The sequence below is a fragment of the Bubalus kerabau genome, chromosome 5, assembly GCF_029407905.1.
Source record: "Bubalus kerabau isolate K-KA32 ecotype Philippines breed swamp buffalo chromosome 5, PCC_UOA_SB_1v2, whole genome shotgun sequence".
Lineage (NCBI taxonomy): Eukaryota > Metazoa > Chordata > Mammalia > Artiodactyla > Bovidae > Bubalus > Bubalus kerabau.
The window spans coordinates 6,042,029-6,102,005 of NC_073628.1; the positions used below are offsets into that span (position 1 = coordinate 6,042,029).

Consider the following 59,977-nt stretch of genomic DNA (forward strand, 5'->3'; position numbering starts at 1 on the left):
TTGTGAACCTTTTGTGAGCACCCTCTGTGTGCCAGGCACCCGCCTCTTTCACAGGCAAGAGGCCCAGGTAACTTGCCCAAGGTCCTAAAGTGATAGCCTGGTTTGGATCCAGGTAGTCATACTGGACCCAGTGCCTACACAGGGTGTGCTTATATCCCCCACATGGAACACGTGTGTAAAGGCATTTCAAAACAAGAGGCATGACGCAAGGGACAAGTGATGTCATCTTAACGTGGTTACCGCTGGGATGGGCAGGGTGAAGGAGGGGGTGGGTGGGGTGGGTAAAGCCCTAAGAAGAGCCACAAGGTGGCGCCAGGGCACACAGGCCGCTCCAGGATGTGTGGTCCAGGGCTGGGAGATGGGAGTGAGTCAGGGGTCTCCAGGACCAGCCCTCCATAGGACTGGTGAGCCTGGGACCCCGCTTCCTCAGGCCTCAGGGGGGTTTCGCTGCAATCCAGGATCCTGCCCCAGGGTCGGGGGGGCTGGCCTCAGGGGTGCCCATCTGTTTGAGGTACAGTTCGGTGGTCACAGCCTGGGGACTGGGTCCAGCCCAGCCAACTGGGCAGAAGGTCAGCAACCAGCTCCTTCCTGTGCCGCTGGGGCAGTCGGGCGGGGAGGGCCGCAGGCCCTCAGGTCACCACACAAAAGCTCCGGGTGATCCGCCTCCAGAAGTTGCGACCGCGGCTGCTGAGGGCCACCTCGGCTGCCTCCTGGAAGACGGCGTGGACGTTCTCCTGGAGCAGAGCCGAGCATTCGAGGTAGGCCACGGCGCCCACGGCCCGCGCCATCTCCTGGCCCTAGCAGAGAGCGTAACAGGGCTGCCGTCAGCTGGCTGCTGCCAGGGGCCTCGCATCCAGCTGCCCCCTCCCCCACCGGGCCCCTTGCCACCCTAGACGTGCTCTCCTAGGGCGCCCTCAGCTCCTGCCCCCTGGCCTGACCAAGCACCCTGATGGATTCATCCAGTTTCCTGCCTCAGTTCTCGGCCGGGTCTCTGCCTCTCCAGGTACCAATTGATTACCCTCCCAGCCTGACCCAGGCGTGCCACAGAGAGGGGCCTGCAGACTAAAGAGCTGGAGGGGTCCCCCTAGCTGCGAAATAGGGGGGCAGGACCATCTGATGTGCACTCCACTCGCTCTCCATCCTCACTGGAAACTTCCAAGCCTGGCAGTTCTTGACCACGGCTGCTTCCCAAATACCCCCCACCCTGCTCCACATCCTGTGTGTGCTGAGAGGCTGGGCCTGAGTGGCATCCTCCCAGGGGTGCCCTCTCCTGCCCCCAACCCCACCCCACCCTAGGCTGCGTCTCCTACCCTGTGGTAGGTCACAGGTTCCAACCCGTTTTTCCGCAGCTTCTTCACCAGCATCTTGTCCTTGCGCAGGTCGGTCTTGCAGCCCACGACGACGATGGGCACCTCCTTGCAGAAGTGATTCACCTCTGGGTACCACTAGGGGGAGAGGGGTGGTGAGGGCACATGTGTGAGCCATCAGGGGAGTGGGCTGCTGTCCTGAACTCCAGGTCAACTCTGACAATGATACTTAGCACAGCCAGCTTAGGGAGTCCTCTGGGTGCTAGTGGTAATGCTGTGCCGATGCAGGAGACATGGGTTCAATCCCTGGGTCAGGGAAGATCCCCTGAAGAAGGAAATGGCAACCCGCTCCAGTATTGTTGCCTGGAGAATTCCATGGACAGAGGACACTGGCGGGTTACAGTCCATGGGGCTGCAAAGAGTCAGACATGACTGAGCGACTGAGCAAGGGAACAACTCACTGGCACTAAGAAGACAAGGTACTCCAAGCCAGGCTAAGACTTTACACATAATGAGCACACGAAGCCCCCATCTCTGTGAGGCAAGTTCTATCATCAGTCCCACTGCACAGATGCACTCACTGAGGTGCAGAGAGGCTCTGTAACTTGGACTTGGTCACAAAACTGGAAGTGTTAGAATTTGAACCCAGAGGTTAGCGCCCAGAGCCCTGTCCCCACCTGCTCTAGAATCCTACCTCTGCAAGGTAAGGGGTCCCAGGACCGTCTCCCCAGTGGGGCAACATTCATAAATAAATAGTGAGGCTCTAAAACTAAAGCAGCTCACGAAATGCTTGCAGCAGCTGTTGGCCTGTCGGAGGGGGCACTCCTGTCCTGCCAGCTGCTCTCTGGAATGCGAGGCCTCACGGCTGGGTTATTTCAGTCTGGACTATAACCCAGGAGCCTGGAACCAGCAGCGCACGCTGGCTCAGTTTCAAGGAAAACCGGCATCAAACTGTCTGGCTTCTGGAGACATATAGGGCCTGTGTGGGGTCCCAGCGACCCTCCCATCCACAAAACTGCCCTTGACAAGGGTCTTCTCTCTGACGCTGCCTTGCTAAGTCCAACAGGGCATCTCATCAGACCTCGTCCTAGCTAAGCCCTGGCATCAGCGATCATTCCATCCTTCAAAAGCTGGTCGGCATGGTGCCCCAGGGTCCCACACTCCTGGTTGTCCTCAGGTCTCCAGGTGACAGCTCCCTTCTGCCCCCCACCCCCAATCCACAGCTCTTCCCCACCAGCAGCTCCTAAATGGATCTGCCCAGCCCTGTCCTCTCTCACGAACCGCAGACTCAGACTTCTGCCTGCCCCTCCACTGGGATGTCCAAGGGGCCTCCACTGCCCACCTCCCTGCCCTCAGCCTGCTCCTCCTCGTCTTGGTAAACGGCAAGTCTACCTTCCAGGTGCTCTGAGCAAATGTCTCTCTCCCACCCATGTCCAATCCATCTGCAAACCCTGGTGGTTTGGTCCTACCTTCCAGATTCGGTACCCACTCACCTCTCACCATCCCCTCTGCCAGTACCCTGCTCCCAGCCTTGGTGCCTAGAACAGTCCTGGCACATAGAGGTACCTTCCAAATGCATACCAGTCTGCATGGAGCAGACTGGTTCAAGTCCCAGGGTTACCACGTTAATAGATGCGTATCTTGGAGCAAGGGCCCCAATCTGGGAACGATAGTATCTGCTCCATAAATTGTTTGTTTTTGTTTTTTTCCACTTTTTGGTTATACTGTGGGGTATGCAGGATCTAAGTTCCCCAACCAGGGATTGAACCTGCGCCCTCTGCAGTAGAAGTGCAGAGTGTTAATCACTAGACCACCAGGGAAGTTCCTCTATAACATTTCTAGGTTAGCTGAGTAAATATGTCAGTGCCCAGAACTGTACCTGCCCGTATTAAGTCCTCAGTAAACCCTGCCATCATCGTGTGGTTATTGTTAGTACCGCTGCCGCTGGTTGTGCTCTGACGGACCCTGGAGCACGCCCTTCACACACGCCTGGAGGCGCTGGCGGTAGGAGCTGCTGGCTGGAACAGAGGAACTCCAGGGACCATGTCCCCACCACCTGTGAGCAGCCCTGGGGACCTCTACCGTAATCAGCGGATGTGCTGGGCGGCCACTGGGAGCCAGCGGTCACGTTGCGGGAGGCTGGCAGTTCCTGTGACCTCGGACAGGCCAGGGCTGGGGAGAGGCAGGGGTCTCTGGGTCGCCCTGCATCCTTAGGCAGGGTCATGGTGGAAAGGCCTCGGCATTCTGAGTCTGCAGCAATGGGCAGGCAGGAAGTACTGGACAGGGAGTCAGAGTCTCATCCAGACCCTGCCACCAGATCCCTGTGGGACCTTGGGTAAGCCGCTCTGGACCTCCGTTTCCCCACAGTTACGCCAAACACATTGGACCACACATCATCCAGGGCCTGACAGGTTCTGACAGTCAGCTGGGTCCAGGGCAGGGGCGGAGCGGAGTGGCCTGGCTATGGGGCTTTGCCTCCCTGTCCATCCCCACCTCCACCCCGCTGCCACCTACCCGGTTAGAGATGTTGTCGAAGCTGTGCGGACTAGTGACATCAAAGCAGAGGAGCAGGACGCTGGCATCAGGGTAGAACAGGGGCCGCAGGCGGTCATAGTCCACTTGCCCTGGTAGGGTGGGAGGCGGTCACTCCCTCCAGATCTCCTGCCCACTGTCAGCACGTCCCCAACATCAGAGAGGTCACCCCAACCAAGACCAGGGGAGGGTGTGAGCTGAGCGGGTGAACTAGACCAGGGCCTAGTTCCGTGCCTCGGAGTCCAGCCAGTGAATGATCCCCTTGGGGCCGTGTCCCCCTGGCCGGCCTGTGGGATGTGCCAGCCCCCGCCTGGGTGAGACCACTTGCTGAGAGAGCCCTGCTCTGGCAGGAGTAGGGGGTTTCTGAGGCCCCCACTCAGAAACCTGTTTTGCCCTAGGCTTGGGGGAGCTGGGGGATGAGAAGAAAGAGGCAGGCGGGACCTGGGCCAACATGTCACAGCCCAACAAGGTAAGGGGGTTGTGGGATTCCCTGAGTTGGCTTTGAATTCTTTTTTGACCTGTGGGATTTTAGTTCCCTGACCAGGGATCGAACCCAGGCCCTGCAGTGGAAGGCACAGTCGTAACTGCTGGCCTGCCAGGGAAGTCTCCTAGCTTTGAGTTCTGATGTATTTGACTCTGAACCTTCTTGCAGGCAAGGTCAGGAGGCTGGAGGTCAGAAGTCAAGGTCGAACAATCTTATAGGAGCTAAAGCCAGGGTGGAACGCTCAGGAGGCTAGAAACAGTCTGCCTCTTGAGAGCCAAGAGTTCCGCCTCGTCTCCGGGACCCTGTTGGCTGCTCTGGGTCAGGGGGCTACAGTGAGGAGGGTTCAGGCCGACACCCGTCCCCTGGAGGCTGCTCGGCCTCCCTGGTTCAGAAGAAAGGGGGTGGTGCCCCTCCTCCCACCCTGCCCCTCCCCAGCCCTGCACCCACCTGCCGTGTCCCAGATTTGGAGGTGGACGGGTTTGCCCTTCACCTGCAGATTCACGCCGAGCCGCTCAAACACCGTGGGGGTGTAGCTCTGAGGAAGAAGGGGTTGGGGGTGGTTAAGAGGGCAGCTTCTGAAGGGCGGTGGTCCTGGCAACCAAGTCAGAGCCCAAAATGCCCGCGGCACAGCCCCTTTGGCAGTCAGCAGAGCGGATGGTTTCTGGGAGGGAGCTGGCTGGTGGCGTTGCGGCCACTTTGCAGCTGTGTGCCCCTGCCCCGTGGAGGCACTGAACCTCCCTGGGCCCCTCCGAGACCGTAGAGTGGGTCTCCTGGAGCACCCACTGCAGGCGCTGCTGTAAGGGTTCAATGCGGAGCTTCACATGGAGCCCCGAGCCCAGGGCCTGGTACAGACTAACATTCTACAGGTGCCAGGACCGCTGTTTTTATCTTTGTCCTCGTCCAGACTGTCCCATTTCCGAGCCTTCCTTCCTGCTGTCCCCGCCTCCTAGAATGACATTAACCTACGTTTGTTCATCCACTTATTCATTCATTCATTCATTCACAAGCACCTTCTCCGGGTCTGATTCTGGACATTCAGGAACAAGTAATAAAGACTCACTGCCTAGCCTGGGGAGCTCCTAGCTTTCAGGGGTGGGGGTGGGGGGGTCCCCTCTTTTGCCTCTCAACCTCTCATAATCCAACCAGGATGTTCCCATTTCTGTCTCTCTTACCTGCCCTGCCTGGCCCCAGGTGGAGGTCACCTGGCCAGGGGCCCCTCCACCCCAGGCCCGCTAAGCCTGAGCTCGCCCCCTCTCCACAAAGGCCAGATGAGTGGGAGCAGGAGGGGCTTTTACACAAGTGCAGGAAGGAAGAGGGGAGCTTGTGCAGAGGGGAGCCGAGCAACAGGGGGGCAGGTTTTCACACCACAAGCCCTTTGCACCAAGTGGCATGCTGGCCCCCTTGCCTTATGGGTAGCCAAGTCTTGCCCCCTTGCTCAGGGCTGGGCAGTGGGACCATAGCCCTGGGGGACCCTGTTTTTCCCTCTTCCCATGCCAGGTGGGGCCCCCACCTGCCCGTGACTCAGGAGGACTTCAAGGCTGCCTGCGTGCTGGTCCTCTGAGTCAGGGCCTGGCCACTGGGAGGGGCAATCCCTTAGCAGAGGGTCAGCAACGTCCTTCAAGGGCACTTAGGAAGCAGCGGTGGGGAGGGTGGGGAGAAAGGTGGGTCACAGAGCAGGCAACCAGGCAGGATGGAGAAGTCAAGGATGGCCCTGGGGTCAGCCACCCTGGACTCTAGTCACTGGCACTTCCTCTACTCAGACTAGGGCTGCCCTCTCCTTCCCATGCCCCCTCCTTGCCCCCTCCTCTCAGGCCTGGTAGGGGACAGTGTGACATGGTGCCATGGTGGCTATCAGCGCTGGCTTTCTTTTTTTTTTGGCAGTGCCACACAGCATGTAGGATCTTAGTTCCCCAATGAGGGATCGAACCTGCACCTCCTGCAATGGAAGAGCAGAGTCTTAACCACTGGACCACCAGGGAAGTCCAAGGAGCACGGGCTTTGGAATGAGATGCACCTGGCTTAGGACGGGCTCTGGCACTCACTGTGTGACCTTGGACCAGCGCCCTCACTGGTTAAAGGAGGCGAGTATCTGTGTGTGACAGCGAAGGCCGGCTGGCAGGCGAGGTCAAACGCCCACCACTTAGGAAGCTGGGTGCCAGGGGCAGCATCCACCCCTCCAAGAGGTGCCCCTTCCCCAGCCTCTCCCCAGCCTGTCACCGTGGAGGTGCTGACATCTGTTGAGCTCCCAGCCCGGCTGCCCACAGTGGCAGGACCCCTCCTGATCTGAGGCGCAGGGCGACCTGCCGTGAAGTTCTCAGGAGACGCACTTCCGGACTCTGCAAGTGTCCGTGGAGATAACACCGTCACCCACATTCTTGAGGGATCTGCTCTGTGAGGCTCTTTACCTGCACCATCTCTGATCCTGGTAACCTTAGAAAGTCGATACTATCCCCATTCTCTCTTTTTTGGCCTCACTCCACATGTGGGATCTTAGTTCCTTGACCAAGGATTGAACCTGCATCTCCCGCAGTGACAGCGTGCAGTTCTAACCACTGGACCACCAGGGAAGTTCCCCTCACCGCATTTTCCTGTTGAAGACACTGAGGCCCAGAGAGGGGAAGTGACCGGCCCATGGTAACATATTAGACAGATGGCTGAGGATGGGGCCAGGTCTCTCAGGCTCCAGGGGCCAGGCTCTGACCCTCCTCACCTTTCTCTCCTGAGGTCACCCACTCTAGCCCCTGGCACCAGAGCTGAGCAGGAAAGCCCCATTCACGGAGTGGGACTGGGTTCTCCCCTCTGGAATGTCATCCCGCAGACTCCATCGACACCTTCTGTCTTGTTCTTTGGACCCCCCAGGCGGGTCACTCTCTGCCTGCAGGACCAATAAGCACCTAATCTTATCTGCGCCGTCCTCCTGCAGAAAGACAGGGCTGGGCCCAGCTAGACCAGGGCAGATGACTCATGCTTGGGTCTGACCTCACAGTGCTCACAGACAGACAGATGGACCATTATAGCATAGGAGACACAGCTCCAGAGGGGAGACCCAGGAGTTTCCCCTGGGAAGCACACCCATGGGAGTCCCTGCCGGGGGCCAGGGAGAACTCGGCTGGCCCTGGAAGGTCAGCTGGTGTGCCCTGCCCTGTTCCACCCTGACCCTGCTGTGGGGGCCCTGGGCTTCTGGCCCTGTGGTTGTGGTTGTTGCCCCAAGTGTCAGGGGCCGGTGCCTAGCTAGGAGTCCCCCTGCCTTGGGAGCTTTCTCTCTACTCTCCAGCCCTGAACTCAAGGTCAGGCCACAGCCAGACAAGGCTCATTGAAGCCCTCCAGACCCCTGAGGCCCTCCAGATCCCAGCCTGCTCTTCACTGCAGGCAGGAGGCCTGGCATGTGGGATCCCAAGTCTCCTAGCTGTTGGCTCCCCGGGCTTGCAGGGCTGTCAAGAGGAGGCGTCCAAGGCCAGGACAGAAGGAGGCTGCTCTGGCTTGCAAAGCTCTGGGGGGCTGCGGAGGATATCCTGGTCATGGCCGGGAAGACCTGGGTTCTAGGCCAGGGCTCTGACGGGCGGGCCCTGTGCCCCGAGGCCAGACTCTTCTCTCCGGCCACCGTCTTTCCAGCTATAAACTGAAGGCCTTTCCCGCTCTCAGACCTTGTGCTTCTTTAAATGAAGTGTCTCTATTGTGCCTGGAGGCAGACGGGTCCCTGGGAATGCGGGTCCCCAAATGGGAGGACCAGTGGCAGGCCGGCCCCCTGGTGACAGGCATGTGCTCCCTTTCCCTGGCCACCCGGAGTGTCCTTCACCCTTCAACACACACTTTGTTCACATCAGCCAGAAACGCCTATTTCCACACTGCAGCCTCTGCAGTCGGGATGGGTCTCACCCTTGAGGATGTCTCAGAGCCCAGGACAGTGGCAATGAGGTACGCCCACCCCCTCACCCCCATCCAGCCCCTTCTCGCAGGCCCCTTTCCCAGGCCTCAGGTCGCCCAGCTTCTCTGTGGAGCTCCCCGCAACTCTGCCATAATTGTTGGGTTTGGGTTCTCACAGGCAGCATCTGGGGGCCCGGAAACACATCCCTCCCCTCAACTAAAAAAAAAAAGTGAGTGGCCAAAGGACATGACGTCAGCTCCCAAAACCACAAAGCAAGAGTTGGCTTGATGCTGCCACAGTGGAAAGAAAGGCTGACTCCGTTAGCAGGCCCGGCCTCGCCAGCCTCCCCCATCCAACTCCCACCACCCCCGCGGGTCGGAGGGTGCAGGGATCCACTGGAGGGGCCGTGGTGCTGCAAGGGGACCCATGGGCTCCAGGGGAACTGGGCTGAGGGGGCGCACAGTGGGTGGGTCTCACCCTGCCCTGGGGCTGACAAATCCGCCTGGACAGGCAGTGGGCATGCTGGTGAGGGAAAAGCAGTCCACGTGCCCAGGCATCGACAACATGCCAGGTACCACTCGGGGCCGTGTCTTAGCCTTGCCTTAATGCTACCTCACCACCACCCTCGGGTCTCTCCACCCAGGGAGGTCTCATGAGGGATCGGAGGCTCACAGAGGCTGAGCAAGGCACGGTGGGCCCCAGCTGGGGGAGACTGAGGTGCCAACCCAGCTGTCTGACGAGGTTGTTGTGTTCTGACCCTCTAAGGCTGAGCCCACAGGACAGCCATCGTAGGGGCAAGAGCTGGGTGAAGACGCGATGTCTCCTAAGAAGAACGTTTGCCACTTTTCAGTGGGTCCTTCCTGCTGCAGCTCAGCCCCTGACTTGTGTGAACTCACTCATCGCTGCGACCCTGAGAGCTGGGCATCACAGCTATTCCTATTATGCAGTTAAGCCAACAGGCACAGAGAGGGTAAGGGGCCTGCCCGAGGGCGCACAGCTTTGAGTCCCGAAGCCAGGATTTGAAGCCAGGAGATCTAGCTTCACCACCCCAGAGTGGTCAGTCCTCTTAGCCAAGGGGTGCCACCGAGGGTTCTCTTAGGACCTGCAACGTCCCCAGGCCACCCACGTCAGTGCCCCGGGACACCTCTCCGGGGTAGGTGCCGTTCTTGGCACTTTACAGACGATGCCTCTGAGTCCTTCACTCCTGGGGGCACGGTGACAGCTGTCTTGGACCCCAGGCTCTGCGGGGAGGCAGGATGGGCGCCTGTCCCTCCCTCCTCGGGGGGCAGGAGGCGCCGGGGGCCGCACTCACCTCGGGGAAGGCCCCTTCCGCGAAGACCATCAGCAGTGACGTCTTCCCGCAGCCGCCGTCGCCCACGAGGACCACCTTGACCGACCGCGCGCCGCCCGGCGCCTCCTCGCTCGGGGCCTGGGCCGTCTTCATCGCGGGGCGCGGAGGGACGTAGGGAGGGAGGCAGGGCCGGGGCGCGCGGAGCGGCGGCCGCGGGGCCGGCGGGGCAGGAATGTGGAAGGGGCGGGGCGGCGGGAGGAAGTGCGGGCGGCGGGCGGCCCAGGTGAGGGGCCGGCCGGGCGCATTCCGCGGCCCTGCCCCTCCCGTCCCACGGCCCGGGACCCAGGCGGCCCGAGACAAACTCTTCTTGAATCCCTGCTCTGTGGGGCCGTCAGGGTGCAGGAGGTAGAGGACCCAGATCGGCCTACGTCCCTCAGGAGCGCACCCCGGTCTGATGCGGAGAAGACTCGTAGTTGGGCAGTGACCCCATGGACGGGGACAGACGAGGCTCCTGGCCCTCTTCTCGCCGAGCAGGGAGGTGGGGGTCAGCCCTGTTGGCCCACCAGCTTGGTGGGGGGGCAGGAACGGGGTCCCTAGTGCCTAGTCTCTGCGGGCCCGGAGCAGGAACTGGTGACTTTTGGTGGATGAATGAATGAGTGAATGAATGAATATGCATCCCCTCCCCCCATCTCCCTGGAGACAGAACACCCCACAGCCCTCCTGCAGGTGTTCCAGGAAAGGTGGGAAGGGGGTGACCCGGGCAGGCCCTTATGGGTGAGTCCATGGCACTGCCAGCTGGACCTCCCCTCCCCCAGCCAGTACCAGGAAGTCTCACTAGCAGTGGGTCTCCCCTCTGCCTGGGGCATGGCCTGGGGAAAGCGACGGAACCTTCCATCTGTAAAGTGCTTAGAGCAGGGTCTGGTACATGGTGGTGATGCCATGTGTAATTCTTGCTATTTCCTGTGCTCAAGGGCTTGGGGACCCTGAACTGCAGAAGTTCAAGTCTCTCACAGGGACTTCCCTGGTGGTTCAGTGATTGAGAATCTGCCTTCCAATGCTAGGGATATGAGTTCCATCCCTGGGTGGGGAACTTAAGATCCCACATGTGGGGCGACTAAGCCCCTTGCGCCACAACGATAGACCCTGCATGCTGCAACTAAGATGTTATGCAGACAAAAAAAAAAGAGTCTCTCACAGCCTAGAATGGGAGACAAGCGGGACATATCAGCGTGATGAGAGCTCCAGCCATGGCAGGGACAGGCAGTGGACGAGAGTCAGGAAGAGGGGCCCCACACTCAGGCTGGGGGTGGTTAGAGAGAGGGGCCAGAGTCTTGAGGAAAAAGCGAAACGCAGTTAGATGGGGGAAGAGAAGAGGGTTCCAAACTGAGGGGACAGCATGTGTAAGGTATAGAGGTGTGTGTGTGGGGTTGTTTGCAGTGGCGGGGGGGGAGGGGTGCTGCAGTTCTTCCCTATGATGAAGGGTGAGGTTGGATGAGGGAGCTGGTCCTGGGGGTGAATTTGAGGATTAAATGGGGCCTGGATGGTGGAGCACTTTGGGTGCCAGGAATTAATACAGAATTGAACTGGAAACTCCCTGTCACCTGACCGCCTACTCCAGTTACGCGTGCTCAGTCACTCAATCGTGTCCAGCTCTTTGTGAACCCATGGACTGTGGCCCGCCAGGCTCCTCTGTCCATGGAATTTTTCAGGCAAGAATACTGGAGTGGGTTGCCATTTTCCTCCTCTGAGGGACCTTTCTGACCCAGGAATCTAACTGCATCGTCTTCTGGATTGGCAGGTAGATTCTTTACCACTAGCGACATCTGGGAAGGCCTCCTACTCCTATTAGCAGCCAGAATTGAAATATATATTTATAAGATGGGCACAAAGGCCGCCCCAGATCATGGACTGTTTCCACTGAAGCTCAGAGAAACAGAGGGCAGGAGTCTCGGGGTTTTTCATCTTCCCCCACATAGGTCATGACATCATTCCTCACGCAGTTCAAAGCCAGGAGGTGAAAAGCCACTCTCAGCCCCCTTAAACCTCACCGTGGCCCAAAGAGGCAGCTAGGTCAAGAGTCACCGCCCCTCTGCTGAGCAGCAGAGTCCAGGCCGCTGACTCCTGTTCCAGGCTCAGCCAGGGCCACGGTCAGCAGGCCGAATGAAGCCTCACCTGGATGAAGGGAGCACCCCAAGACATCCCTTCCCACCTGTCAGTTGCCCCTTCCTCCCCGAAACTGCCAAAGGGCTGGGCAGTGACTTGGCACCAGACTGGGTGTGTAGCCACTGATCAGGACTCCCCGCCCCAAGGAGTGGTGGGGAGGAACCCCACCCCCAACAATCAGCTGTCGGCCTCGTCATCCCCTAGGCTCCCCTGATGACTGCTGTCATCAGGCGTTGGGTGGCAAGGCTGGGAGGCAGGTGGGGCCAGGCTAGGGGTGGAGGGAGCTAAGAGTCAGGCAGAGGTGTCTGGCCTTTGTTGCTATGGGGATAATCACTCTCATGACACTCTTGATGTGTGTCATGCTTTAGAGTTTCACTGAACATTTCCTAATAGTAACAGCGCCCATCAATGGACTGCCAAACATGTGGAGGCTCTTCTGTCCCCTGGCAGGTGGGGAGTGTTAGCCCCATTTTACAGATGGGGCACTTGAGGCCCAAAGAGGTTTAAGCTCTTGTCTGAGAGCCACAGCCAGCGTGAGGCAGGGCTCTAACTGGAACCCGGTTCTAACTGCAGAGCTGGGCTTTCTCCCAACATCACACCTCATATGCATCATTTCCTCTAGTGCTCAGACTGTGAGCTGAGCAGAGTAAGGGATTGGATTCCCCCATTCTGCAGATCTGAGAACTGAAGCTCAGAGAAAGGCAGTGGCTTGTGTCAGGCTAGCACAATCCTGAGCCGAGATTTCAACCCACGTCCCCTGATGTTAAACCCAGGGGTTCACTCTCACTCTATGCTCCTGCTTCTGCCAGAAGGAGATTTAGTCACTGGCCAGAGAGTCTGCCCTGCTGCCAGGGAATTTCCCCAAATCTCAGACATTGCTGGGCCCAGGATGGTGCTGTTTTCTTGGGGCTTGTTTTGGATGAAGAGGTGGCCCGGGTCACAGTTGGCCTGTAAAGGGTACTGTTTGCTGTTTTACAGTTTTCTGTGGCTGCTGTTCACCACCAGCTTGTGGGTGACAGCCCTTTGAGGCCCAGCAGTCCCAGGCCCAGAATCCTCCAGCACCCTGCTCAGCGGGTCATTGACCTGCAGACCCCAGGTCCTCGGCCTGAGGCGGAAGTCCTTCCTTCAAATGTAATAGCCAAGCAGGCTCTCCCGGCCGAGCCCTGAGCACCTCAGTGGCAGGGACCGAGGCCCACCCACCTCTGTCCCCTAGATGGGAGTCCTGCCCCAGACTGGAACCTAGCCGTGGCTCAGGATGTTATGTCCAGTTGACTGGCTGGACAAACAGGGAAAAGGAAGGCAGGTGAAGGAGCGAGGAAGAGACAAAGAAACGAAGATGGGCTGACGCAAAAGAATAAACCAAAGAAATAAATGAAACAACAGTTGCTTGGCTGAGTGAATTCAGAACATGACCTGAGTGCGGGGTCAGCAGACAGGTGACTACCCTCCGGCCCCCATCTGCTCCAAGGACCCCCCCATGGCCCTGGCCCATCTGCCCCATTTTCCGACGGCCCACCCCCATCCTCAGTGAGACCGGAACTCCCTGCTGTCGGGGCCGAGTCTCTGCTGCCCCTGTGTGGCCACTCTGCTCCCTGCACCATCAATACGCAGGGCTGCGGGCACTGCTTGGTGTTCCTGGCTTGCGGTGTGGGGCGTTCATGGAGTGGGGTGGAGGCACCTGGAGTGGGTGCCAGAGGAGGTGGAACTTCAGAGGCGTGGTCCTGCGTCCTGCCCTTTGGGATGTCTTGGCAGGGGACACAGATGCTTTGCTCTTCAAACCTCCCAATGTACCCCCCGCAAGTCCTTTTCATCCCAAACACCAGATCCCAGAGCTCCAGGACCCCTCCACCCAAAGCCCTGGTCTCACGTTTACTGAGCACCCACTATGCGCCAGACACTTGACCTGTCGCATTTCATGAGCTTCCTATGTGGCTCAGCTGGTAAAGAATCCTCCTGCAATGCAGGAGACCTGGATTCGATCCCTGGGTTGGGAAGATCCCCAGGCTTGGAGAATTCCTATGAAGTGTGTTTAATTCCTATCCTCCTTTGATGAATGAGGAAACTGAGGCCCAAAGGAGACAGATAATTTGCCCAAGATCCCACAACTGGTATGTGGGGGTGTGGGTGCCTTCAGAGACCTTCTTGACCAATATGCCCATTCTTCAGATGGGGAAATTGAGGCTCTTGAGGGGAAGGAATTTGTCTCACAACAAGTAAGCAGCAGACTCAGTCTGTGGCACGTGGAACCCAGAAGGGCTTCTTGTCCTAAGTTTCCTTCTGTCTGGCCTCCCCAGACCCACACAATTCCGGTCGCCATTTAACTGGAGCTCAGGGCTGGAGGCACAGGTCTCTTGTCCTGCTTTGCTATTACTGATCCCTCTGGCTGGGACGGGAAGGTTGATAGTGGGGTGGGAGGGGGTGGACAGTGAGGCAGCCCTGTGGCCCAGCCCGAATGTCCATTTGGCTTTTTGGTCTGCCCTTCAGGTGTCTGCAGGTGTGGGTGGCAGGGCAGAGAGAGGAAGGGAGAGTTTGAGCCGCAGTCACCCGTGGCTGCTGCCGGCTCCTCCCGCCCCTCCCACGTGCAGGCCTGGCCACCCACTGCCACTGTCAGGCCGGCGACCCACACACCTGGCCTCTTGGGTGGGGCTCGGCCTATCCCTGAGGGCTTCCAGACAGGGGGGGCTTGGCACCCTTGAGGCCTGGGGCTGGAGGAGCAGGGCAAGGCGGGGTGGGAGGGGAGGAAGGGGCAGGAAGAGATGGGAGGACCATGGTTTGGGCCCTGCTGAATGACCTAAAAGCAGCGGGGCTGCTCCTCACTGACGGAGAGCAGGGCTTGCTCACATTCCTCCTCATGACCCCCAAAGCTGCTTACGGTGCCCCTGCCCCCGCCCCTGGTCTCCCTCCCTCTGGCCCGCTCCCGTCCAGGACCTCACTGCCAGCCGGCCAAGGACATTCAGACTCACCCCGGACAGGAAGCCTCCCCAGCTCAGCCCCACCTGGCCTTTCCAGCCCCAGCTGGCCATCTGGCTCCCCAGACACCTGCACAGGTGGTTTCCCTGCCTTGAGGCTCTCTTCCTCCTCCATGCGCTCAGTCCTTCCCACTCTGCCATCTCCTCCAGAAGTCTTCCCTGATTTCACTCTTTCTGAGCTCCTGCAGGGCCTGTTACCACTGTCTACTGGGCATGGGAGGGTGGGGGGCAGGAATTCTACAGAAGCTCTTCACTTAGGCCCTGAGGTGGGCAGGCCTCCTGGGAACCCTCCCCCAGTGCCCCCCTTCTGCTCCCTGGCCCAGATTCTCCTTCTCCCATGCTTGCTGTGATCTTCCAGGACAGGAGAGGGGAAAACCAGAGCAGCCTGGGATCCAGAGGGGCATCTCTGCTGCCCCTCAATCCTGCCCTCGAGAAGCTGGGGAAGGAAGCAGTGTGGTTTAGTAGTTGAGTCCTAAGCTCAAGAGCCAGAGAGCTTGAGCTCGAACCTCAGCTCTGAGATGCTCTGGCTGTGTGACCTTGGGCTAGTTACCTAACCTCTCTGAGTTTCAGTTTCCACATCTGCAAAAAAAAAAAAAAAAACGAAGCAGACAACAGTACCTGCCTCTTAAGTCTGCAGGGTTGCAGGCTGGGCACCAGCGCTCAATGAATGCACCTGGCCCATCTCCCCTCCAAGCCCTTGCTCTGGTTCCCTTCTCCCCATTCTCTCTGAGTTTGCTCTAGCAAGGCTGATAAGTTGACCAAGGTTTTTCCACTCCTGCCCTTCCACATGCTGTTTCTACTACCAGGAAGGCTCTTTGGGTTTTATCCACCTTTTTTTGGCCTTATCTCTCTTGCCAGGTGGTGCTGGTGGTAAAGAAGAACTCGCCGGCGAGTGCAGGAGACATAAGAGATGTAAGCTTGATTCCTGGGTCAGGAAGATCCTCTGGAGAAGAAAATGGCAACCCACCCCAGTATCCTTGTCTGGAGAATCCCATGGACAGAGGAGCCTGGCAGGCTACAGTCCATGGGGTCGCAGAGTCAGACACGAGTGGAGTGACTTGTCCCTCTTGCCCTGAGAGACTTGTGCCCTCTTGCCTTGATCTTGCTGAGACAGCTCAGCAACACTCCTGAGTGGCCTTCCTTGAGACTCCTGACGGCCATTCTCCCGGCCAGGCGGGCTCAGGGCCCCTTCTCAGAGCCGCCCTGACAGCCTGAAGGCATTGGTCCTTGGGATGACCTCCCCACGGGGGAGCCTCCTGCCCCTCTGGCGTCCAAGCAGCAGGGGAAGGCGTGCTTACAGCAACCCTCACGGAGGCCTGAGTGCCTGATTTCCGGAGACAAAGGTGATTTGGGGCGAGCGGGGCTCCCTGGCAGCCCCCTCCTTCCTGCCCCAGCTTTATTTTGGTTCTAGAATCATTCCAGTCGACATACTTGGTCCCCACCACGCCCATCCAGGTGCAGAGTCAACATTTCATGCAGTTAGGGGAGAGGCGGAGGGGGTCCCGAAGTGGGGGTACATGACACGGCCTGCCAGGCAGAGCCACTGGGTTGAATAGTGGAGGGTCTCCCAGGCTGCAGGGGCTGGCCAGCTGCGTGTCCTCAGGCCCTGGGCTGGCCTGGGGCATGCAGACCTCCACCCAGTGGATGGCCTGACCTCAGGGCTGGGCCACAGCCGTGTCAGGTGGGGAAAGCCACTGTCCGGCCTCCAGTCCTGTGACCACCCTGGGACCCCCAGCCTCACTGGGGGCCCCCCAACCTACCTGGGTGAGCCTGGGTCTCCAGAGACAGCCAGCCGGAGAACCCACCTCTCACCCGAGGGTGGGCCAGGGGGCATGTTGCCATGTTTCCTCCCCCTCCATCCCTGTGGCCTGGGGGCCCCTCCCCACCCCTCAGGGCAAGAGGCGCACCCCCGCCTGCTCCTCTGGGGCTGCCTCGGTGGCGTGGAGCTGCCTTGGTGACACCTGGAAGGCTAGGCACGCCTCCCCTCCAGCTAGGGTAGGGTAGGAGCCAAAGACTCCTGTGGGCCTGTAACAGCCCCACCCTGGCATCCAGGCTGGAGCCCCCTGGGGTGCCATCCACACAGCAGAGCACCCCCTCCCCATAGGGCTGAAGCTGGGCTCCCCTGAAGCCACAACCTGCTGGCCTCTTCTCTTGCCCCAGAGCTCCGTCCTGGCCTTAAATGTTTCTCCTGATGGCTCTGCCCCTGTCAACCCCTTGCCTGAGAATCTCAGGGTCTGCTTCTGGAGCTCAGCCTCGGACATCTGGTGTTCTGATGGTTTGAACTGGGCTCCAGAGCCACCTCCTTCCTTCCCTGGGCTTCAAACCTGTCCCCCCGCTCCATCCTGACCCCCCTCAACGTCCTCCCCGACCACCGCTCCTGCCACCCCTTCCCCAAGATCCCGCCCTGGGGACTCCACCTCGTCCTCTCAGGAACCTGTGCCCACAGAGGCCTTGCCCAGGCCCCCAGCAGTCTGTATTCTGTCCACCCCATTGCCCCCCAGCCCCCCTCAGCGGAGGTGTCTCTTTTCCCCAGAGGGCCTGGCCTGGAGGGATGCCAACCAACATGGTGGAGCCAGTGCCTGATTTGCGTGGGGCTAAACACAGATCTTGAGTTGCAAAGAGTTGGACATGACTGAGTGACTGATCTGATCTGATCTGAAACACAGATCTGGGTTGAAAAGAGTGGAGGGTCTCCCAGGCTGCAGGGGCTGGCCAGCTGCATGTCCCCTGGCCCTGGGCTGGCCTGGGCTGGCCTGGGCTGGCCTGGGCTGGGGCTGGGCCTCTTTGGACCCCTGGGCCTTATGAGGGTTATGGTTATAGGGATTAGATTTCACAGAGGATGAGGCTGGAGGCGCTGTCTCAGGTGGCCTGCGGGCCACCGCTTGGCCTGGTCCCTTGGTCCCTCCTCCTGCCCAGAGAGAGGCCCTTGTGTACACGGCAGCAGGTGGAGGACTGCGTTTGTGGTACGGTCACAATCCTACCCAGCTAGGCCAAGGCTGGGCTGTGGCCCGGGACTCAGCTCTCTCCCTGCCCCTCCCAGTGCAGCTCCCATGTTGCCCCCCACTCCCCCGGTCCCCCTGAGCTCTCCACAGGTCCTGGTGGCAGGGCCGCCATCTGCACCGAGCAGATCACCGGGGCAGGGGGATCTCGTCTCCCCAACCTCCTAGGGGCTGGCCTTGTTCACGTCACCCCAGCCTGTGCCTCGCACAGCATCTGGCCCCCAAGACTCACAGGGTCCCTGTGCACGGCTTCCCAGCAGGGGTGGGGTGTGGAGAGCTCTGAGAGGCCAAGGCCCCCCCAGGCCGAGGGACAGACCTGCAGGGGATCTGAAAATGGGAGCACAGAGGGCCGATGCCTGGCTGTGCTCCCAGGGTCCCTGCCCAGCCACAGCCGGTCCTCAGTGGGAGACAGCCCTGGGTCCCCTGACATCCAGCCAGGCCTGTTCCTCCACCGCAGCCTGCACAGAAGGATCATGATGGCTCATGGGGACTCCACCGGGGACCCCAGCGTTCATGGTTCCAGCCAGATGACAGAGAAGGGTGTCAGAGCTCGGCTCGTGCCGGTCTCCGGTGCCCGCCCCGGCCCTGCCTGGCTGTTAGTTTCGCCGGACGGGATGCCACATGGACACGGGCCTGCGCAGCGTGGCCAGCATCTGGCTCCAGTGGGTGGCGCCCATGCCGCTGGCTGACGGCCCGATGATGACGTGACCCACGCTGTCCCCACGGCCGTCACTGCCGCTCTCAGCCACCGTCACACGGAGAGACAGGTCCTGGGGAGGAAGTGACATGGGTGCTGGGGACCAGGGGCGATGCCAGAGGTCCCCCATGATCCCCAGACCCCAGCCTGGTGCCAGGCATGGCTCCCCTGAATCGTCACCTCTGACCTTTCTGACCCCACAGCCCCGCCTCAATGCCTGCTTGGTGGGTGACCTTGGGTAATGACTTGGGCTCTTTCTACCTCAGTTTCCCCATCTCTAAAACGGTGGTAATCATAGTTCCTATCCGTTCCAGGAACAAAATGAGTTAAAAAGTGTACAGTCAGAGCTTTATGGATGTCTGATGTTGTGCCTGAGATAATATGTTGGACTCATAATTTAGGAAGGGAGGAAAGAAGTTGCTTGAGATCAAAGTAGTGAAGCTGAGACTGGAACCCAGCTGGACTTCTCTCCTTCTTCTCCCCTACCCCTCAGCACCCCCTCACTCCGCTTTGTCCCAAGAGTCAGCCCGCTCTAAGAGGCTGTGAAGCAGGAGAAGTGTCAGGATGACATCCCAGGGGAAGCAGGGGGCAGAGGGGTGGCCTGCCCCATGAGAGTGGCAGGGGAGGACCAGCCAGGGACGCTGAGATGTCTGCCTGGATTTGAAACACCCAGAGTGAGGCAGAGTTCTGGGTTTTCAAATTCAGTGTCCCAGGAAGGGAGACCAGGGGATTTCTGTATAGCCCCAGGGCCAAGGGGCAGGTTTGGGCTTAAGGCACAAAAAAAGACGGATGGAAGGAAAGAGTAAGAGAAGGTGATGAGCTCCCCATCCTCTGCAGCAGGCAAGCCAGCTTACCAGCATGGCCCAGGCCACATCCTCTGCAGTCCTCCCACCCTTGGTCTGGGATATCTGTGCTGGGAAGGGGGTCTCCCTGGAGCATATTGCCTTCTGAAGGCCAAGGGCCTCTGGGGAGGTCAGCCAGGCCTCTGTAGGCAGAACCTCAGGAGACTGGGGGCCTGACCTCCGGGCCTTGGCCCAGCCCTGGCTCATCCCTAGGGCTGTGCAGTTCCCTCCCCTGGGAACTGTCTTCCCCCAGATCTCAGCTTAGCTATCCCCACCTGCCAAGCCGAGCCTGACTGCCAAGGTCTGGGTGTTCCTCGTGGGCTGGCACTGTCTGGGGACTTCCCTGCTTATCTGCTGTGAGCTTCCAGGAAGCTGTGCCCATATCCCCGGCACCCACCAGAGGGCAGGTACCTAGCGGGTGCTCAGTACATGTTGCTCGACTAGAAAGGGGATGACTTAGGGCCAACCATCACCGCCTGCAAGAGGCCTGAGGATCGAGGCTGGAGGGAGTGGAGGGCCCCTCCCCTGTGCTATCCCCCCTCACCTGGAGCACAATGGCTGGCACAGAGAAGATCATGGCTTCATTGAACACTGGGTTAGGGTCGTCCCTCTTCACAGCTGTCTTCTTTTTGCTCATCTTCCTCCCATCCTGCAGCAGGTACACCTTGACAAAGGGATCTGTGGGCGGGGAGGGGGTGGGGTGAGGGCCAGTGACACACTCACTTGGCGTAGACCTGCCCAGTCACGGCAGCGCACTGCTTCCAAACTCCCCAAACATTCACCGTTTTTTTTTTTAAACAAAGCTCTTTGGCTGTGCCAGATCTTAGTTGCAGCAGGCACGATCTTCAATTTTCTTTGTGGCCTGTGAACTCTGAGGTGCGACATGTGGGACCTAGTTCCCTGACCAGGGATCGAACCTAGACCGCCTGGATTGGGAATTCAGAATAGTAGCCGCTGGACCACCAGGGAAGTCCCCCCAAACCTTCACCATCACCATTCTCTCCTGAAGTTCTGCCATCAGTCCTTGATTTCTTTCCTATTTTACAGATGAGAAAACTGAGGCTCACACGCATGTCAAGAGAGGAGCTGAGCTTTGGACTCTGGCAGCCTGCCTCCCAGCCCATGTGCACGCTCCCCTCGCATGATGCTGGGGGAGCTCCACAGAGCAATCATTTTTAACTCTATAAATGGCCCAAACGCAAACGTCAGCTCTGAGTCACCTGGCGCCCAATCAGTGGAGCCTGACTCAAGGACGTGCCGCTCTGGAATAACGAGTCGCTATCTGCTCATCACTTACCACCCACTGGGTGTCCTTGCTACACCTGCCGGGACCCAGGGTCCCCCAGGCTCCCAGTCAGGCTCCTGCAGCCCCCAGTCTTCAGTTGCCCGGGGCAGACCTGAGACGTCAGGCCCTGCCTGATATCCACACCGACTCAGTGGCCCTGGTCCCCGTTTGGGATCTGGGATGCAGTCTAGCCTCTGGGATTGCCCACTGTGGTTTCACAACCAGTGCCCCAGCCTCCTGCTCTCAGAGTCACATCCCTCCCCCAGGGGCTCCCTGTCCCCCTCCATGGGTCCCATGTTTCCTCAGCTAGATTAATCTTCCCACCATGCAGAGCTCCTGAACCCAGCCTAGGCCAGGGATGGTGAGCCTGGCACTGGGCCCTACACCTGCTGATGCCCCCAGGTGCCCAAGACTTAGCAGCTAGGGTGTAGCTCCCACCTGCCACATAGAGAAGGAGCCAGGCAGCCAGCAGGGCCTTACCTGCCGTGGTCTTGTCGTTGGCCCAGATGAGATTCTTGGCTTTCACCACAACCACGGTAAGGCGCTCAGCTGTCGGGAGGTAGCTGAGGGACAACAGGATCTCGCCCACAGCGTCGGCAGCCTGAGGACGAGTGCGTGGCTCAGAGGGCTTCCGCCCTTCCTTCTCCATTGAGAAGTTGCTGCTCTTGGGGCTCTTTACCCCAGGGCACCAAGCTGGTGGGATTGAGAGAGGGACCCCTCCACTACTGCATGGCACCCTCCCCACCTCCCACGGGGTGTGGTCCTGCCTTGGAAGGAGGACCAGAGGTTGCCTGTCAAATGTAGCAACAAATGCATTCCCTCATTCCAGACCGAAGAAATCATTCTGTGGTGGTAGCGCTTAGAGGGTCCCAGTGGACTGGAATGAGCAGATCCTTTGCTTCAATATTGGCTCAGATGGTAAAGAATCTGCCTGCAAGGCAGGAGGCCTGGGTTCGATCCGTGGGTCAGGAAGACCCCCTGGAGAAGGGAGTGGCAACCCACACCAGTATTCTTGTCTGGAGAATTTCATGGACAGAGGAGCCTGGCGGGCTACAGTCGATTGGGTCGCAAAAACTGAGCGATGAACGCTATCACATTCACTTGCTTGAATAACAGTGATGCTCCCCAAGCACTGCTACACTTAGGAAGTTGAACTTCAGCTTGGCCTCCGTCTGAAATAACTCACTTGAGGGCCAGAGAGGTACTTCCCTAACAGAACCTCTACAGGAGTAGAGCTTCTTAAGGTTTGGTGGTAGGAGCAGCAGAAGAGCTGTAAGCAGTGGTCAGGGAGCCATTCATTTGCACACAGTAACCTGAGTTTCTTTGAATGTTGCTCTCTTTCTCTAATCTCCTAAAAGGTAAAGAGAAATTCTCTCAGTCGTGTCCGACTCTTTCCGACGCTATGGACTATATAGTCCATGGAATTCTCTCGGCCAGAATACTGGAGTGGGTAGCCTTGCTCTTCTCCAGGGGATCTTCCCAACCCAGGGACCGAATCCAGGTCTCCAGCATTGCAGGCGAATTCTTTACCAGCTGAGCCACAAGGGAAGCCCAAGAATACTGGAGTGGGTAACCTATCCCTTCTCCAGCGGATCTTCCTGACCCAGGAATTGAACTGGGGTCTCCTGCGTTGCAGGCAGATTCTTTACCAACTGACCTAATCTCCTAAAGATGCTGGCACTCAGGCTGTTTTGAGGACAGTGGATTCCCTCATCTAAAGTATATACCCGTGATGCCATCCTGGCACGTGAAGGTGGGCAGACTGACCTTGTTCTGGTCCTGCAGGTAGAGCCAGCCGCTGAAGGGCTGTAGCGGGAGGTCGAGGACAGACAGCTTCAGCTCCACCACCCCCGTGCTCACATTCCGCTCATCTTCATCGATGCCAAACACCGAAAACCGCAGGCTCTTCTCCTCCAGGGCTGCAGGATCCAGCGGGATGGAGAACTTCTCATCGAAGAAGATGGAGTAGGCATTCCTCTGGATCTGCAGAGAGGAAGGGCGGTGGAAGGAGGTCTGATGCTGGGGAGGAGGCGGCAGAAGATGCCGGCGGGGCCATGGTAGGGAGAGAGCACTGGATGGGGGAGTCCGGAGACCTCGGCTACCATCGGGCTCTGTTGACCCCACACCTCATTGTTGATCCTTTCTTTGGTGGCTCAGCCCTGATGATATAAAAGCCCCCTGTCCTCCTCTCAGAGGTGGGCATCTCATGGGCTGGCATTCAAAGCTTGACAAGCTGACCCCAACTAATTCCCCTCCTCAGTGCCCATGGCTCCACAGAACCCTTGCCAAGTGCCAGCTGAGATGGCCATCTTTTTGGCACATGTTCAAGTCCAGCCCTGGGGCCAGGCATACAGTGAGGAGGGATAACTGTGAAGCCTTAGATGTCCAGCCCCCATGGGGCCTGGCCCAGGACGGTCTGAATGTCATGGGGCAGATGGATGGATGGAATGATGAGGCCAGGATGGGAAGACTCTGTTTCTAAGCCTAGTCCTGCCTAGTGGGCGCCACTGGCCTCCTCCCAGGAAGCCGTGGGAAGTGCCCTGGGCAGGTGCATGCGCAGGCCCTGCTCCCCCCTCTGTGGGGGCTGCCTTAGTCACTGCCTGGCGATATTTTAAGAGAGGAGCGGTCATCCCTGGTGCCTCGCCTGAAGCTGGGAGCTGCCCCCCTATTCACTGGGATTGGCTGGGCTGGGGTGCTAAGGCGCCTGCATTTCTGGGAATAAACCTGTCGGCACCTCCAAGTGTCCTGAGCCACACTCTCCGGTCACGCTGTGGGCTGAGGATAGACTCTTACACCACCCTGGGAGCTACATCCCCGACCTGGTCACCTGCTCAAGCATCAAGGGCTCCTCTTTCGTCAGACAAAGCCCACCTCCTGATCCTGACCCTGGCATTCAGGCTCTCCATGATCTTCAGCCCTAAATTCCTTCCTCTGGCCAAACCAGCCTCTTGATTGTCCCCTGCCCATAGGAGTGCAGGCTCCCTGATCACCCATGTACTCTATGAGCATGTAGATGGAGAGCTCTGGGGTTGAGTTCTGGATCTCCGGCTCACTTTCTGGGGTTCTCGTGGGCAAAGGACTTCCACGAGCCTCAGTTTCCTCATCTGTAAGATGCCCTCAATCCATCCCCCATCCCTGGGGCTAATGAGAGGGATGCAGATGGGCCAGGTGCTGTGAACCAGGTTCTCAGCGCACATCAGGCTGTGGCGGCAGCTGTCAACCTGTCCCTTCAAGGGATGGACCCAGAACCACCCAGGGTCCTCCAGGCAGCTGAGGCCAAGGGCAGCATGGCTCTGGGCTCGAGAGAAACGCTTCATGGTCCTGACAGACAATCCATGGAGAGCTGCTTTATATATATATAAGGAAATGGCAACCCACTCCAGTATTCTTGCTTGGAAAATCCCATGGACAGAGGAGCCTGGCAGGCTACCATCCATAGGGTCGCAAAGAGTTAGACACAACTGAAGTGACTTAGCATGCAGCATATATATATATATATATATATATTTTTATAATATATATGTATATTTATATTTATAAATATAATTATAAATATGTATACATATATATGTATACATATATTTATAAATATATGTATACATATATATATAAATATATTTATAAATATGTATACACATATTTATATATGTGTATATAGGATTTCCCTGGTAGCTCAGCTGACAAAGAATCCACCTGCAATGCAGGAGACCTGGGCTTCATCCCTGGGTTGGGAAGGTCCCCTGGAGGAGGGCATGGCAACCCACTCCAGTATTCTTGCCTGGAGAATCCCCAGGACAGAAGAGCCTGGCAGGCTATAGTCCATGGGGTCGCAAAGAGTCGGACATGACTAAGCACTGTGTATATTTGGCTGTGCTGGGTCTTAGTTGCAGCGTATGGGATCTAGTTCCCTGCTGTCAAACCCAGGCCCCCTGCTTTGGGAGCACAATCTTAGCTGCTGGACCACCAGGGAAGTCCCAGGACTTTGCAGATATTAATGCATTCCTTCCTCAAACATGATGATGCCCATCTGACAGATGGGGAAACTGAGTTACAGAGTGTTGAAGTGACTCACTCCAGGTCACACTTCAAGGAAGCAGAGAAGCAGGATTTGAACCCAGGCAGTCAGGCTCCAGGGCGCTGCTGCTAACCATCCCCTGGACTGCCTCTTTGAAGCTGGCCTCCCCTTCTCAGCCCTACGTTGGTTCCAGACCCTGCTGGAGTGGGGGGAAGGGTGGGACAGGAGGGGAACGACAGTCTTCACCGCTGAGCACAGGAAGCAGGACTGGACACTGGGCCCTGGACCTCAGACTTCTGCTGTGGTCAGAGGCTGTGCTGGGCTGACCTTGTCTGCTGGTGCCGGGCAGTATGGCGTCTCGTGTAGACCTCGCTGTCTCTTGGCAAGGCGGGGTGCCATCTGGAGTGGAAGCCTGGAGCAGGTTGCTGGGCCCGTCTTCGTGCCCTTTCCAGCTTACTCTGCACCCTCCCCCCCACTGCTTTCAGCCCCAGGAGCTGACCTCCCAGGGCTACATCAGCAGGCTCCCTTGGGGTTGGCCAGGAGGGGTCACTGGAGGGAAAACAGAAGCTGGAGGGAGGTCAGGGTGCTTATTCCCCCAGTCCTTCTCGGCAGGATGGCTACGAGTTGACCACGCCCCTTAACCAAAGGACATAGTCCTTATCCAGATGGCCCTCGGCACACAGTGGTCTCTGGGTAACTTCCCCTGCCCCCATCCCCTCGGACCAGGGTACCACGCCATCCGGGGTCGCCCTACATACCACCACAGCTTTATAACAGTCCTGTTACCAAACCCTCCCCAAATGAGCCAGCATGAACCTGTCATCCCTTCCCTGCCAGGACCTGAAGCTGACACAATTGACAAATGGACAATTACACTGGATTCCTGTGGTAGGTTTGCTGGAGGCCCCAGACAGACCGGAGGGTCTGTCCTCCCTATAGCCAGCACCTTCCCCTCTGCGATCAGCGTCCAAACTCTCTAGCGCCCTCCTCAGATCCTGCCTGGCCCAGCAGCCCTGCCTGCCTGGGCCCGACTCCTGCGAGCCCGGGGGCACACCCCGCCCCGCCCCCACCCTTTGCCCCGCCCCCAAGCCGCCACTCACCCGGGAAATGCCCACGATCTGCTCGTCCGGCAGCAGGCTGACACGCATGAAACAAGACTCGAAGCTGGCTTCCTCCCGCTCCAGGAGGTCCTTGCCTTGCAGCACAGCCACGTGGAGGGTGTGGGAGGCGGCGTCGTAGTCCATGCTCACCTCCACCTGGCCCAGCGTGAAGTCCTGCCCGAAGTTGTTGCTCACGGAGGAGACGGAGTTCAGGGAGTCGGCCGACTGGGATTTCCGGAGGGTGCCGTAGGGGGCCAGGTCCAGCTCCCTGCCCATCAGCTCCAGGGGCCCCAGCTCGCTGATGCTTTCAAAGGTGTCCTCGATGCTGAGGCTGCCTTTGCGACTGGGGGGCCCCCTAGTGCTGGCGCGCTGCGCATTCCAGGCCGGCACTCTCTAGGGCGAGAAGGGGCATGGGAGCATCGGAGGGCAATAGGCTTGGTCTTGAAGACATGTGGTTAGTCCCATTCACGCAAGACACCTCCTAGCTCTCCTTTTGCAAAAACGGGGTATACCTTAGAAACATCCTTCTTTAATATTATTTCATGTTACTTAGTTTTCTCTCTCTATCCAAGATACAAGAGAGCCTTTTCTCAAAATGTTTATTTATTATATGAACTGAATTTCACTAATAAAGATGTTCACTGAGATGATGTGTATGAAAAGGAAAAATAATTAGCAATCTAAGTGTCCAGCAGAGGGGAATGGAGAAGAAAACTAGACACAGACACTCAACAGACAATGGAGCAGCCTCAAAGGAAGCTTAGAAAAAGTCCACCGCACGAGAAAGCTTTCCTGTCGGATAACACTAACTCTAATAGGCAAATTTTTCTTTTCTCTAAATTGATCTTGGGATTTGAGAAAACAAAAGCTTGTGTACAGTAAGTATCTCCCTTGGTGGTGGTCCTCGTTATAGTATTTTTTAATGGCTCCATTAATTTGCTGCTAAGTGGATAGCCATAGTTTATGTTACTATTCCCCTACTGATGGACATTCATCTTGTGTTTCACAGACGTAAACCAGGAAGCATTGAATAGCTTTCTTAAAATCTCGACTTAAAGGACACAGTCCCTTTGATAGCTTTTGACACGTTTCCAAAACGCTCTTTGAAAAAGTTGTGCCAATTTACAGTCCTCCCAACAGAGTAAGAGAACATTCCTTCCAAAACCTCAAATGAGTGAAGCATGAGGGGCCCTTGTCTGGTAACAGGTTCTGGCTGTGCTTTCTGGAACTCTCCATGATGTTAGCAAAATCCTCTGCCAAGTGTCAAGTGATGAAATGTTTAGCAATATATAGAGAGCCCTAAAAATGTTTACACTCCCTGATACAGTAATTTCACATCTGGGCATCTTTTCAAAGTACATAATTCCACACGAAGACAAAGTTTTACATATAAACCACTTACTGTATTATTTATGGTGGCATTTAGTAAATCATGGCACATACATAAAAAAGAATCTTATGCAGTCATTAAAATGATGTTTTTGATCAACAATATGAGAAAGTGCTTCAACTTTAAGTGAGATGAAAAGAGTAGGGTGTTAAATTCTATGGAGAAATGACATCCATTGTATAAAAACTATGCATGGAAAAAAGATTGGGGCAGGGCCTAGATTTAAAATATTGGAAAATAATTCACAGTAGCTTGCCTCTGGGTTGTGGCTTTTGGGGAGGTTTTTCTTGTTTTTATTTTCCTGTATTTTTCACAGGATGGTGGGGAGGATTTGTTTGCTTGGGGTTTTTTTGCTTTGCTTTTAAAATTTGGCCACACCGCATCACTTGCAGGATCCCAGATTACCCAGTTTACGCAGGCCGGGGGAGTGAAGGCACAAACTTCTAACCCCTGGCCCACAAGGGAATTCCCAGGGGTGTTTTAAATGGAAAGCATTCATTCATTCACCAAGTATTCATTGATTACCTAGCTGGGCTCTGTTGGAGATGTGGAGGAGGACAAAGGACCCTGTCACAGGAGGAAATTAACCAGCAGCGAGTTGGGGAGGGAGTGAGGTCAATCCTGAGAGTGGATGGTGGAGGCGGGGGTGGGGGCGGTGCACCCACGAGCACAGAAGCCTCACCTTCTGCCTGGCCTCTGCGTAGGTCTCACCATACTTCTGCTGAAGGTATCTGTAGTCATAGTTTGGGAACGGGGAGGGGCTGGGGAAGCTCCCCGACGTCCAGAGCTTCCACAGGCTCACGGCTGCAATTCCCAGCAAAGCCAGTGCCCCAGCGGCGTAGACACCCACCTCCCAGTCAGGGGGACTCTTGATGACTGAAGGCAAGAGCAGAGTAGTCTCTCATTAATGGGCATTGGGGCCTCTCAATCATTATACATCCCCACCCAGGGAGTCCCCAGTTCAGCAACGACTTGCTTATTCATTGAATAAATATATACATATTTTTAGTCTTTATTGAATTTGTTATGATGTTACTTCTGTTTTATGGTTTGGTTTTTTGGCTTTGAGGCATGTGGGATCTTTGCTCCCCAGCCAGGGATTGAACCTGAACCCCTGCAGGTGAAGTCTTAACCACCAGGAAAGTCCCTGAATAAATATTTATTTATTCAGGTTTCGTGCTGGCTGCTGCGGGTCCGGTGTTGAACGAGATATACACTCTCTAATTTCTGCTTTTGGCCGCTTTCCACAAAAACACGTTTCTAGCAGGAGCGACACTTGGTTAGAGCAGGTGAAGAGCTGCGAACAATAGTTAAATATTCCTTAGGCTTTACACGGATAGGGTTGTTCTTGCCTCTCTGAGTTCTCTCAGCCTTCAGAGGACTGCTGCTTCTGGATAATCAAAGCAGACTTTTGGGATCTGGGGGGAAGCAGAAGGGGGCTTGGGGGAGAAAAAGAAATGATCCCCCTTTATGCCTCAACCTTCATCAAGAAGAACCCAATGTCCATCAGTCGATGAGTGGAAAAATAAAATGTAGTACCTTCTTACAGGGGAATATTATTCATCATTAAAGAGGAATGAAGTACTGATACATGCTACAACATGGATGAACCTTGAAAACATCATGCTGAGTGAAGGGAGCTAGTCCCAAAAGACCGTATGTTGTATGATTCTATTCCTATGAGATGTCCAAAATAGGGAAATCCCTATAGACAGAGAGTACATTAGTGTCAGGGGCTGGTGGGGGATGGTGGGGGTGTGGAGTATGGGGATTCTTTTCCGGGTGATGAATATATTCTAAAAATTGACTGTGCTCATACTTGCACAACAGACTAACTACAGCCCACTGAACTGTACCTTTTAAGTGAGTGAGTGTACGGCATGTGAGTTTCATCTCCATAAAACTATTACTGGAAAACAAACAACATACAAATACAAACACTCCAGCCAGAAGTGAGAGGTGGCTGTAGGCTGTGCAGGGCTTGGGGACAAATCTAGATGCTCAGATGCTTTTTGTGCACTGGTGAGTCAATAACTTTCGTTATCTGAGCCTCACTGTCCCCAAATGGTAATTAACCACCCCCTCAGCTGTGCTGGGCACGTCCTCATCTAGCACAGTGCTTGGCCCATGGCAGAACCATAAATGTTAAGTCACTCTACTGGGAAGCCTGGCTTTTCAATCCCCAAGAGAAGTCAACGAGATAGTAAGGTTCATTTTGCAAAAGACTGAACTGTTGGCAAACACAATCCTCTAAAGCATTCTCAGTGTTGCGTCTACACTGGATTCAACTGGGGACACCCAGGCACACAAGAACTTGCCCAAGGTCACAGAACCAGGAAGGGGTGATGCTGGGACTCCAGTTCTGGCAGCCAGACTCCAGAGCAAGCAGGGGTGACCACTGCCCACCCGGCCTCTGCCCACACAGGTCCCCAGCAGCAGGGTGCAGAGACGTGAGGAGGGTGTTTCAGGAGCGGAGGTTTCTCATCACACAGCCGTTGAGCACTTACTATGTGAGAGCACCCCCTGGAGCCCCAGGCTCAGTCCCTTAAGTGGGTCATAGTCCCCGGGGGTGGGCAAATCAATACAGGACAGTGATGGGTGTCATGATGAGAACAGCCCAGGAGGGTTTTGCAAAGAGGGACGCCCAAGCTGGGACATGCAGGAGCAGCAAGGAGTGTGCAGCCAAGGGACTTCCCTGGTGCTCCAGTGGCTAAGCCTCTCTGCTCTCAATGCAGGGTGCTGGGGTTTGATCCCTGGTTGGGGAGGAGGCCCGTGTGCAAATCTCAGCGAGTTCAGAGCACCGGGCTAACAGTGAGGGAAGGGGGCGTTTGGGGCGGAGTCATGCAGCGCTGGGAGGCCCCAGCCCACCCCCGCTGTGCTGAACCCAGCCAGCTCCACCAGAATTTACAACACTCACTCCAGAGAAGGGCAGGGCCCAGCCTTCAGCCCTGGCATTTATCCAGCTCTCAGCACCCTACGGGGTCCTTTCCTCCACTTTGGGGATCTTCCTGACCCAGGGATTGAACCCAGGTCTCCTGCACTGCGGTCTGATTCTTTACCATCTGAGCCACCTGGGAAGTCTCTAGAGGGGAACTGAGGCTAACAGAAGCTAAAGAACACATCTATTAATATTTCTGGGCTCAAGGCCACAGGGGTGAGAAATGGAGAGTCTGGTGTAGGTGCCTCGGCTCCCGGAGGCCACCTCGCCTCCCTGACTCCTGTCTCCTCATCCAGAAAGAGGGCATGACACCAAAATCACCCACCATCTGGTGCATCCGGTGGTCCCACCCGGGGGCGGGGGCACGGTTATTCTAAGGGAAAAATCTCAACAAGTTTCCTGTCTGCAGTGAGTCAGCGAGTCTGTATTTATAACAGCAGAAATCTGAAAACAGCCCCAAGGTCTGACTGAGGGGGCCAGTGGGGGCCGGTGGCGCTGTCTCAGGAGGGACTGTCACTGGGCTTTGAGAATGACAATTGAGGTCATCAGGACATTGCCGTGGAAATGCAGAGAACCGTCTCAGGCATTGTTAAGAGAAGAAGAAAAAAAATCAATCCCCAACACGGTATAACCACGTGATTTTGATGTAAAAATCACACAGCGTGTAGGCAAGGGCTGGGTGGACCAGAGAGAGGAGAGAAGAGGCAGAAGAAACGTGGATGGAGAGACAGCGAGCAAGCCTGTGTGCTCCTGACTTCTGCTGCGAGAATGCAATTTGTGGGATAAATAAAACCACAACAAGGAGCTACGGAGGGCCCAGAGCGAGCCAGGCTCTCAGGAAGTCCAGTGAATGGGGGAAGGGAAGGGGCCGGACCTGGTGACTGGAGGGTGAGGGGTGTGTGTGTGTGTGTTGGGGCGGGGGGAGGGGGGGTGTCTCCCACCCAGACGCACAGGCAGCCCAGCAGTGTGTGTGTGTGTGTTGGGGCTGGGGGCAGGGGGGAGTCTCCCACCCAGACGCACAGGCAGCCCAGCAGGCTCACTGGGGCCTGGGTGCTGGCAGGGGACGGACACAGTCCACACAGGCAGTGGACACGGCAAGGGGGCTAAGCATCACCAGGCTCCCCTGAGAATGAGGATCCCAGGGACTGAGGGCCTGAAGCCAGCACCCTGGTTGGCACAAATGGGGGGCAGGACAGACAAATCCCCAGGAAGCTGACATGAAACGATGACAGTTAATGCTCATTTATTTATTCATTTTATTGCGTACCAGCCTCAGGACCGTATGGGAAGAATTCCCCTGGGGAAGTGAGGTCTGAGCCGAGACCAGGAATGAAGAGAAGCAGCCTTAGGAATAATTGTTCCCTCACTTTGCCAGGCTCTGTTCCAAATTCTTTCTGTATATTAACCCACTGAGTCCTCAGAACAACCCTGAGAGGATGGTTCTATTATTGTCCCTATTTTACAGACTGGGAAGCTGAGAGATAGACAACCTGGCTTCAGCTCTGTGCTCGTAATCTCATATGGGTCTCGAGGACTCAGCCAGGCAGAAGCAGCGAGCACTCCAGGTGAAGGCACAGCACGTGCAAAGGCCCGGAGGTGGGGCGAGAGCCGTGTTTGCACAGTTGGGCACTTCACACATGTTAGCTCACAGAGGCTGGCAGCATCACCCCCAGTTTACAGATGAGTAAGTAGAGGCTCAGAGAGGTTTCATCACTCACCGAAGGCCGCTCCAGGGCCTGGGCCAAGGCCTGTGAGCCTGCAGGTGGAAAGTGAAAATTCCTGGCTGGGAGTTGGGAGAGGTGGTCTGCCCTTCAGCTCTGCCCTGGGCTGGCTGGGGACTGAGCTAGGGGCTGAGCTAGGAAAGGAGGTGGAGGGATAGGGAGCTGTGGCCTGGGAGACCTGGGTCCATGTTCTGGGTCTGTTACTTGGTCACTGTCCCTTTCCTTAGCCTCCCTTCTCCCATCTGTAAATGGGCAGGGGAACAAAAGGAGAAAATATGGTGAGTGCATTTCAGCTGTGACACCATCCGCCATCAGCCTGAGTGCGTCTGGTGTCTTGAGGCTGGTCCCAAGGGAGCTGCCTTTGCTAGACAGCAGACTAGACTGGACGACCACTGAGTTCAGTATCCTGTGCATCTAATATCAACCTTCCTGGTTTTCCTTGCATTTGGCTCCAGGAATGGCCCTAGGGCAGTGGATTCCACACGGCAGGCTCAACCTTAGGGAGCAGCAGGACAGGGGCCTCCTGGGGGATGCCCTCAAGTCCTTCCACAGGAAGGCAAGTGACTGGAACAGATAGAAGAGACCTCAGACTGGTCCCAATCCAGTGTGAAAGGGATAGTGTCAGTTGCTCTGTCGTGTCCGACTCTTTGCATCGACTGTAGCCTGTTAGGCCCCTCCATCCATGGAATTCTCCAGGCAAGAATACTGGAGTGGGTGGCCCTTTCCCTTCTCCAGGGCATCTTCCCGACTCAGGGCTCGAACCCAGGTCTCCCACATGGCGGGCAGATTCTTTACCATCTGAGCCCCCAGGGCTGTGTGACCTCGGGCAACTCTCTGACTATCCTTATCAGAAGAACGGGGCTGTTACTGGGGTCCCACTGACACCCCTACCTCGGGCCTGGCGGGAGGGTCCTGTGAGATGGCTCACTGGCCGCAGGGACTCACCGCTCAAGTGATACTCTGCCACGTCCACGGCCATGCTGCCTGCCGCCGGGGGTGAGACTGGAAGGGAGAAGAGAGTCAGTGGAGGGGGCTTCAGAGGGTCACCACCCCCCCGCCACGCCACACATGCCCAGCATCCAGTGCTCACACTCAGGTGGAGGGGGCCTGGGCAAATGTAGTGGACTTTTATTTATTTTAAACTTTTTATTTTGTATTGGGGTATAGCTGATGAACAAACAGTGTTGTGATAGATTCAGGTGAACAATGAGGGGACTCAGCCATACATATACATGGATCCATTCTCCCCCAAACCTCTGTCCTATCCAGGCTGCCACATCACACTGAGCAGAGTTCCATGTGCTATACAGTAAGACCTTGTTTGTTATCCATTTAAAATACAGCAGTGTGTACATGCCCATCCCAAACTCCCTAACTATCCCTTCTCCCGATCCTTCCACCCCTTGGCAACAATAAGCTCCTTCTCAGCAATGGCAACCCACTCCAGTACTCTTGCCTGGAGAATCCCATGGACGGGGGAGCCTGGTGGGCTGCCGTCTCTGGGGTCGCACAGAGTCGGACACGACTGAAGTGACTTAGCAGCAGCAAAGTCTATGAGTCTGTTTCTCTTTTGTAAATAAGTTCATTTGTATCATTTAAAAGTAGCAGCTTTTTAAAATAGCATTTTATTTCTTTTTGGCCACTCCCTGTGGCTTTTCAGATCTTAGTTTCCAGACCATGGACGGAACCTGGGCCCTCCTCAGTGAAAATGTGGAGTCCTAACAAACCACTGGACTTCCAAGGATGTCTCTAAAAAATAGCATAGAAAATGTACCTTAAAAAAAATAAAGTAGTGTTTAAAGCACTTTGCAAGCACTCTGAAACCTCATTTCAGAGTTCTTATTGTTCAGTCGCTAAGTTGTGTCTGACTCTGCGATCCCATGAACCGCAGCACGCCAGGCTTCCCTGTCCCTCACTATCTCCTAGAGTTTGCCCAAGTTCATGTCCATTGAATCGTGATGCTCTCCAACCGTCTCATCTTCTGTTACCCTCTTCTCCATTTCAGGGCTGCCAGACGCAAAAAATGTAAGATGCCCAGGGACACGTGAATTTCTGATTGATTGTTGGTAAAAGTATGTCTAAGTAGTGCATGGGACATGCTTATACTAAAAAAAAAAATTCACTATTTATCTGAAACTCAAAAGCCAACAGCATCCCATATTTGTATTTGCTAAATCTGGCAACCCTATTTCATTTCCATCCTATCAACAACAGCGGCCCCCTCAGGTGTTCCCCAGGACTGAGTTCAAATGTTTTTGTTTAAATTGAACCGGAAATACTACATTTCTGCAATATTCTGTTATCAGTCCTTTCTCTGCTTGGGACAGTTTCCTCCCCATCCTTTACTCTCAAGTTTTACGAACCACTGAAGGTTTGATTAAGTTATTCTAGAAAGGTCTAGAAGCTCATACAACCCATTACCTGAAGCCAGGCGACTGATCATGGTTTTATTACTGTGTTTGCTAACAAGTAAACTGGCTCGCAGACAGGTTCTAAATGGGGTGGGGGTTTGGTAAAGGAAGGCTGGGGTGATCTGTAAGGATCTCAGCTCAAGGGACACCGAGGACAGGATCGTTTCCACCCTCTGCGTTCCTTTGGGGTTCTGAGAGGTGGTTACAAGCAGGTGAGTTGGGGTGCCTGCGGGTTGGGGGGTGCGGATGAGGTGGGTGGTCAGACCTTCAGAGTGTCTGTCTACCCAAGGGCAGCTGCTTTTCTGTTCCCACAGGAAAGCCAATCTAGCCTGGCTAGATCTTCTGAAAAGCCAGATTATGGTGTTTGTTTAACGTGCAGTTTCTTGATTTTTAAATGTTGCAAACAATTCACAAAAAATCTAAACACCATTCAGTAGAAAGTAAAAGCTCCTGGGTGGTAACCTGTTTACAACTCCTCAAGGATGCTGTGGGCTCCCTTTGGGACTGGGGTCCAATCAGGGAGTGAGCATTTTCTAGAATCCTAGGGTTCTCCCCAATTTGTAGCTTTGAAGTCAAGAAGCGGGGTGCCTTGATCCAGACAGGGTATTCCAGCACATGTGGAAGTGCCATGGGTCCCAGGGCAGGAGGCCTCGAGAAGTTGGGGAGGATAGGGCCCTGGGGCAAAGCCTGCCCAGGTCCACAGACAGCTCCTTGGTCCCTCCCAGTTCCTTGACGATGCCCCTACTCCCACGGTGAGATGTAAGTTGTCATGGTGATGGGAGGGCCATAGTAACCAGGAAGGGCTTCACCCATGCCAGTTCAAGTGGAAGCTCATTCCTGGAACCTGGGCTGGAGATGGTGATAAGGACCTTGCCAAGTACTTCTTATACTCAAGCTGTAAGCACTTTGCATATAATTACCTCATTTAATCCTCTAACAACCCCTTGAGGTAAGTACTATTATTATCTCTGGTTTGCAGAAGAGCCCTGAGGCGGGGCAGTGAAGTCATGTGCCTAGGCAACACAGCTAGGAAACTGTTCAGTGCAGGCCATTCTGTTCCACACTTGCTCCCTAACCCCTGTGCCTTGCTGCAGGAGGGCATATGCTTTCAAAAGGTGTCTGAGAACCTGCCGGCCAAACCAGGCACTGTGTACACGCCCGAGGTACACAAGAATTAGGTACACGCCCTAATTCTTGGCAGAAGGGGTTCTGGGTATGTTGAAACACACATGTTAATATGAACACTCATGTCCCGGCCTGCCTCTGTCTTGCTGGGAATCTGATCATACTATCGGCTTTATATCCCGCTTACCTGGCCCAAGCTGACTTCCTGCACTGGGACAGCCCATGCCAGCAGCATATTAGAGTGAGCTGAGGACATCCTAGTGGCAAGTTCCTACAGTTGGGGACAGAACCCTGTATCTGCCATATTGGGCATCTGACTGTCAAGAAGAAGTCTTTCCAAGGCTCCCACATGGCCCACCCTTCCCCCTCCCCTCATCACAACACCCCAGGAGCTGTGCGTTCACTGAAGGCACCAATGACTCTAGGCTCAGCCTGGCCAGAAGGTCACACAGAGAACCCCTGTGAAGGGGCGGAGGCCAAAGCACCTCTGCCTAAGAGGAGGGAGGAGAGGAAACAGAGAGGCTGAGGTTCTTGGGAGGAGGGCAGCCTGAGAAAGCTTTGAACCCCAGATTTTCCCCCTCACTAGCTCTGAGCCTCAGTTGTCCCATCTATAAAATGGGGTTTATGACTGCCTTATCAGGGTGTCAAGAGGGAGGAAGGAGAAGGAAGTGAGGTGGGGTTTGGCAAACCTTAGCTGCTGTGATTATTAGCCTGTAAATGGTCCAGTGAAAGTGAAAGTGTTAGTTGCTCAGCTGCGTCCGACTCTTTGCGACCTCATGGACTGTAGCCCACCAGGTTCCTCTGTCCATGGCATTCTCCAGGTAAGACTACTGGACTGGGTAGCCTTTCCTCAGGGGATCGAACCTGGGTCTCCTGCACTGCAGGCAGATTCTTTACCATCTGAGCCACCAGGGTCCAAAAGGCCCCCAAGCCCCCTACTTTGAGCAGTGGAATCGTGTGGGCAGCACTGCAGCCTGCAGATGGGGTATGTTTGTCTCAAAGTGAGTTGGCAGCATTCAAACACTGGGGAGAGTTCCCATTGAAAAATGGGTTTGTTTACAAGAAAATAGATTTTCAGCTTCCCTTTAAAAGTTAGATTTAGGAATAATGGGTCTTAGCTTCCCCTACCCTAGAGCCAGAGCCAGAGCTGAGTAGGCTGCGCCCTTCAGATGGGGCATCTGTTCTTTGGACCTGGCATCTTCTACTCTCGCATTCACTTCCAGAACCTGCTGGCCCCTGGAAGCATCTCAGTTCATGAGCGTGGTAAGCAGGCTTTTGGATGAGTTAGGGAAGGTTCAGAAAGGTTAAGTGACTTGCCCAAAGCTGCACAGCCAAGAGGGGTGGAGCTGCACCTGCCACGCCGTCCAGTACCTTGTCTATTAGTAGCCAGGGCCCCGTGTGGACTTCAAAGACGCCCTCCCCATGGCCTTGCTCAAGACCCCTAGGGAGCAGAGCCTGTCCTCATTCCCACTCCACAGAGGATGAAAGTGAGGCTCAGAGGTCAGTGACTCTGCCCAAGGTCACCGACCAGTAAGCATAGAGCTGAGACCTAGCCAAAGCTGGCTCTGCAGCCAATGCCCTTCTTAATGGCTTTACTTACCACTCCCAAGACCCTCTGACCCCATCCCACCCACTACGACAACCTCAGCAGACTCCTGCTGGCAGCCTGGAGGTTTGTCAGGCAGAGGGGCTGCGGCTCCAGCTTGGAACAGGATGCTGACACGGCACACCCGAGGCCAAGGCAGCCCGTGACCAGAGCTGCCCTGAGTTCTGACACGCAGGAAATGGGGCACAGCGGGGGTGGGTCAGAGCCATCCCAAACCCTCATCTGAACCTCGTCCTGACACCCTTCGTCACTCCATCCATTCATTCTGGCCCCAACTCTCCAAAACCTAAATTGCAGGGAGCTTGCTCACTGAAAACCCCTCTAGGTTCGAATGCAGTCTTAATCATACCTACCCAGCAACACCTACCTTTTGCTGTAAGAATCAGACATAGTCCATGCTAACTGCCTCCCATGGTGCCTGGCTCGTCGTATGCATGTGATATAAACCTGACCACTGAATGGGTAAATGGATCTCCCTTTGACAGATGAGGCTGGAGTCACTCAGCCTACGAGTAGCAACACTGGGACTGACTCCAAGGTGCGATGGATCTGGGCCTGGGCTCCTGGCCACCATGCCACCTCCTGAGCAGGCCTTTCGGGGGTGGAGATGGGTGGGAAGACCTACCACAAGACTAACTGGAATCTGACCACGAGTTGAGGACCCCTCCTGGGCTTATCAAGATGTGGCTTTCCAGGAATTTGGTGACTCTGGCAGGGGAGGGACTCCCCCTCACTCCATGTCCTTGCTCAGTGCCCTGAGCTAGCAAGCTTTTGGCTCCCTTCACCCGGAAGCCAGCAGGCAATGGGAAGGATCAGGGGGTGGGGACAGGGGAGCCCTCAATCTCTAAGACTGGGAGCCTCTTTAGGAGCTTCAGGTTTGAGATTCTTTTCAGGGACTCCCTCCCACTTTCTGGAATAACCATATCCTACCACTGTCCCCTCCCTAAAACCCACAAAACCACAGTACAAACAGGAGAGGGTGGTGGGAGCTGGCATTTCCTGGGCACATTTGTGTGCTGAGATCTGTACCAAGGGCTCACCGGGTGTTATTTCAGCACACCCTCCCTGCTGCCCTCTGAGAGGGCTGCTCCTCTGCCCAAGGCACTGGTAAGAGCACTGAAGGGCAGGACGCTACTTGCCCGTCGTCACGAGCGCTGACGAGAAGCAGGGTCCAAGCTGGAACCCCGGGCTGGGAGACCCCACTCTCCCAAGTTGCTTGGGGAAGGCTTCAGATTTCAGGATGGGGAGGCTGGGGACTTGGGTCTTGACCCTTCTCCAGACTAGCTGTGTTCCTTTTGGTGAGTCTCATGCCCTCTCTGAGCCTCAGTTTCCCTACTTCTAGTAAGAGGCATAGCTGCTGCTGCTGCGGCTGTCCAACCTGTTACCCACTCCCTAGCTTCGGGAAGAGGTGCTCATTCCAGGGTACAGACTTGCCAGGTGCTTTGTGGGGAGGGTGGCCTCATTGGCTGAGGTGGGGGGGGGCACCCAGTCCCGCTGCAGCCCATGGAAGAGGGGTCACTAGGATGGCTGGCTAAGGGATCCTCCACCCACAGGCCTGGCTCCAGGTACCCCTGTTTGGCCCCAGCTCGCCCCCACCTTCAGCCCAAATCTACAGCCCCAGGACCTCGAGACTGGCAGGCTTCCTCTCCCAAAATGCAATGGCATCAAAGGTTGGCAGAGAGACCCTGGACAGCTCCCCACCCAGGCTGGTGATAGCAGACAGAAGCCGAGGATCCTCTTGGTTCCCCGGGGGCCTCCTGGCAATGGGGTGCGACACGGGGCATTTCCTGAAAACCCAGCACCTATGCTGCGGGGACCCCCAGGATATTTGGGGACCGAAGTGTTGGGGGAGGTGATCCTGGAGCTGGGAAGGAGGTGCGAGGCGGGGCCGGGGCAGCGGGGGCAGGCAAGGCGCTGTGAGCGTGAGAGGTGTGCGTGCAGCGCGGGCGCCGGGGAGGCGTGTAAATGGCCGAGAGAGCCGCGTGTGTGCACACGCGGGGCGGGCGTGCGGGGCGCGAGGCGATGCGCAGTGCGCGGAGTGGCCGGGCCGGGGAAGGGCGCCCGGCGTGCACTGTGCCGGCCGTGTGTGTGTGCAAGCGCGGCGCGGGTGTGCGATCCGCGCAAGTGTGCAGATGACCGGGGCGCGCGGAGCCCGGGGGGTCCCCGGCGCTGCGAGGGAGCACTGCGTTCATCCGCGCTCGGGGCGCGTACTCACCCGGGCTCCGCGGAGGGGTCGCCGCTCCGGTTCGGGTTCAGGCTCGGGCTCCCGGCTCCCGGCTCCCGCCGGCCTCCCGCAGCGCGCACGCACCGGCGCCAAGCCCGGCGGTCGCCGGCGGAGCCACCCCTGCAGTGTCGCCCCGCGCCCGCCTGGGAAGAGCGCGGCGCGGGCCGGGGGCTCGGCCGGGCCGGGGCGGCAGTCGGGAACTGCGCCGCAGTCCGGGCACGCTCCCAGGAGCCCGTCGCGCGCTCCCTGGCGCTCGCCCGCTCGCTCTCTCTTTAATTTAAAGTGACAACCCCGAGCGCACTCGCCGCTCCCGGGAGCTGCGCGGCGCTTCCGGGGTCTGAGCCGAAGATCCCCAAGCGCTCCCTGGATCCCAGGGGTCGTGCGAGGCCGAGACCAGCCCCGCGCTCCCAGGCCCAGGATGAGTCGGAGTGGGAGCTGGGGATGTGCTGACCGTGAGCTCCGGGAGCACTGGGCTCCGAGTCCACAGGCCCCGGTTCTAGCCTGAGCGGCCGCACCCCTAGTTATCCTGTTCCCTTTCTAGGGCCTCAGTTTCTTTTTCTGTAAATAGGACTTGATACTGTGCGCCTCCTAAGTACCGGTCAGAAAACAGGAAGCGGCAGGTGGCCCCTTCTCTGAATGGTAAAACGTCATCTCACTCCTCACAATGACCTAATGGGGTCGTGGTCATTCCTCTCTCTCTCTCTCTCTCTCTCTCTCTCTTTTTCCCCTTTTTTAGCAGAAAGAAACAGCCTCAGAGAGGTAAGATGACCTTCCCAAGGTCACAGAGCCAAGAGTCAGCTAAGACTTGAACCTAGGTGGATGTGACTTCAAAGTCCATACTCTTAGGACATATCACTTAGGGGTCTGTGCTTTCTTTCCAAAGGAATGAATGAATCATTCAGGAGATATTTAGGACGCCCCCGCTGGATGCTAGGCATAGTGCCAGGTGCGGGCGATCTTCCATCTTCCGGGAACAGGGGGACAGGTCCCTCTCTGCCGGCGCAGTCTGGCAGGGAGGCGCACACGCATTAGAAAGGGCTGGGATGTGCGCTGGAAGGTGCCACGTGCTGTGGGCGCAGTAACCCTGAGAGCAGGCTGGGTGCCTCACTGGTGGGGCTTCTCAGGGGATCTGTAGGATCTGGGGTGGGATGGGGTGGGGAGGGGCCAAGGTTCTCAGGTGGTGAGCCAGAGTGCTAAGGCAGGAGTGGTTTCTGGATCATCTACCCTCTGGGACTTAGAGATTGAGAGCAACCTGTGGGGTCCAGGAGCTGGGTCTGTGCTGGTTTTGGGGCAGGGAGGGGACACCCTTGATCTAGAAGGCAGGAGGACCCCGGGAAGCCAGGGAGGCAGTTTCACTCTCACAGGGGGCACCCCCTTTTCAGTTCATTTTATGGATTCTGAAGAAAAAGGAGACAAAGGGCATTCATTATGCTCCTTGGAAGGAGGAAGGGCCATGGGCTCTCACTGACATTTCTCATTTAACTTAATCTTCATAGCCAGCTACCTGCAGTTTGGGATGACTGACCCATTTTCCACATGAGGACACTGAGCCACTAAAGGGTTCCCGGTTCAGGAGGGAGCATTGAATTAAACACACCATCAGCACATAAAATGGTATACTCTGATACTAGCTTCTGTTGGAGCAGCAAAAAGGTGAGATTGGTCAACAACAAAAAAAATCCAAATAACCCAATTGAAAAATGGGCAGAAGACATTATTAGACATTTCTCCAAAGAAAACATACAGATGATGACCAGTAGACGCATGAAAAGATGCTCAACATCGCTAATTATTAGAGAAATGCAAGTCAAAACTACAGTGAGGTACTACCAATACCTCACACCAGTCAGAATGGCCATCATTTAAAAAAGTCTACAAATAACAGATGCTGGAGAAGGTGTAGAGAAAAGGGACCCTCCTACACTGTTGGTAGGGAGTGCAAGTTGGTACAGCTACTATGAAAAAAGTATGGAGGTTCCTCAGAAAACTAAAAATAAAACTACCATATGACCCTGAAGTCTTACTCCTGAGCATGTACCTGAACAAAACTATAACTCAAAAAGATGCAGGCACCCCTATGTTCATAGCAACATTATTCACAATAGCCAAGACAAGGAAACACCTAAAAGTCCATTGACAGACAAATGGATAAAAAAGCTATGGTATGTATATACAATGGAATACTATTCAGCCTTAAAAAAGAATGAAATAATGGTATTGCAGCAATATGGATGCAAGTAGAGATTATCATATTGAATGAAGTAAGTCATAAAGAGAAAGACAAATACCCTATGATATGACTTATCTGTGGAATCTGAAATATGGCACAAATGAACCTATCTAAGAAACAGGAACAGACTCACAGACATAGAGAACAGACTTGTGGGTTGCAAAGAGAGAGTGGGGAGGGAGAAGGATGGACTGAGAGTTTGGGCTTAGGAGATGCAAATTATTACATTTAGAATGGATAAACAACAAGATCCTACTGTATAGCACAGGGAACTATATCTAATCTCCTGGGATAAACCATAGCAGCCAAGAATGTTAAAAAAGAATGTATACATGTGTGTATCTGAGTCACTTTGCTGTATAGCAGAAATTAGTGCAACATTGTAAATCAACTATACTTCAATAAAAATAAAATTTTTGAAAAAGATGAAGGGGCTTCCCTGGTGGTAGAGTGGTTAAGAATTCGCCTTGCCATGCCTGGGACACCGGCTCAATCCCTGGTGCAGGAAGATCCCACATGCTTCCAGGCAACTGAGCCCATGCTTCACAGCCACTGAAGTCCGAGTGCTCTAGAGCCCGTGCTCCGAAACAAGAGAAGCCACCGCAACGAGAAGCCCGCACACCACACCTAGAGAGTAGCCTCCACTCACCAAAAGTATGCATGCGGTAATGAAGACCCAGCACAGCCAAAAATTTAAAAAATAACAAAAGGTGAGATTGAAGCTGGTCTGCTTGTGGTGTCAGTGTGGCGGGCTGACATGGGAACTGGAGTCTGGAGTGAAGTTGAAAGGAGGTCTTGTCAATTTCATGTTAAAAAAACCTTTCAGTGACCAGGAAAAAACAGAAGTACAGGCACCAAAGACAGAGGTTATAGGTGCCTGCCCACAGGTGAGCATCTAAGTTTGCGGTGGGGCAGCCACGGTGATGCACAGCAAAGAGAGCCACCACCATCTGCAATGGGTGGATGAGTGTTACTTGTAATGTTGAGCGAAAGAAACCAGTCACGGGAGATCACATGGTGTATGGTTCCATTCACAGAGAGCTCAAAAAGCAGGCAGAACTACCTCTGCTGTTAAAAGTCAGCATGGAGGTTACCCTGGGGGTGGTGGTGCCTGGATGGGGGATTCCAGGGTGCTGCTCATGTTCTGATTTTGATCTCAGAGCTGGTTCCACACCCCCATCCCCCACTCCTGCTCTGTTGTGTGTGTTTGTGTGTGTGAAAATTTGTGGCACTGCACACTTCTGATTAGTATGCATTTCTTTCTTTTTAAAAATATTTATTTATCTGGCTTTGCCAGGTCTTGGTTGCGGCCCGCAGGATCTTCTCTGGGGCATGAGGTGTCTTTAGTTGCAGGGTGTGGGACCTAGTTCCCTGACCAGGGATTACACCCAAACCCCCTGAATTGGGAACATGGAGTCTTCGACACTGGACCACCAGGGAAGTCCCTGATCCATGTACTTTTCGACATGTGTGATACACTCCAGTACGACTTACAGAAACACCCCAAAACCTTGTGTGGCTGCCCACCGCACTGGAATAAAAGCCAAACTCCTTTCTGTGGTTTACAAGGACCTGCCGCGCTCTCCTCACCCTCCGATCTCCTGCCTCTCCGCCTTCTGCTGCTCCCAACACCCGCCAAGCCGTTGCCACCTCAGGGATTCTCACTTGCTGGCCTCTCAGCCTGGAAAGCACTTTCCTTGCTCTTGCCAAGACTGTTTCCTCCTCCGTTGGCACCCCAAAGAAATCACCTCTTCAGAGAGACCCTCCTGACCACCCCACCTACCCCTCCACCCACAGCACACCGTTTATTCCCTGCAGAACACCAGCCATAATTGGCAATTATTTCATTTGTTTACAGTTCATTTTATGCATCTACCATGAGACTAATAACCACAAACACTCGGCACACTTACCATGAGCCAAGTGCTTTTCGAGCATTGTATTAAGGCATCAAATCTTCACCCCAACTCCATGGGGAGATACTATTCTTAGCCCTATTTTACAGTTGAGGCCATTGGGGCTTGTAATACTTGTTCATGGTCACACAGCTGGAAAGTAGCAGAGCCAGGGCTTGAACCCCCTGGCTCCAGAGTCCTTTCTTTTAACTCTACACTTTGACAGATCTGTTTTATTCCCCTGTAGTATATCTGATACAGTACATGGCACACAGTAGGTACTTAATAAATGTGTGGAGTGCTCCAGTGGTTAATGATCCGCCTTCCAATGCAGGGGACATGGGTTTGATCCCTGGTCGGGGAAGATTCCACATGCCTTGGAGCAACAAGCCTGTGTTTGTTGGAGCCCACATATGCTGAAACAGGAGAAGCCTGCATGCCACAATGAACACCCAGCGCAGCCAAAAAAAGATGTTCTGTGCATGAATGAGTGAATGGAGTGCTAGGGAGAGGCGGTGGCGGAGGGACGGGTGGATCCTGGCGTGGGTGTTGAGGGGAGGGGTCGTGTCACAGAATCCGGAGTCCCAGTAGCAAGATAACCGGGGAACTGACAGCAGGCGGAGGTTCCCAGACAGCTGGAATTAACTGCAAGCTGCAGCCAGGGCCCACGTCTCACCTGGGTCTGGACACATCTCCTGCTCAAGGGCAGCCCACCTTCAGCCCCCACTATAAACCCTACGAGACACATAGTCATTCATGGAGCAGGCTCTGCCTTGAGGGCATACACCCTATCTGGGGTCCCTTGCAAGATGTAAGCCCCCCAGTGAGTGATGACCTACCAGGTGCCCAGGCTGGGGTGGCCCTGGGGAGAGGGACATAGCTCACAGAAATCACCTGCCTCTGGCCGGAAACTCTCTGGACCTTAGAACCTCCCCAGGAATGAGAAGGTCCTGTGTGACTCAGAGTCTAAGGTATGGCTACGGGGCCAGTTGGTGAAAGCCACATCCTGCTTCATCCTCCCTTTGCACATCACCCTAAAGAGGTCACTCCCTTGAGCCTGTCATGAAGTCCCTGCACCCTAGTAACTGGAGCCAGCTGCATCACTGGTTCCCCACCATCTTCTCCACCACCGGCTCCTGAAGGAACTGTAATGGCTGTGGGCTTGCTCACCCTGTCTTCCAGCAGGGACCCTCCACATTCTTCATCAGCCCCTGGGACAACTGTGACCAGTTCCTGAAGATCCAAGGGCGCCTTAGTTGAGGAATCACTCTGAGGTCGGTTTGGCCCAAAGGATGCTGCACCTCTGGGATGTTGTGTGTGGAGTCAGCCCGTCTACAGATCAAAGAGCTAAGACCCAGAGAAAGGAAGGACTGGCCCAGGCTGCTCAGTGGGGGAGCTTCGGAGGCAAGTTGGAAACCTGGGCCCCGAGGCCAGTGATCCGGTAACAACTCCACATTCTCCAGGCCCTGGCCAGGAGCTTGTCTGCTCTGCGTCTTGAGGCTTGTTCCACCTGCAGGCCCAACTCTTCTGTGTTTGGAGGCTCAGCCTAAGTCTCGTAGGCGTGAGCTCTGAGGTCAGGCAGAATTGAACCTGAATTTCCATCCCTGACAAGTGGTTTCACATCTCTGAGCAAAATGTCCTGGTCAGTAAAATAGGGATGAAGCTGCTCTCAGCTCACAAGCTTTGTTGTTGTTCAGTCGTTCAGTCATGTCTGACACTTTGTGACCCCATGGGCTGCAGCACACCAGGCTTCCCTGTCCTTCACCATCTCCTGGAGCTTACTCAAACTCATGTCCATTTAGTCAATGATGCCATCCAACCATCTCATCCTCTGTTGCCCCCTTCTCCTCCTATCTTCAATCTTTCCCAGCATCAGGGTCTTTTTCAGCTCTTTGTATCAGGTGGCCAAAGTATTGGAGCTCCAGCGTTAGCACCAGTCCTTCCAATGAATATTCAGGGTTGATTTCCTTTAGGATGGACTGGTTTGTTCTCCTTGCTCTCCAAGGGATTCTCAAGAGTCTTCTCCAGCACCACTATTTGAAAGCATCAATTCTTCGGCGCTCAGCCTTCTTTATGGTCCAACTCTCACATCCAGACATGACAACTCACAAGCTTGGAGGAGCATTAAAGGAGCTGGTGGCCAGTACACAGCAAGTCCTCAGCAAATGGGAGCTGCTGCTGCTACCCACTCTTTCTCGAGCTCTCTGTTCGGGCCTTCCCTCTTCTGCCTTCACCCTGTTGTTCTCCAGCCATGAGCTCTCTGGCCTCCCTTTGGTCTGTCCCCACCCAGCTCCCTTCTCCTCCCACCCTCTACAGGTCCAGAGCCCTTCTTGCCAGCAAAGGAGGCCGGGACCACTGGACACTTCTGTGTTCACAGTTTTTTTTCCCCCCTGGTGATGTACAGGAAGGGACTTTTTAAAGATCAGAACATTAGACACAAAGGGATTCTAGCAGCAAAGCCACACAGCTGAGATCTGTCAGGCATCTTCCAAAACCTCTTTATATTCATTATCCCCGTTGATCCTGCCAGGCTGCTGCTGCTATTGTTTTGCTGATGAGGAAATTCAAGTCCAGGAGAGCTGAAATCATGGGCCATGTTGAGCCCACGAGTCCTGGCCCCAAATCCCAAGCTCTTTCTCTCTCCAAGGAGCCCTTTAACTTCTCTTTGCTCCCAGTGGGGACTCCCATCACCCCATCACCTGAGGGCACCCACCTTGCCTCATCCTACCTGCCTCCCTGATCTATGCCAGGTAAGGAAGTGGCCCCTTGAGCAATTGCTACTGACACAGTTCCTTGGAGAGTTGCCAACTGAGATGTGGAGAGCAAGAGGCAAGAGGCTGGGCAAGTGTCGATGAGGGCAATCTTGTGGGGTGCCTTGTTGTTCAGCCACTAAGTCATGTTCAACTCTTTGTGACCCCATGGACTGTAGCATGTTGGGCTCTCCTGTCCTTCACCATCTCCCAGAGTTTGCTCAGATTCATGTCCATTGATCAGTGATGCTATCTAACCACCTCATCCTCTGTTGTCCCCTTTTCCTCCTGCCTTCAATCTTTCCCAGCATCAGGGGCTTTTCCAATGAGTCAGTTCTTCACATCCGATGGCAGAAATATTGGAGCTTCAGCTTCAGCTTCAGTCCTTCCAGTGAATATTCAGGGTTGATTCCCTTTAGAATTGACTGGTTTGATCTCCTTGCTGTCCAAGGGACTCATAAGAGTTTTCTCTAGCACCACAATTTGAAAGCATCAATTCTTCAGGGCTCAACCTTCTCTATGGTCCAGCTGGGCTGCCTCCTTCCCCTGCAACTAAGAGCTCCTTGCTTGGGGAGGAAGCTGCCACTGGCATTAGGGCAGAGGAAACCTCAGAAGGAGCTGCAGCTCTGGATGGAAGAGCCCCCACCCAGCACATGCTCAGGGTGACCTGTCTGCCAGCGCCTTCTCTGCTTCTGGGTCTCAACATGTCCACCTGCCCCTGAGGCTCAGAGGCCCAGGGGTGCTGGGACTGTCCCCACCTTACTGTCAGGCCCATCAGCTCTCCGGGTCCACATTCAAGGGCTGAGATGGTCCCTCCATTGCTCCCATCACTGCCTTTGGCAGTCCCAGCCTCCAGGGAATGCCGGGAGGCCACGAGGGTCCCAGCTGCCTGTGGGGGCCAGGAGAGGACACTACCCCCATCCGCGTCCTTGGACTCCCAGGTCAAAAGCCTTTTTGCTGCCGCCCCCCATCCTCTCCCCTCCTCCACCCCTTGCTGTAATCACTCAGCCTTTTATTCTCCAGCCTGGGTGCTGCCCACAAGGCCCCTTGTTCTCACCAGGTCCCAGTTGCTGGGGACCAGGCTATGCTCACAGCCCAGCCTCAGTGCCTAGACAGAGGGCAGCCAGGCCTTTCCTCAGTCCTCTCTGGAGAGGCTGGTGCTGTGGGAGGCAGGGATGCTGGCCTGCAGTATCTGTGGTCCCCTCTTTCATCCACTCCATCCGCCAAGCCCCCCGAGCATCTGTTCTGGGCATATTGTTTGGATCCCCAGTCACTGAGTCCTGTAACCAACACCTTTTCTGTTTCAATGAGTATTTTCTGTGGAGATGTGTAGGTGAGCTTGACACCGTCACTGACCCCTGACAGGATGATGTGGTGGGATGAATTGTGCTCCCTCCAAAGAATACCCAAAATATATCCAAGTCCTTATCCTGGTACCTGTGACGGCAACATTATTTGGAAAAATAAGGAAATATATTTTCTGAGGTAATTAAGAACCTCAAGATGAGATCACATTGAATACAGTTACTGTTGTCCAGTGGCTCAGTCCTGTCTGACTCTTTGTGACCCCAGGGACTGCAACACGCCAGGCTTCCCTGTCCTTCACCATCTCCCGGAGTTTGCTCAAACTCATATCCACTGAATCAATGATGCCATCCAACTCTCTCATTCTCTACCACCCCTTCTCCTGCCCTCAATCTTTCCCAGCATCAGGGTCTTTTCCAATGAGTCGGCTCTTCGCATCAGGTGGCCAAAAAATCGGAGCTTCAGCATCAGTCCTTCCAATGACTATTCAGGGTTGATTTCCTTGAGGAAATCACAGTCTGGTAGAGGAGGCCAACTTATGACCAACTTACAAGATGATGTGATGAAGGGAGTACAAAGCACTGTAGGTGCTCAAAAGAAGAGTGGCTCATCCAGTCTGAGTAGGGCTTCCTGGAGGAGGTGACCTTTTAAGTCAAAACCTGAAAGATGACCAGGTATAGGCTAGGCAAAGGGGGCTAGAGAAGGCATCCCAAGCGGGAGAAACCGAAGATACCAAGGAGCTGCAGCTTGGTAGGCAGTAAACTCTGGAAGAGCAGGGAGGGCGTCTGATCTGACCAACCTTGCATGTCCAGCACTTGGGAGGTGCCCATAAATACTTGTTGAGGGAATGAAATTCACTTGGGGAGGGAAAGGAGCCACATGGGTTTGCGGAGAAGGGGAAGGGCCAAGCAGGGTCTTGTGGGTCCCAGAGTTCGGACTTTATCTTGAGGGCTTAAATGCAAGTCGGAAGTGTTTCTTCTGCTGGGGTGAGACGGTGGAAGCAGAGGGGTGTGGGAAGGAGATCTAGGGGCTTTGCCACCCGCATGGGTCCCTGGGCCTCAGGTCCAAGCTCCTAGCCTGCTGACCTGTCCAGCCCTGGGGCCTCCTTCCCGGGGCCCAGGCTTCCCCCCAGCCCGTTCTGTTCCTGAAACTCTGTGCCCTTCCGGGTGCTGCGCCCACCCTTCAGCACGACCCCAGACGCCGAGCCTCTGTCCCTACTGTCAGCCCTGCTGCTGAGGCAGTGCGGGCTCCCTCTGTCTTTTGCAATAGGTTTCTTTCTTCTTCTTCTTCAATATTTTTTGTTTGTTTGCTTTTGCTATTGTCACTCTCTGTAAATCCATGAAAGTGTTTATAAGCAATTATTTATTTATGTATCTTTGTGCTGGATCTTCATTGCTTCACACGGGCTTTCTCTAGTTGGGACGAGGAGCGGCTACTCTTCACCGCGGTGTGCCGGCTTTTCATCCTGGTGGCTTCTCTTGTAGTGAAGCACAGGCTCTAGGCGTATGGACTCTGGTAGTCATAACGCTTGGGTTCTAGAACTCAAACAGTGGTTGCAGCCCATGGACTTTAGTTACTCAGAGGCATGTGGGATCTTCCTGGACCAGGGATTGAACCCGTGTCCTCTGCATTGGCAGGCAGATTCTTATCCACTGTACTGCCAGGGAAGTCCTGTAATAAATGTCTTGTCACTAGGGATCTACCTAAGAACCTCAGTGTTCCCACCCACCCAATGGGTGTTCCCCGTCCTGTCTCTCTCTCAGGCTCGGCACGAGAAGCAGTGAGACTGTGCATCTGAAATGAACGGAAGCACCGACTACACATGGTTTTCATTTTTCCCCTCTCACCATTGGAGCAGTCAGACACGTTCATGAGAGAAAAATTGTAAAACACTAGTAAACATGAAAACAAAACCAAATGTGATTCCCCGAAGTCCTGTTACCCAAGTGGAACATCTTGGTTTCTGCCTCGAGTGTGTGCTGTGACCATTCTGAAGGGGGACCCAGCTCCGGGGAAGCATGGGGCAGGTCAGGCAGCCCTCCCGGCCCCGGGTCAGGTTCTCCCCATCTCTAGACCTTCTTCCAGGAGGAAAGGGTGCAGGGAAGCCAGGCAAAGTGCATGTACGAAGCACCCACTGTGTGCTGCGTTAACTGGGAGACAAGTCCCTCAATTTTAGTGAGAATGTTGACTTCCCAGGTTTGTCACTAAGGGTGGGATTGTGCCAGGGGACACTGGGAAGCTCAGAGCGGGAGGCTCCAGAAGGCTGAGGGGTTGGGAGTTTCTTTGAGAGGCTCTTCAAAAACAGCCTGGGTTGGTACTTCCCTGGAGGTGCAGTGGTTAAGACTCTGTGCTTCCACTGCAGGAGGCATGGGTTCAATCCCTGGTCAGGGGACTAAGATCTGGCATGCTGCACAGAGAAAAAAAAAAGCCTATTGCTTCCAACCTAGTTTGGTAAAGGCCCTACAACATCTGACACCTGGGAAAATTACTCCCTTCAAAATAAGGAAAGAAAATCTAAGCTAATATTTGATCTCACAGAAGTATTTTGTCAACTAGCAAACTGCAGGTCAATATAACATGATAAAGAATTCTATTTACTGTCAAGGGTGGACCCATTTTGTATGATGTGTTGGTATGTGGCCTTCAGGAGAAACAGGCCCTGGGGCCTAGGAAAGTCTTAAATGGGCCTGGTCCTCAAACTCCTTCCCACTTCCCCAGGCCTGGAATTGTCTTGGCTCAGCCTCTTCTGAGGCTTCCCTCATAGCTTCTTCCCTCATAGCTCAGCTGGTAAAGAATCCGCCTGCAAGCAGGAGACCTGGGTTCGATCCCTGGGTTGGGAAGATCCCCTGGAGAAGGGAAAGGCTACCCACTCCAGTATTCTGGCCTGGAGAATTCCATGGACTGTATAGTCCATGGGTCACAAAGAGTCAGACAGACTGAGCAACTTTCACTTTCACTTTCACAGCCTCTTCTAGGGATTGAGACCAAAAAAACATGGGCACCATTGCCACGAAGTCCCTGCTGATGCAGGGCAAAAAAGGGAATTCTCTGGCGGTCCACTGGTTAGGGCTCTGCACTTTCAGTGCAGGGGGCATGGGTTCGATCCCAAGTCCCAGAACTCAGATCCCACAAGCTGTGCAGCAGAGCCAAAAAAGAAAAGAAAAGAAAAAATAGGGCAGAAGAACCACAGGAATGCATCTCTTGATCACTGCTACCCCCCACCCCCAGGACCCTGAGATGCAGCCAAGGCTGCCCTCCCCATGGAACACCCGGTGAGGGGCATCGCAGCCTTATGGGAGTGAGCAGGGTGTGGGGCAGCTGCGGAAAGCCTTTGGAGGTGGTGGCAGGTGTCACCAGGGGTAAGATACTGGGCAGAAGCTAACAGAGAACTGGAACCGCCCTGGTGAGACGAAAGGGGATGAGCTCAGGGTTGGGCACGGAGCCCAGGAAGGCGTCAGGTGGGGCTGGACACTCACTGTCCACCTCCAGCTCCATCACAAAACCTCCTGTCTTGACACTGGCTCCCACTCCCCACTTTGCTATAACCTGTCCCGCCCGCCCCTCAGAGACTAGCACGTCAGAGCTCCAAAACTATGCCATGCCCGCCCCCTCAAGGCAGCCTGGGATAGAGCTGGCATGGATGCTTCCATGGGGGAGGAATGAATGACTGAAGATTCTTCTTCAGGGTAGTTCTTAAGACTTTGCTCTTTCTTTTTTTAGCCTGGGAGGTGGTGGAGTATTTTCTCTAAATATCTCAGTAAGGCAGAAATCAGGTCAGATATTTTCATTGTATTTTCTCACCCATCACTTCAGCCTCTTGTCTAGTCCTCATCATCCCCTCAGGCCACACACTTTAAGCTTCATCCATGATGCCCTACTATTTCCCAAACGCACCAAGGCCTTTCTTGATTCCAAGCTTTTGCTCAATCCAATTCCTTTTCCCTGAAATGCCCTCTGTTTGCTTTGCTCCATGTGAACTCCTCTTCATCCTTCAAAACCCTGTCCTGTGAAGCCTTCTATGATTGTGCCAGCAGGTCAGTCAGTCTCCTTGCCCACAGTGCCTGGACCCTCCCTCTACCACATCACATAGAGTGTCTTTCCTGGAAGTTATCTCTTTCCATGCCTGTCCCTGCTGGATGCTGGCCACTGTAAGAGTAGAAGCCATTTCTTAGTCATCTCTCAATCCTTCAGGCCCAGCCTATAACCCTAACCCTAACTCTTGTCAATATTTAAAAATCAAGAATTCATATATTTTCTAAAACATGTTTTGATGTGGACCATTTTTAAAGTCGTTATTGATTTTGTTAAACAATATTGCTTTCTATTTATGTTTTGTTGTTGTTTTTTATTTTGGCTGCAAGGCATGTGGAATCTTAGCTCCCCCAACAGGGATCTAACTCACACTCCTTGCATTAGAAGGTGAAGCCTTAACCAGTGGGCCACCAGGAAGTCCCAAGAACCCAAATTAAAGAAGGTCTCCAGCGCCAGGCACAGGTTTTGGAGCATTACACGTGTCTACTCATTTAAGCTTCCAGCATGCCTACAGGGAGCTTCCCGGGTGGTGTTAGTGGTAAAGAATCCACCTGCCAATACAGGAGGTGCAGGAGACATGGGTTCTATCCTTGGGCCTAGAAGATCCCTTGGGAGTAGGCATAAGGAGTGGGAGCCACCACTCCAGTATTCCTGCCTGGAAAATTCCATGGAAAGAAAATCCTGGTGGGCTACAGTCCATGGGGTCGCAAAGAGTTGGACACAACTGAGTGACTGAGCACAGAACTCCCCTACAATGAGGACTACTTTAGCAGTCCCAACTCAGTGTATTCAGAAACATAGGCATAGAGAGGTTAAGAAATGTGGCCAGCAAGATATGGAAATAAGCTAAGTGTTTGCTAAGGGATAAATGACTAAAAATGTGATAGCTATACACAATGGAATGTTATTAAACCATGAAAAGGAAGGAAATCCTGCCATTTGTGACAACACGTATGAAACCCAAGGGCATTATGCTAAGTGAAATGAGTCAGACAGAGAAAGACAAATACTTTATGGTACCACCACGTGTGGAATTAAAATAGTTAGACTCATAGAAGCAGAGAATACAGTGCTCATTACCAGGGCCTGGGGGAAGGTGGGGATGAGCGGGAGATGTTGGTCAAAGGGTACACACTTTTGGTTACAGATGAGTAAGTTCTGGGGAGTCTAATGCACAACATGGTGATTATAGCTAATACTACTGTATTCTATACTTGAAAGCTGCTGTGAGAATAAATCTTCAACATTCTCATCACAAAAAAAGAAATGGTAATTACCTGATGTGATGGAGTTGTCAGCTAACTTTGTGGATCACTGGCAATACATGAGCGTATTAAATCAACGCCTTAAATTTACACAATGTTTTATGTCAATTACACTTCAGTAAAGCTGGGAAAAGCTATTTTTAAAGAAACAGAATGGTTCCTGACAAATATAAATGAGACCTGATGAAGGCGTTCATGTGTTTGATGCTCCTATAATTAGATTCTACTTTTATCTGGTGGGGGGTGCTAATACAATAATTTTTCTACCAAAAGAAATAAAGGAAGGAAGGAAGAAAGAAGAAATGTGACCAAGAACAAACACTAGCAAGAGGCAGAGGTGGGATTTCAAAGAGTAACAAGTTACAATAATATTACAATAAGTCACGAGTTGATGAATGAACACACGGAGTAAAGGGACTGAAAGCAGGAGAAAATCAAACAGGAGGCTGTCCTCAGGATCGGGCGAAGCAGTCCCCTTCAGACATGCAGAGAAACCTTCTGATCCAAATCCTTTAATAAAGAAATATATTCTTCCTTCTCTGACTCCCTCCTATTATTGCCTCCCACTCCGGAACTGAGAGCCCTCATGTAAAAATAGCAAACCTGAAGGAGTGTGAAGGAACTGCTCAGCAGAACACCCCACCAGGAACTCCACTCTTCTATCATGTCATCCACTCCCTGCTTCTTGCTCAACCTTCAGGGCTGAGCTGAATACTTCCCCCTCCTCTGTGAAGCCCTTCCCAGCAAGTAACAGAAACTCAAGAACACTACTGGAAAGCAAAAGAGGGGAATTTAAGAGAAAGATCCAGCGTTTCAAGGCATCTCAGGGCATCAGTGGTACCAGAAGTCCATAAAGAACAAGAATCAGAGACTGAAACACTTCTCACAAGTCCTAATGGCTCCCCTCTGTGGCTCAGCATCTGTCTTCCTCTTCTTTCTTTTCTCAGCCTATTTATGGGTGAGAAGACCCACCCACACCTACCTGGTTAACAGAATCTTTAGAATTTCTATCTGGGCCACAGTCTCAGGGAAGAGCTCTGATTGGCTGTTGTGGATCAGGTGATCAGCCCTACTCCAATGCCTTTGGCCAGGGGTGCCGTCACGTGGTACAAATATGGCGGCTGGAGGCCTGCCCTCAGAGACTGAGGGGAGGAGCCAAGGGTGTTGAGGATATCTCACGGAGGTGTCTCTGCTGCCTGCTCACTCATCACCCTCACTCTTCCTGAGGAATTAATCTCTCTCTGACTGTGCTTCCTGCACTTCCTCTGTAATTCCATTTAAGCTCTGATCACGTTCTTCTGCTTGCTGAGTTGGTGCGTGTGTAGCTCTCTCTGTGTAAAAACCCACAGGAAGGCGCCCGCATTGCAGTGTAGGCTGATCCTCCACCCCTGTGTTCCTTTAAGGCCTCCGTGCTGATCCTCTCTTCAGGCCCAACTTCATGGGTGTATAACCTGTGCCTAGTATAATGTCCAGCTTTTGCCCTCTTGAAATGCTCAATAACTTTTTATTTTTTTGGCACGATAATTTTTGAATTGAGTCCAGGGTTTTCGTGTTGCATAAGGCCCTGCAAATTAAGTTGCTGGGACTGTGTCTCTCCTTGCCCCACCTTGAGCTCTTGCTCCCAATCCATCTAAGTCTTCTTGGGCTGCAATAATAAAATGCCACAGACTGGGTGACTTAAACAACAAAAATTGACTTTGTCATATGTCTGGAGATGTTAGGTTCAAACCGAAGTGTTGGCAGGCTTGGTTTCTGGTGAAACTCCTCTTTCTAGCATGTTTAGAGCTGCCTTCTAGCTATGTCTTTAGTGGCCTTGTGCCTATGGAGAGACAGTATGTGCTAGTGTCTTATAAAGGTGCCAGAGAATTTCCTGGCAGTCAAGTGGCTAAGACTCCACACTCCCAATTCAGGGGTTCATGGTTGACCGTCCCCCCCCCCCCCCAATCAGGGAACTAGATTCCACATGCTGCAACTGAGTTCCCATGCTGCAAGTAAAGATCCTGTATGCTGCCAATAAGACCTAGCACAGCCGAATAAATAAGTAGATATTAAATATTAGCTACTATATTAAAGGTTTCCAGCCTCTTGGATTAGGGTCCACCCTAGTGACCTCATTTAACCTTCATTACCTCCGAATACAGTCGCACTGGGGGATTAGAGCTTCTGCATATGACTTGTTGGGAGACCCAGTTCTCTAACACAACCTTCTGACACGTCTAACACTGAGCTTCTTGCGTCCTGGTCCCTTTGCATGAGCACAGCCTCATGCCTGTTCCATGGACCTGCTTAGTGACACTGTCCCTTGGAGTTGGCTCTGGCTTTCCTCTTTAGTGATGGCCCACCTTCTCTTGGCTTCCTCACCCTGGGACAGCACCGTGCCCTATCCAGTCTATTCCTTTTTTTGGACCTACCAAGTGGGCTCTTAGTTCCCCAACCAGGGATGGCACCCATGCCACCCTGCATTGGATGTGTGGAGTCCTACCCACTGGATCTCCAGGAAAGTCCCTTTATTTTCAGCCTACTCCTGATCTTGTCTGTTACCACCCTTTAGGGCCAGGGGACTCCCCAGGCCTGGAGGAAGGTGGAGTCAGACAGTCTCCTCCACCAGGTGGGGGGCACACACACCCTTCAGGGACTTAGTCAACTGCCTAGACGGTGCTTTCTTACTGCCTAACTCATGGGCAACCTTCAGAATGTCCCGAGAGCCCTCCTCTTCTTACATGCTATTTCTGCCCACCTCCCTCGGTCCCCATGGCTAGGATCTGATTGGAGTTCCCACCATCTCGCATCACAGTGGTCAATACCTATCAGTCCCTATCAAGTGTCTTTGCAATGACAGGGACTCTTGTCATCATCTTCACCCTGGTGCCTTGCACAGGTTGGCACAGAGCAGGTACAATAAATGATAAGCTCCATTGAAGGCAAGGCTTAGGCTTGTCACCTTGGATGGTTTTCCCCCAGATCCTTTCTGACTGTACCCAGGAGGTGTGTAGGAAGGATCACATGCTGGAACGGAGAGGCAGTTGGCCACTTCTAGGTCAGATGAGAGACTGATCTTTTGGATTCTCAATCATGTGGCTTTTAAAAAACTCAATCAGTCAAAACCCCAGATAATCTACAGACTTTGGTCCTTTTTTCTTTTTATTTCCAGTCATGATAGCCTTTAAGAAATACATGCATTAATTGTTTTTTTTTTTAATTAAGGAAGACATATAATCAAATCCTCCCTGTACAAAAATCAAACAAATGGCTGTAGTTTAAGATTTGAAGGGACTTCTTTGGTGGTCCAGTGGCTAAGAGTGCGCTATGCAGATCCCAATGCAGGGGCCCCAGGTTTGATCCCTGGTCAGAGAACTAGATCCTGCACGCTGCAACTAAGAGTTTGCCAGCTACAACTAAAGATCCTACATGCTGCAATGAAGTTTGAAGATCTCACATGCCTCAACTAAGACCTCTGGTGCGGTTAAATAAATAAATATATATTTTTAAAAGATTTGAAAATTGGAATTTGGAAAATTTGTACCAGTTGAAAATTGGTACAAAAAAACTCTGCAATAACTGAACTCAGTTCCCTAGCCCACAATTCTGATCAGTAGCAGCAAAATCCCCAATAGTGTCAAGTTTACCACTAGGCACTTTCCATGTATACTTAGATTTTGTCATCTTTGAGAAAAGTTTCTCTATCTTTGACCTTGGTCAACAGTAGGAAACTCATTGCACTTTGGAACCCAGTGCAACATTGGATCAATAATCAGGAGCAAAAGTTTGATAAGATAAAACCTGATCAGAGGGATGGTATGGGGAGGGAGAAGGGAGGAGGGTTCAGAATGGGGAACACATGTATACCTGTGGCAGATTCATTTTGATATATGGCAAAACCAATACAATATTGTAAAGTTAAAATTAAATTAAATTAAATTAAAAAAACCTGATTTGGTACTGTCTGATATTTTCTATCCTGTTTCTATTTTCTATTCCATTCTGTGTTGTTTTATTTGATTCTAGTCTGTTGTGTGACTCACTGAATTTTAAGAACCACTGATGGGTAATAAGCCAGTTTCTCCCCCTGCCTTTTCCCTCTTCTTCTAGTGTTTCCTGAAAACCAAGTTTGCCTCTTGATGGGGATTGAGTCAAAAGACACAGCCAAGCCAAAGATCAGGAGAAGGAAGGATTTATCACTTGCACCAAATGATGAGAACATGAGAGATCTTTTCCAAAGCAGTATCTCCCTGAACAGCAAAATTAGGGAAGTTGTAAGCCAAGCATATATGCATATTCATGAAGGGGGCTTGAATTACATATGCATATTCATGAAAGTATTTGAATAGAGGAGAATTCAATACAGAATTGAGGCAAAGGTTGACAGAGTCCAAGTCTTAGTTGACTGTTGGAAGGTTAATGTCATCATTCTTTAGGTTCCCAACAGTCTGGTGTCTGGGGTATTAGTGTGTAGTTCACAACTCGAAGATGTGTATCAGAGTGTTGCTTTTCTTTCTTTTTTGTTTTGATTAAAGTATGATTGATCTACAATGTTGTTAACTTCTGCTGTACAGCAAAGTGATTGAGTTTTATAAATAAACATATAATCGTTTATATATTCTTTCCCAGTATGGTTTATCACAGGATATTGTATATAGTTCCCTGTGCTATACAGGAGTATGTATTGAGGAAAGAGACAGACGCCCCCCATCCCCCAGGGTAAAGGGATTGGAGGTTCGTTCCCTGTGGATTGAAACTCGAAGATGAGAATGCTGCTGCTGCTGCTGCTAAGTCGCTTCAGTCATGTCCGACTCTGTGCGACCCCATAGACGGCAGCCCACCAGGCTCCCCCATCCCTGGGATTCTCCAGGCAAGAACACTGGAGTGGGGTGCCATTTCCTTCTCCAAGATGAGAATAGCAGAACAATTAAGACAGGAGGCTAGGCCTTGCCCAGACCACATATTTTTCATTCCTGAAGTCAGGAGAACTCCCCGACCACACATGCACAGAAAGTCTCCTTGAGGGTCAAAGGGCAGTGATGTTAACTAATGCCAGGCTACCCACAGGCCTCTTCGGTAGAATCCGTCTTGGCTAAGAGATGCCTGTGCACCATGGGAGGATCCTGAGTTATACCAAGTATGGACTGTGAACCAGGCAAATCAAAATTATTGGCCAAAGGAAATGGTGAAGAAATATCTCATAAAAGTAGTTCAAACTGCCATGAAGGCGCAACTCAGCAACTCTCCCCAAGTCTGCGTGTGTCTATACACACGTACTGTACTTTTTTCCTTATAACAAATACTTCACTTGTCTCATTACTTTCCATCTTTGTGGGAATTCTTTTCCACAAAGCCAAAGGGCCAGGATCTTTGTCACTGACCACTGGCCTAGTGGCTAGGATCTGGTGTTCTCACCGCCACCACCTGGCCTCAATCTCTGGCTGGAAGCCCAAGTCCTGCTCCAAGCTGCTGCAGGCCCAGGTCACCTGAGGTCAGTGTCAGATTGTTCTGTGTAGCCCTTAGGAAGGAACTGGGACCCTTTAATCGCTGAACTGTTGTTTCTTGACTGCTTTGACTGCTTTTCCTCCGTTTCTGCATTCCTTGGTTCCCGTAAGATCAGTAATTACTGAGAGCTGCTCAAGGGCAAGCACTGTGGCCAGGTTTAGATTGCAAAATGGCTTAGGCCAAAAAGTGGCTTCTCTTATGTCAAGAAAGCCATGACTGGTTCTCTTTCCCTGGGGACCCTCTATCCTATCTGCTTACACCAGGGCAGAGCGAAGCTCTGGGTTTGGGTATGGCGCCAAAGCCAGGAAAAGTATGCCAGGTCCCCACTTGGCACTCTTCTCTCTCCACTTGAGGGAGGCTTGCCCCGCAGCTCCTGGACCTCGGCCACTGTCTACTGTTAGCTGCCACTGACCAGGGCCTGACCAGGCCTCTGTCAAGGGGCCCAGGGGCTCAGGCCAACCTCCTTGCTGGTCTCGTGCATGTGTGCATGCTAAGTGGCTTCATTCATGTCTGATTCTTTGAGACCCTATGGACGGCAACCCGCCAGGCTCCTCTGTCCATGGAATTCTCCAGGCAAGAATACTGGAGTGGGTTGCCATGCCCTCCCTCAGGGGATCTTCCCGACCCAAGGGTCCAACCTGAGTTTCTTTTGTCTTCTGCATTGGCAGGTGGGTTCTTTACCACTTGCACCACCTGGGAAGCCCTCTGGTTTCACCTGAGGCCTCACAGCTCTCCTGGGAGGCGGGGATGGGGGGCAGGTGCTGGGGAGGTGGGCAGCAATGGAGGTGTGTGTGGGGTTGGGGCCTGTCTCAGGCCCCTAGATCTGCTCTTTCTACCTGCTAGGCACATGGAACACCCCCAGGCCCCTCTTTCCCACTGCAGAAAACTTTACTGTGAGTCCTCCAAGGCCTGAAGCCCTTCTTTTCTCAACAAACCTCTTCTCCCACAGAAAGCTCCACAATACAAAGCCCCTTCGGGGAGATGCTTGTATTATTTCTGTTGTGAGTTTTGAAAAGTCTAATTTGAAACCCAAAGCTGATCAAGGATTTCTTTGTTCCTCTGCACCCACCTTCCACCCCCACCCCCACCAGGAATCGGTGCCAAGGAGCCAATTCCAGAGGTCAGTGTGGAGGTGGTGGGAAGGGGGAGGGAAGAGTTAAATGAAAGGGAAAACAAAAACAACTGCAGGATTAAAATACACTCTACTACACAGATGGGGTGGATCCCTCCCCCGGCCCATCCCCCATGCTGCTGTCTGAAGGTAAGTATCTCCATCAAGTGTTTGTTTATACGTTTGCATATACATATATGCACAGGCTTCCCAGGTGGCTCTAGTGGTACAGAACCTGCCTGCCAGTGCAGAAGACATAAGAGGCACGGCTTCCATCCCTGGAGGAGGCTGTGGCAACCCACTCCAGTATTCTTGCCTGGAGAGTCCCACAGACAGAAGAGCCTGGTGGGCTACAGTCTATGGGTTGCAAAGAGTCAAAATGACTTAGCATGCACACATGCACTTATGCACACAGATCTGTGACTGTACATATATATTTTGCTGTTATTTTTGTCATTTAGAGCCAGCCTGCTTAGATGCAAATCCTCATTCTGCTATTTCCTCAAGTGTTACCTTGAGGAAGTTACTTAATCTCTCTGTGACGCAATTTCCTCATCTGTAAAATGGGAATAACATAATAATTAACCCAGATGACATTTAAGAGAGTCAAATATGCGATGAACTACACAGTGACTGTTACACTCAATGTGCAATTGGTCTACTTCATGCTTTTTCTTAAAAAAAAAAAAAACACATTTATTTATTTGTCTGGCTGCGCTGGGTTCTAAGTTGTGGCTTGTGGGATCTTAGTTATCTGACCAGGGATCCAACCCAAGCCCCCTGCACTAGAAGTGAAGAGTCTTAACCATTGGACCACCAAGGAAATTCCCACACTTTTTCTTTATTGCAGAATATTCCATTGTATGGGTGCACCATGCTGCTGCTGCTGCTAAGTTGCTTCAGTCGTGTCCGACTCTGTGTACCATAGTCTCCTATTAAAG

General features: G+C 53.8%; 2 protein-coding genes and 1 long non-coding RNA gene across 3 annotated transcripts; all 3 read right to left on the reverse strand.

Annotated features, from left to right (window-relative positions):
- Positions 1–201: 201 nt before the first annotated feature.
- On the reverse strand, positions 202–9,708 carry RHOD (ras homolog family member D). The gene is made up of 5 exons (XM_055583312.1): positions 9,501–9,708; positions 4,771–4,858; positions 3,822–3,931; positions 1,311–1,445; positions 202–797 (listed from the first exon to the last, which is right to left on the reverse strand). The coding sequence occupies exons 1-5, from the start codon at positions 9,630–9,632 to the stop codon at positions 630–632; spliced, it is 633 nt and encodes a 210-aa protein (XP_055439287.1). The 5' UTR covers positions 9,633–9,708; the 3' UTR covers positions 202–629.
- Positions 9,709–17,708: 8,000 nt separating this feature from the next.
- Positions 17,709–39,191, reverse strand: SYT12 (synaptotagmin 12). The gene is made up of 9 exons (XM_055583314.1): positions 38,956–39,191; positions 32,544–32,600; positions 31,596–31,633; positions 27,622–27,815; positions 25,550–25,942; positions 22,202–22,417; positions 20,915–21,035; positions 19,694–19,827; positions 17,709–18,380 (listed from the first exon to the last, which is right to left on the reverse strand). The coding sequence occupies exons 5-9, from the start codon at positions 25,823–25,825 to the stop codon at positions 18,207–18,209; spliced, it is 921 nt and encodes a 306-aa protein (XP_055439289.1). The 5' UTR covers positions 25,826–25,942; positions 27,622–27,815; positions 31,596–31,633; positions 32,544–32,600; positions 38,956–39,191; the 3' UTR covers positions 17,709–18,206.
- Positions 39,192–48,473: 9,282 nt separating this feature from the next.
- Positions 48,474–54,840, reverse strand: LOC129653578 (uncharacterized). The gene is made up of 2 exons (XR_008715165.1): positions 53,045–54,840; positions 48,474–48,815 (listed from the first exon to the last, which is right to left on the reverse strand). It is a non-coding gene; the product is annotated as an uncharacterized LOC129653578 (long non-coding RNA).
- Between the last annotated feature and the right edge of the window lie 5,137 nt (positions 54,841–59,977).

Coding starts and splice junctions, on each gene's coding strand:
- RHOD (XM_055583312.1), bottom strand. CDS start 9,632: ATGAAGACGGCCCAGGCCCCGAGCGAGGAGGCGCCGGGCGGCGCGCGG. Junction 4,859..9,500: donor CGGAAGGGGCCTTCCCCGAG/GTGAGTGCGGCC, acceptor CTTCTTCCTCAG/AGCTACACCCCCACGGTGTT. Junction 1,446..3,821: donor TCGACAACATCTCTAACCGG/GTAGGTGGCAGC, acceptor CTCTCCCCCTAG/TGGTACCCAGAGGTGAATCA.
- SYT12 (XM_055583314.1), bottom strand. CDS start 25,825: ATGGGCAGGGAGCTGGACCTGGCCCCCTACGGCACCCTCCGGAAATCC. Junction 22,418..25,549: donor AGATCGTGGGCATTTCCCGG/GTGAGTGGCGGC, acceptor TCCTCTCTGCAG/ATCCAGAGGAATGCCTACTC. Junction 18,381..19,693: donor TGCCAGCCATTGTGCTCCAG/GTGAGGGGGGAT, acceptor CTTCCTCCCCAG/GACCTGTCTCTCCGTGTGAC.